The 72,089-nt window shown below is 43.3% G+C and overlaps 2 protein-coding genes and 1 pseudogene across 3 annotated transcripts in view; 2 read left to right on the top strand and 1 right to left on the bottom strand.

Moving 5' to 3' along the window:
• Window positions 1–9,057, bottom strand: part of zc3hc1 (zinc finger, C3HC-type containing 1) — a gene marked incomplete at its 5' end in the record, with an annotated part of 12,750 nt that extends 3,693 nt beyond the window's left edge. The window contains 7 exons of the mRNA XM_080538646.1: window positions 678–963; window positions 1,761–1,912; window positions 3,220–3,347; window positions 3,684–3,767; window positions 3,955–4,108; window positions 8,196–8,301; window positions 8,927–9,057. Coding sequence (XP_080394772.1) covers window positions 678–963; window positions 1,761–1,912; window positions 3,220–3,347; window positions 3,684–3,767; window positions 3,955–4,108; window positions 8,196–8,301; window positions 8,927–9,057 — 1,041 coding nt within the window. The remainder of the gene's footprint in view (window positions 1–677; window positions 964–1,760; window positions 1,913–3,219; window positions 3,348–3,683; window positions 3,768–3,954; window positions 4,109–8,195; window positions 8,302–8,926) is intronic.
• A 3,738-nt stretch (window positions 9,058–12,795) lies between these two features.
• On the top strand, window positions 12,796–15,039 carry LOC308164126 (non-structural maintenance of chromosomes element 1 homolog; annotated as a pseudogene). The gene is made up of 7 exons: window positions 12,796–12,916; window positions 13,084–13,208; window positions 13,350–13,427; window positions 13,537–13,683; window positions 13,812–13,928; window positions 14,670–14,789; window positions 15,020–15,039. The product of its transcript is annotated as a non-structural maintenance of chromosomes element 1 homolog (transcript).
• Window positions 15,040–24,980: 9,941 nt separating this feature from the next.
• Window positions 24,981–48,042, top strand: klhdc10 (kelch domain containing 10; the record flags this gene model as incomplete). The annotated part of the gene is made up of 9 exons (XM_080538608.1): window positions 24,981–25,041; window positions 38,943–39,164; window positions 39,744–39,898; window positions 40,726–40,874; window positions 41,762–41,846; window positions 42,327–42,393; window positions 42,495–42,542; window positions 46,726–46,865; window positions 47,833–48,042. 9 exons carry the CDS (start codon window positions 24,981–24,983, stop codon window positions 48,040–48,042), a joined length of 1,137 nt encoding a protein of 378 aa, XP_080394734.1.
• Between the last annotated feature and the right edge of the window lie 24,047 nt (window positions 48,043–72,089).

Genomic DNA, 72,089 nt, shown 5'->3' with positions numbered 1-72,089 from the left:
GACAGTTGGATCTAAGTGACAGTTGACACTAGAACAGCCGTGTCTATGTTACCTACTCAGGGTATATACAGGATTTTTTTTTTTTTGTAATCAATTATTATTTTGAATTGTCCTTTCTTTAGCTCCATGTATTCTGGCTATAGATTGTTCGGGTATATACAGGAATCTTGAGGTTAATTTCAATACCTTTCTAAGACTTTTTAAAGACCTTGTCAATATTTTTCCAGACCTCACCGCCACTTCGAGCTGTAACTGTTTACATCAGTGACACCTTTAACTTAACAGTTTTAGTTTGCAATAGACTAGACCACTATCATACAACAGAATTTCCGGTTCATCTTTGTTTTTTAATAAAACTAATACATTCACGAACTTTTACTAAAAGTTTTTAGGACTCAAACTCTTTGGACATAGTCTAATTCAGAAAAATACCAACAAAATTCAAGACCTCATAAAATCGTGATAAGACTTTTTAATACTTATTACGGGTCTTGATTTTCCCAAAATTGATTAATCAACTTTTAATACTTTTCAAGACACTGCGGATACCCTGTTATACCTTTGAACATTCAGAAGCTCCCCAGAGTAGGGGAAGGATAGAAAAAAGGTTTGTTGGAGTATCTGCTTTATCCACCTAAAGCCATCTCTGTCAAGTTGAGCCTTGCTTTGAGGCCTACCTGATCAGAGCCTTGGGAGCGGGTAGTATCCTGGCTCCGCAGCTTCATGCGGCTGGGGGTGGAAGACAGGGAGGGTGAGGGTGAGGTGGGGGTCAGTCCGTCCCCCCCCCGGCCCTCCTGGGCAGGCAGCGGTGTGGGTGGGGGAGTAGAAGGGACGGGGGTGATGGTGTTGCTGTCTCCCTCCCCCGCTGTTGTTGCCTCCATCTGATGGAAGTTCCACAAGCCAACTTTGCGCATGCAGAAAGTGCAGGTGAGGATGGGCAGGCTTATGTTGTGCAGAGCTGGGCTGTGAAAATAACGGGAGGAAGTCGAGTGAGACAAAAATGTTGGCATGAATACAAACATTTCTTATTTTTAACTCTTTGACTGCCAGCCATGTTCAGAGCGGAGAGCTCCACACTGCCAGACTTTTGGGGCATTTTCGCTGAACTTTGAAGACCCACCAAATATTGACTTTTCGGACTACATAAACATTGAACATATCTACCAAAACTTTAGACTCTCTTCTTTCATCAGAAAAAGAAAGTTTGTTTCTAGCCTCTTTGAGTGTTTAGAAATCGGCCGTAGAACATAGGGTGGTTTCAGCAAAAACACCTGATTTTGACCAATAAACAGAGAAAACGAGCTTTTTCTGCAGAACTTTTTTTTTTTTTTCTGCACTTTTTCTGTATCATCCGACTCTGAACTGTTTGAAGAGTCGCGCGATGGCCGCAATGCTCCGCGCCGCAATGCTCTGCGCCGCAATGCTCTGCGCCGCGTTTGGCACATACCCTGATCCGTTTCGCCATTACTACAACCCAAGTGCAAGCCACTTCCTTCTCCAGGCTTTTAGAGCTGAGCTAAATCGAACTACTGCCCCCATCTGGGACCGAAATACATTACACCCAAGTCTGAAATTCACACACTAGGTGTAGAACATGTCAATAACGCGATCCCCGCAAAAAAAAAAAAAAAAAAAAAAAAAAAAGACGCCATTTGGCGTCTTTGGCAGTCAACGTTACTATTCTATAAGACGCCAATTGGCGTCTTTGGCAGTCAATGAGTTAATTAAATTTTTATAGGACATTGTTGTTCATGTCTAACCTCCCAGCCCAGCCACAGAGGGCCACGATGCAGGCCGCCACTTGGGTCGCCACTGATGCCTCGGACGTGGACTTAAGAGGGGACCTGCCCTGCTTCTTATGCTCATCCTCGATCAGCTGCAGTAGAATACTAATGACGTCTTCGGTCAAAGACTACAAAAAACAAAAAACAAAGTAAGAGTTAATTGGAAAAGTTACACCTGTGACGTGAAATTGTAGTGGGTCAGGAGGATTAAAAGGGTAAAAACCAAACAGGCTCCACCTAGGGTTCATAGAACTCCTGCCTTCACTTAAAACCCTTCCGGTCATGAGAAGATCTATTTTTAGTACAGTCCTCCTATATGTAAAGGCCAATGCACACGGTGTGCGATTTTGTCGCACGACAACATTCGATTCTCAATTCACACCACCGAAGTCGGACCAGGCAGGCTGATTACTATAGGCTCTACCAATATTGCTTGCCTTGCTTCCACAATTTCTACAAGATACAACTGGGCATTAGGGTTGGGCAAACGATCAACATTTTTTTCCCGATAATCGTAACGAATTAACGATCAATTATCGATTAATCAATAAGCTTTTAATATATATATATATATATTTATTTTATTTTTTTAAATCAAAAAAAAAGCCGGGAAAAAAAAATAGGGCAGAAATAACAAGCATGTTTTCCTTGGGGAAAAAACTTTATTTGTGTTGCTATTGCACACATTCATTCATTCACATCCAAACTAGACACTACAGTCAGATAACAATCCTCTTAAACAAGGCAGTGAGTAGCCTAAATTGTTTCACTTAAAAACACATTTTACGTTATAAATAAAAATATAGAAAATAAGTAACTCACCATAGGAGCAGTAAAAAAACAGTTACTCACAAATAGGAGGATGACTGAAAACGTTAGTGTCCTTAAGAGCGTCCAGCTTAACTTAAATTTAAACTCCAGCGAGAGACTGTAGGCGGCAGGCCTACTGGTTCTTGTTCAGAAAGATGATCATGTTAACATGTTCAGGGGTGAGAGACGAACGCAATCTGGTGACACGTGGACAAACTAATTTCCATTATTATTATTCTAAAAAAATAATAAAATAATAATATTTATATATATATATTAATGATTATCGATCAAAATATTTTGTGATCGACCAAGACCTTAGCGATCAATTAATCGATCATCGATCATTGATGCCCACCCCTACTGGGCATATTGTGCCTACATGCTCGATTGTTATGTAATATAGGTGTCTTGTAATCCCATATGAGATGGGCCGTGTTGTTGACTTCGGTGGTGTGAATTGAGAATCGAATGTTGTCGTGCGACAATATCGCATCGCACGCCGTGTGCATTGTCTCATTCAAAACAATGAAATTGAATTCGGCGGTGCGACAAAATCGCACGCTGTGTGCATTGGCCTTAACTGTCCACAGACAAGTAGGAACAACATGGCCGCCGCCCTCACCATGGTTTTGAGCGTCTCTGGCTTCATGGCTGGCAGCTGCTGTTCCAGCAAACAGGCGCTCTGGAAGCGCTGGATGAAGGCACTGAGCAGCACCGAGGGCTCGCTGGCAGGAACCAGCCAGAACCGGTCTGAAATGACAACACACACACAACCACATTTGTAGCAACACAACCATAGTAAGTAAGTAAGCCTTGAGAACCGATGGTTCGCCAGCATAATGGCCCTAATCTCCTGTTTCTTTTTTTTTTTTCAAGTTATTTTTTCTGAGTGGGGCAGTCCCACTCATATTTTTACATTTTATTGACAGATACAGTAGAGATTTAGACAGGAAGGCTGGGTGAGAGAGAAGGGATGACATGCAGGATATGTCCCCGGCCGGAATCGAACCGGGGACCCTGCGGTTACATGGTCAACGCTTAACCCGCTACGCCACCTAAGCACCCCTGAATAAAAGAGGATCTTACCTGGGCATGGAAAGTCTGGCCAAGGACAAAACTTTGCATGCTGTGTCTGGAGTTGCCCTGTTATCTCTTCTAGGCGGGACTCATCTATGAGAGAGAGATGGGGTTGAACAAGACCGTCCAAGAAAACATTTGGCCCAAACTTCTTACGATAATCTTAATTTCACTACTGATTAATTATCTAGAGAAGAATTTCCCAAAAGTAATATCTTAGAGGCTTATGCAACAATGTATAGAACAGTGGTGAAGGAAGTGCTGTCAAAGTGTTGCTCACATTTCTCGTAGTCCAGAGTGGGTTGGAGAGATACGCAGAGAAAGGCCTCGCAGCTGGAACACTTGAGCATGTCGTCGCTCACGTTGACCCAGCCGTAGCTGGCGCACCTCAGCGGTGACAGAGTCCTGGGCTTTCCCGCCCATTTCAGACAGTGCTCACGCTAAGGAAACGTTTTACAGAAGGAAGCTGCACAGTAAAAAGAATGCCATTATATTAACACTTAATCAGCCATGAGTATGAGTACAGAAAAATGTTATATCTTTGCACTCGATCAAATTTCAGGACCCTCCTTTCATGTCTTTTCCTAGATATGTGCGTTCTACCACCCAGTATCCTTACATTTTCATTATCACATCAGGATAAGCTAATATAAAGCTATTTTGCAGTTTTTCTGTGTAGGAAGCAGGCTAATTTACAAGCGACCAACTAGTGGTCGTTTGTGTGTAAATAGCAGCTTGAGGATTGTAAAGACTAGAGGCGGCTCTTATAGTAGGTAAAATAGACACGGCTGTTCTAGTGTTAAAGAGATGAATATGTGAAGGCTGTGTGCTGAGCCCTCTCCTCTACTCCGTCTTCACCTACGACTGTGTGCCGATGCACGGCTCTAACTTCATCATCGAGTTGGCAGATGGCACCACGGTGGTCGGCCTAATAAGTAACCATGACAAGTTGGCCTACACAGGGAGGTGGTACAGCAGCTGATGGTGTGGTGTGCCAACAACAACTTGGCCCTCAACACCAGGAAGACCAAGGAGATCATTGTGGACTTCAGGAAAACTGAGGGCTGCGTACACTTCCCCATCCGGGATGGCCGGGGTTTTCACCAACATCTTCAACCAGTCCCTGTCCCAGGCCACCATCCCACCCTGCCTGAAAACCTCAACTATCATCCCAGTCCCGAAGAAAAGCACGGTGAGCTGCCTAAACGACTACCGCCCGGTGGCACTCACACCAATCATCATGAAGTGCTTCGAGAAACTAGTCCGGGCCCACATACTCACACGCCTCCCGCCCAACCTGGATCCATACCAGTTCGCCTACAGAGCCCACAGGTCCACAGAGGACGCCATCGCGACGACTCTCCACGCCACTCTATCCCACCTGGAGAGGGGAAACAGCTACGCGAGACTGCTCTTTGTGGACTTCAGCTCCGCCTTCAACACCATCCTTCCAGACAGGCTAGTGACCAAACTACTAGACCTGGGTCTATCACACTCTATATGTGCATGGATCAAGGACTTCCTGACCGACCGCCCCCAGAGGGTGCGGGTGGGCCCCCACACCTCCACAGCCCTCAGACTCAGCACTGGGTCCCCCCAGGGCTGCGTGCTAAGCCCTAGGGATGCTCCGATTTATCGGCCACCGATTTAAATCGGCCGATTTCACTCCAAATGACTCGATCGGTGATCGGCAAAAATGGCCGATCGCAAAAAACGTTTTTTTTTTTTTTTTTTTCCCCTGGGTAAGACAGATAACTGAACAGAAAACATAGGAGGACGTAACAGTATGTAAACCATGAAGGCCACGTTTATGATGTCTTTTATACAGCCATATCGACTGACTTGGGCTTCAGGCCCTAACTGGGTGATAGGCCAGACCTTTACTATGCCATAAAAATGGGTCTGCGTTTGCTTGGTGCCTAATGGATCAAAACTTTTGTCTAAAAAGCAAAAAATATGTAGGCTATCCAGTCAGTAGGCCTACAGTTATGTATTTAAAAAATATCGGTATCGGTTGATCTTGAGGAAAAAAAATCGGTGATCGGTATCGGCCCCAAAAATCTAGATCGGAGCATCCCTACTAAGCCCCATCCTCTACAACCTCTACACCTACGACTTCACCCCCGTCCACCCCAGCAACTCCATCGTAAAGTTTGCAGACGACACCACCGTGGTGGGATGCATCTCGGGGGGGGACGAGGCGGCGTACAGGGATGAGGTAGAGCAACTGAGCAAGCTGTGCAAGGTTAACAACCTGCTGCTGAACAAGTCAAAGACCCAGGAAATCATCGTAGACTTCAGGAGGAAAAAGTCTGAGATCCAGCCCCTGCTCATCGACGGAGAGAGCGTGGAGAGAGTCTCAACCCTCCGATTCCTGGGGATGCACATGCGGGATGACCTGACCTGGAAGGACAACACAAAAGCCACCATCAAGAAGGCACAACAGCGGCTATACATCCTGAGAGTCCTCAGGAAGGAACACAGCAAGCAGGAGATACTGGTGACCTTCTACCGCGGCGCAGTGGAGAGCATCCTCCTCACCTACGGCATCTGCAACTGGTTCTCCAGCTGCACAACCGTGGAGAGAAATGCGCTACAGAGAGTCGTGAGAACAGCACAGAAGATCCCCCCTCCCCTCTCTGGAAGTGCGCTACAGAGAGTCGTGAGAACAGCACAGAAGATCCCCCCTCCCCTCTCTGGAAGAGCTGTACAACACACGCTGTACAACACACGCTGTCTCAGGAAGGCCTCCAAGATCTCCAGGAACCCAACCCACCCTGGGTACGAACACTTTACCCGGCTGCCCTCGAAAAGGCGGTTCAGGACCTTGGCCGCAAGGACAAACAGACTGAAGAACAGCTTCTACCACAGGGCCGTCCAGGCCCTGAACACAGCAAAGACCTAGGTTCTGGGCCCTGGACAGTCTGGACGGATTGATGGCAGCTGCTGGACTGAAAAAATCATTTGTGCTGAGGCACAAATATGTACATTTCAAGCCTGCAAACTGCGACACTTTAAATAAATGTGCAATAACACTATTGTGCAATATGACAACCCTAGTCGTCTATCTGTACAGTATAGTATAGTGGATAGTGTACATAGCCTTTATTTATGTAAACCAGCTCCTTCCCTTCTTGTGATTTTTTTAAAAGTTTTTTTTTTTTTTTTTTTTTTCCTAACACCAGGGGAGCCACCCCTCCTAAATTTCGTTGTTTGGTACCTGTACTGTAGCAATGACAATAAAGACCATTCATTCATTCATTCATCCACCAGGATCCTGACCAACTTCTACCGCTGCACCATTGAGAGCATCCTAACAAACTGCATCATAGTGTGGTACAGCAACTATCCTACCGGAAGGCCCTGCAACAGGTGGTGAAAAACACCCAGCGTGTCATTGGCACCAAACTTCCTACCATCGAGACCCTCCAGGCAGCCTAATGTCGCGGAGGGCAGCAAACATCATCAAGGATACGGTATGTTTGATCCCCTATCATCTATGAGATTCAGGAAGTACAGGATCCTTAGGTCCCATACCAGCAGGCTACAGAACAGCTTCAGGCCGACAATACAGTGTGCGCTGCGCTGTTCCGGCTGTTTATTGTTACTAGCAATATGTCTAATTGAGTCAACTCATATTATGCTTACCATCACCAAGTTCTCCCATACTGTGCTTTTGGACTAGTATAGTATGTTTATATCAACAGTAATCAAGTGCTTTAGTTGGCGTGCGAACTTGGTGATGGTAAGCATAATACGAGTTGACTCGCTGTTAAATTAATGTGAAAGATATGGTGATAAATAAATACATAAAACAGAGGTATGATATATGGCAGTCTCACACGCCTGTCTCATTCGAATTCACGTCTACTACGTTCCAGTTCTGCATCCAGTTGAATGTGTGTTTCAAGTAGCTCGTCCAAACCCGGGAATGCCATTGACGTGTGAAAAGGCACAACACGGTAATCGTAGGGCATTTAGCTCATGTGTGAACAGCGAAAATCACTGGCGGACCCAGGTTGGGATTCCATGTAATTTACAGGGAACTATGTGAGAAAGGGCCTAATGACTCTCAGTATCCCCCCCCCACACTTTTTACCCTTTGCACTACTGCTGTTTACAATACTCCTTTGCACATACTGTATTATTGCACATTGCACATACCTCTTTGATATAGCCTCTTTTATACATCTGTACATTACATACTGTACATAAGCTACCATAACTGTGCATAGCTCATAACTGTATATACTTCTAAACTGACTGTACATGCCATACTGTACCTATCACTTTCATTGTCATGTTTTTATATCAAGTTCTTATATCACTATTTGCACTTCTGGTTAGATGCTAAACTGCATTTCGTTGTCTGGTACTTGCACTCTGCAATGAAGTTGAATGTAATCTAATGTGAAAGGGTTAATCTGGACATCTATTGGAAAGTGTGCAAGCATAAGAAGAAGCACTTTAAACAACAACTTCACACAAAATCCACGAGAATGACACTGGGAAGGATATTGAATAGGACTCCACTCTGGTGAAAAAGGCATCCTTGTTGGCTGCTTCGCACGGGGCTTGAGTCATGATGCCATTGGGTGATGCCACTGTATTCAAATCCCCCTGAGCTCTGAAATGAAGAAGAAAGAAATCATGTGTTAGGAAGCAGCAAGGGTTCTACCATTAAACACAGTATACATTCTCAACATAAATACAGGCCTACGTCACCCGTACACAGAACGATCTCAGAAAGTACAGTGTGTACCCTAGTGGGGCACATGACACGAGCATCATTTATGCACACACATGTGGATCCATGTGAGCCCACCAAACACAGACAAACATAGGAAATCGAATTAACCAAATATATAAATATAGACAGGTGCTCTTCATGCGTTAGAACATTAAACTATGGTGCATGAAGCTGGATCATAAGACGGAACGTTTAAAAACATTGGGGGGGTTTATTGACGTTGCACATAACGTGCAGAGTTGGTGACGTTACGTAACATACATGTGCGTATGGGGGCGAGCCACATTTCCCCCTAAACACACACAAACAAATTCGATGTTTGTTCAAAGATGTATGCAATGCATAATTGACTAGACAATGAGTTAACGTGTTAATAGCTACTAACTAGTCTGTGGCTAGACAAGCAAGCTAGCCAAGTGGAAAAGCTAGGATCACTAGCTCTCTTCTAGTTAAACCCCCCAAAAAATCCATGTGATTGTTTGTCTCTGTAAAAAAAACTCACCTGTTTGTTCTGTTATCCTCTGACACGACGTCGTTGAGAAGTTCGCGGACTTTCTCCGGAGACGCGAAAACAGACTTGATCTGCCTGTTTGAATCCTGGAGAAGATTTCCACGACTGCCAAGAGCCGCCATGATCACTATCGGTCCAGAGGCCTAAACTCTCCCCCCAGAACAACAAACCATGTCAACATCCCACTTCAGTTCCGCTCGATGTCGACATCGTATGCATTTTTGCTTTGCAGCCTGCTGTTGTTTACAAATCAATCCACAGGAATCGATCTGAACTATAGCAAGCTGTACATAATATGGATATATTTAACTACATAATTACTACTAATTAACTACAGCTAGTTTTCTGTCATTTAAGTATCAGTGTGAAGTGAACACACAAAAATGATACTATGAGGGGATGTCATCTGCTCTGCATGCTTGCATGGTCACTGCTCAAACTGATTTCTGGGGCAGGGTATGCATGCCAACCCAAACCCTAACCCTTGAGCCACACAAGAGGTTGTGTGACCGCCGACGTCAACGGGAGAGGATCACTGACTCTATAATGGAACATTGTCCTAACTTAACCCTTGTGTGGTGTTCGGGTCAACCGGACCCGTTTTACATTTTTACTTGGTGAGAAATGGTACAAGAATACATTTGATCAATATGAAACTCTATGGCCTTGGCTTATTTTCTATGAAAAACATGTAAAAGTGAAGAAAAAAAAATGTTTACACATCCTACAATACCCCAACACATTTATGTCCTTCATAAGATCTTCGGGTCATTTAGGCCCGGATGCACAGAGACACACAGAAACATACACACACTCACACTGACACTCACTCACTCACTCACTCACACACCTCTGCTCTGGCTTTCCCGTGCCAAGAAGCCGTCTGCTCTCGCACTTTTTACCCTTTGAAGTGCAAACATTTTTACATTTTCTTGCACTGTATAGAACGTATGCAGCAACTGCATAAAGTACATTTGAGGTACACACACTGTCACATTCTGTGCTTCATGTGTTGTGTAGACAGGCATACCCATCCACACACAATTGTAGCCAGTGGTATTTCAGAATTATTTGGGATTTTTCAGACATAATACTGTATTTCGACAGTGACAGTGAAAACAGTGTACATTCCGTTCGTGTTTTGTGATTCAGCATTTGCAGACATTTTTGAGAGATGTATTTCATAGCTATTGCAAAAAAAATCTTAGTTTGGTTCTTTCATTTCTATTCTTGTTCATCACCTGTATTTTCTTTACAGCTTTGATTATAATTAGATAAATGTGAAATTCAATTGAGAATATAAATTCAAAATAATAAACAGCAATGAAAACATTGTTTCATTAACATTTTTCCTAGATAAGTATGATTTATGACACCCAGGTCTTTATTATAGTGGATTTTGCATTTTCAAAGTTAGGGGCATCATGTGCGTAAAAACGCTTCTACTCATCATGCTGTCGTTCGGCCCCACCTATTCCCAGGGGTCTGACACTGTGTGGGTTGTTACTAAGCATCATCTGCTCCAGCCTCTCCAAAGGGCAGCCCCCTAGATCCACTAGAACAAAAGATATGCACTTTTGAATGTGTACACAGTACCTATTGTGCATTATTGGGTACAGTACCTGTTTGTGCCCACAGGAGGCGCCCTTTAATATTATGGGCTATTTTGGGGCTTTCTTGCGCCCTGAGTATACCCCCTTGTATGGGTCACCCTTGGGACTAGGGGCACCGTGTCAAGACAAGTGCTTTTAAAACCCCAATGATGTCCCGGGTCAACTGGACCCGAACACTACGAAAGGGTCCAAAAAGTGAACATCACACAAGGGTTAAATGGTTGTTGGTGCCAAGTTGTATGAATAGAATGGAGAAGAGGAATCCATTTCAAGCTAGAACTGTAGAAAACTTCCAAACTCCACTCATAGCTTTTCAAGCTATTCAATGCTTCAAATTTCAATGCTCCCCCCTAACACCCACTGAGGGCCTAATGCCTACCCTAGGCAGGTTATCCCAAACAGAGTGTCTTTATCAACCTCCACTGAAGACACACACACACACACACACACACACACACACACTCAGCTGACACAACTGTACGCCATGCAGTCTGCTCTGCTGACAGGGGTAATGGGATAAGATGCAATCTCTGCACTCAAAGAAATGATTGTCATTCAGTCTTCTTTGTGGTGAACATTTGGAGATGTGCTATAACAGTATACTTGTCCTCTCTGTTTTCAGTCTATTATGGATGTAACCCTGGTTATAACCACAGACAACACTGAGGAGGAGGAGGAGGAGGAGAGAAAGGACCCCACCATCAGGTGTTAAACATACTGTATACTGTCATTTATATATTATTTTATATTGAAATTCAGATGTTTGTAATGCTCATGTGTGCATACATATGTTGGTAATGCTCATGTGTGTATACTTTGACCGCCCCCTGTCATTCAGAATATGATGTCCAGAAATCCAAGAGGGGACATGATTTTTCCAAAGGACTCTAAAGGCCAATCAGATGATGCTGCTCCAGGGATGAAGGGATGGTGTGAATGCTCTCCTTCATGTACAGTGATGAAGGGATAGTGTGAATGCTCTCCTTCATGTACAGTGCCGGAAAACATTTGATCTTATTTGATCTTTATTCTGTGTCACTATTTTGACTATGTTTTTAACTTACCATGTTTTTAGTCTGTAGTACACACCCGAGCCATAACCCCCCCTCCACCATATTACACAGATATGGTGGCTAGCCGGTTTCTGCTGCTAACTAGCGGTTTGCACCTTACAGTGTAGCCTTTGTAGTCCTGCTGGTGAAGTATTCTGCAGATGGTCTCTGACACGTTCACGCCTACCTCCTGGAGAGTGTCTCTGATCTGTGGGACCTGGGGGTTTTTCTTCATTATGGTTTATAGCATTATCTGGTCAGTCACTGTAGAGGTCTTCCTTGGCCTACACAGATGATGTGACGGAACACACATGACTAACCAGGAACACCTGTCACCTGTCACCTGTCACCTGCCATTTTCACAATACTAATAGTTCCCTAAAAAAAGGAGGACTATGGATAAAAAGTGTGTTAATTTCTGAATGGTGAAACCAATATGTACACAAATACCATCAACTAAAAGAGAAGGGGCTAAAAGAAGAAAACATGCTTCCTCTTTCCTATACTTATAGAGGCAACTGTATATTATACATCCGTCTGGTCTTCAACCTCCTCAACAATTTTAAATGTAACTAAATGATAAATAAAACATTCGTATTGCCCATAGCCTGTTTTATATAATGTATTTATATTAGTTGTTAGTTATTATTATTAGTAGTAATAATAGTAAATTACTGATATTTCTTATTTGATTCACTAACCCTTTTGGGTAAAACCATGAACCATGCTGCATGATAAAACATCTTCTCTGGTTTTTACTTTGCTAATCGTTTCCTAGAGTTGTAAAACATAGTGCTCAGCAACAGAGTAAATGTGATTGACTGAATGGTAGTAGTATGTGTGTGTGTGATGTGTGTGGTGTGTGTGTGGTGTGTGTGATGTGTGTGATGTGTGTGTGTGTGTGTGTGATGTGTGTGGTGTGTGTGATGTGTGTGTGGTGTGTGTGATGTGTGTGGGTGTGTGTGTGTGTGTGTGTGTGTGGTGTGTGTGTGTGTGTGTGATGTGTGGTGTGTGGGTGTGGGTGTGAGTGTGAGTGTGGTGTGTGGTGTGTCGCGACGTAGCTAAATTCACCTAATTCCCGATATAACATGTGTCAAATGTGTGGCTAATCGTATGACCATAATAAACAGCATACATATTAACCAAATATGTGTTTCAACGATTCACTTTCACAGTCCATCTTCAATACTCCATTATGGCTCGACCGACATATGACAACAGTCATAGAAGATTCTTGCAAACCATGATGGGCAATGGGATCATTGATGCCTCTCGAGCAATGGTTCTCCATCGGCATTGTTGTGAGACACACAGTGGTGAGGATAGCACATTTTGAGGGTTATTTTTTGCCTTAAGTGCTGTACGGTAGTTCTTTGCAGCTTGCTAAACATTACTACTCAATGAATGAATGAAGTCAAATCAAACAGTATTTGGTGGGAGACACTAGTCCCTAACATCAAACATTTACCCTTTTTTCATTCAGCGCACTATGCTCAGGATAAACTAGATTAATTCATTGGTGTCATCAATGCTCAACTGCAGCCCTTGCAGTTCATGCAGATCAGAAAAGGCATGTCAGAGGAGGATGGTCTTCAGTACTATGCCTTGGTTAGTGACACTATCTGAGGGTTGATGCAATAACATTTGACAGTATAAAAACAGGTGATTTATACATGGATCAGTAGTCTTGATATTGTCATTAGTTCATGGAATCATCAACCTTACGTATTATTATCTTCTCCTGTCTAGGTGAACTTGGCTGAGAATGATGTGACAAGAATATCATCAGATTATGCAGACAACGAGTTGGAATTATTCAGGAAAATAGTTAGTGGATATCTATTCATAGCTACCAATATTTGCTCAATGACATATGGACTTCATTGACAATACTTTACAATTAATAATACTTAATGTCGTAGTACTATGTTTTCAGATGGACATGATTGTCGAGTCCGATAATGGAACCGCCTCGTCCACAGAAATTCTGAATTGTGCTGACAGCATTGTGACAAGGAAACTAAATGAAAAGGAAACGGAACATGTATTGAACAGGCTTGTTCAGGATAAATGGCTAAACGAGGTACTGTCTGAAAATGTATCTATAGAGCTACTGCACATTTTTCCCCTTAACTCTGGAAGTCCTCAGAGGAGTTCTTGTGTTACGTAGGACTCGTTATTAAATCTATTATAACATTATATTTTCTTCAGAAACATGGGGAATACTCCCTCTCCACTCGCTGTATAATGGAGATGGAGCCATACATTCGATTGATGTACCAGGACCAGGTCAAGGTCTGCCATAATTGTCACAGTGTTGCCTTGCAGGTAAAGTCGCAAGTAAAAAGGTGTCATTGCAATGATTCATTGCTGATTACCATGTCCACTATCCACACTTAACACTCTGCTCTCCATACTGTATGTTTTTCTTCCAGTTCCTTTGTTCCTCCATCTTCTAATGATGTGTGTTTTGTTTTCTCTAGTAAAGTGCTGTATATACAGTATATAACATTTATTATTTGTATGTTGTAATCTCCAAGGTCTGCCAGATACTCTTTAAAGAGGATATACAGGCATATATATATATATATATATATATATATATATATAGGCCTATGTGTGTGTGTTTGGTAATTGAGCACACAATATATATATTATTTTTTTTTCAAAATCAGAAGACTTTATTGCCATGACATGTAAACATGTTAGGAATTTGGTTTGGGACAGTGCAGCACGGTTTACAGCAGGACAGGTGCAAGACAGGACAAGACAGTGCAAACCAACATCATAGTGCAAGAGTCATAATTAGTATAAATATAAAGTGCAGAGATCAAGTGTTCATATCCAGACAGTCCAAAGCTCTCTGGGTGGGGGTGGAGGGAGGGTAGATAGATAGGGGTCAGGTCAGGTATTTAATTGACAACATGTTTTCACTTTAGAATGTATCTTCATCAATTCCCCAAAGCCAAATACAAATGTGAAACTTAATAATGTTCAATGGAATTAACTTGATTGGCAAATAATTTGGCTCCGTTCTTTATTGTGATGATTTGGTCTTTTTCCCCTCAGTGCCAAATGTGTGAGAGCCCTACATCAAAATGCACACCTATTGTGTTGCCAGATATTTCAAAGGAAGGACTGATCCACGATGCCCTGCTTGTGAGGACTTTTGGCCACATGAGATTCCAGGTAAAACCGTTCTATAATCTCTATCATGTCTCCCTGTTAGTTGAATTACTTATGCCACGTGGTATCACTAAACGTTATTAAGTAAAAATGTGCTTCTCTTCATTTCAGAAGTGAATCGGCCTCAATCACTGGCCCCTCAGAGCCAGTCAACATCATCATCAACATGAACCCATCCCCGTAGATCAAGGAGAACCTAAATCTGTTGTGTTGTTCTAGAACTCTCCCTTTAGGTTCTGTTGTGTTGTTCTAGAACTCTCCCTTTAGGTTCTGTTGTGTTGTTCTAGAACTCTCCTTTAGGTTCTGTTGTGTTGTTCTAGAACTCTCCTTTAGGTTCTGTTGTGTTGTTCCAGAACTCTCCTTTAGGTTCTGTTGTGTTGTTCTAGAACTCTCCTTTAGGTTCTGTTGTGTTGTTCTAGAACTCTCCTTTAGGTTCTGTTGTGTTGTTCTAGAACTCTCTCCTTTAGGTTCTGTTGTGTTGTTCCAGAACTCTCCTTTAGGTTCTGTTGGGTTGTTCTAGAACTCTCCTTTAGGTTCTGTTGGGTTGTTCTAGAACTCTCCTTTAGGTTCTGTTGTGTTGTTCCAGAACTCTCCCTTCAGGGGCATTTCCAACTCCCAGACGGTGCGTGCTGTTGCAGAATGACTTCCTGTCAGGCTGCATGGGCCTAGCCACCCACTTCCTGTCTGCTTCCGCTTTCAGTTTGGCTGCTGATGATGACTCGTGTTTAAGAGAATAAAATGAAGGAGGAGAAATGATGAAATGATGACGTCCTTTTTATATTCAATTGTGTTTTGGAATCTTTAAGTGACCGTGATGGGAGAATGGCCAGGGCCAGTGTGAAACGGAAAACTGTGGCGTGAAGTTGTAACTGTAATACACATACACACACACACACACACACACACACACACACACACACACACACACACAGAGGTTCTGTGTCAGTAAAACGGCATAATTTGAATGGCCACAGGTTTCAAACAGCCATGTCAGTTGGGTCATTTGGCTGATATCAGATGTCAACCTAGTTAGTCAGGTGACCTGAAAACTGAGGAGAAGCTAAAATCACAAGAACCCTCCTCCAAACCCTTGCTTCACACTTCGTGACGTTAGAATTATAAGGTTCTATCTCCATTTTTGTCAAAATTTAGTTTTTTACATAATCTGACCCATTAGGTGTTTATTAATGCCTGTGTGGTGTTGTTTTTAAAATGTTGATTTTTTTTAGTTAGTAATTCATAAAATACAAAGGTTCCATCTCACAAAACATAATGGAATGTAAAAACGTTGACGCTCAATATGTCTGAACTGCCCTAAACGGAGATAGCACCTTATCATTCTAAACTCACGACTTATGGACACCCTCACATCCATTGACACGGACAGTTACCGACAACAACGTCACTCTAATCTTTTTCCTTCGTGGTATGAGTCAGTTACATGGACCACGTCCTCTATACACACAGCCTCCATATTCAGAAGAAGTAGCTAGTGCCAAACCTTCCGGTGGCATGCACTGAATGGTTTGACACCTGTATGAGGCTCCGTAAAATCTTTGATTTAAATCATCACTGACGGCTTAAATCCTAAGACCTCCTGTTTGGAGAGGCTGGGACTGGCCCTGCGCCCTGTGAGAGAGCTGTTTGGAGAGGCTGGGACTGGCCCTGCGCCCCTGTGAGAGAGCTGTTTGGAGAGGCTGGGACTGGCCCTGCGCCCCTGTGAGAGAGCTCTTTGGAGAGGCTGGGACTGGCCCTGCGCCCCTGCTCTCTCATACAACAACAACAACAACAACAACAACAGTCGTTTATTTGTATAAAACACTTACCACCCAGCACAGGTGCGAGATTGTTGAAAATGAGGAGCAACAGAAAATACATTACTGCCATAGCTTTTACGAGGCCACACTGTTCAATCTGAAATTATTCGGAGAATGTTTTCTGTCAATGTCTCAATTATTCTTTAACTTTTCTTTTTTTCCTTTCTCAAATCGTAGCCAAAATATTTTGAGGAAGTTGACGGTTGTTATATCAAAGACAAACCATTGAAACAAACAAAAGAAACATATTCCTTAAACCGCTTATAGTCCATTTAATCCTGATCAAACGGTTTCATATCATGTAGGAATACAAAACTGAAAGAAAAGTTTACTAGAGGCGACGACGCAACGCTGCTTACTGGACATTGTTCCACTAGATTAGGGCTTAGACCTTTCATGGGAAGTTCGTCCCCTTTCCCTATGATGATATCACCGAATTAAGGGCGGTTCTTTTATTCATTATATATAATTGCACGTTTATGAGACATATATTTAAATATGGTGGATTTATATTTCAGCGATGACATTTTCTTAAAATAGAATATATTGATTCAGACATTATTACACAGTCTCTCACAATCAGGGCTGGACTGGGACAAAAATTAGGCCCTGCCATGTGGCTCAGACCGGCCCAACACAATCGGTCCGACACCGCCGATCAACATGCTGGCAGTCTGTTGAATATACCATTTGTAAAAACCCCTATAGAGCGGAGTAAGTGACATGGACAGCAAGTATACCAGCAAATCAGCAAAGTTCTCATTTACATGTACACACAGGCTGCATGATTGCATTATGTTACACCAGAAGCCCAGTCATTTCAAATGGAAGGTTGCAAGACAACATTATTGGGTTGCAGACTGCATGAGTTTTATTTCTCCATGCAATAAAAAGCATTCATTAGTTCTGAACTAGGCTAGTGTAGATTTTTTTTTTTTTTTTCCCCCCCAAAATAAAAAGTATTATTAACACCCATTGTTGGTATTGCATTTATGTCAGTGACAGTGATACCTCAACTTGCTAGCTAGCAACAAAATAGAAAGTCACAAAATGCAGAACACCCCCATCTAACGTTAGCTATAGAGTCCACAGCCAAGCAGCACTAACGTTACACCACGAGAGAGATCACTGTGTGTGCATGAATTCCAGCCAAGTCCTGGTGAAGCGCAATGCAATCATGCTGCCTGTACGGGTTAGCATAAGTCATAAGACATTCTCTGCTGCTGCTCCCTTAATCTGGCCAATGCAAGCGACTAACATAACTTTGCTTTTGTAAAACCAAGTAACAACATTGCTTACCTCTCTAGCTGTGTCCTGTCTCCTCCTCAATTGCTAACGGCACATCAGTGCTAACGTTAGTTAGCGGTAAAGATTTTGCTGTGGCAGCCGCAGCTGTAGTAGGCCTAGCCCCCACAGTCGATGCAGAGAACATATCTGTCAGTTTCTGACATTTTGAGGCATCCTCTGCTAGCTTCTTACTTTTTTTCTCCCTAATTTTCTGGGCACCCCCTTTCACTATCTTATCTACGAACATGACACTGTACTTGGGTTGTCGGCCGAGGGATCAGAGTGGGGGAGGGGGCCGATGGACAGCAGGGCCTAAGCATGTGATTGGGCCAGCCCATGTGTTAGTATAAACGGGGGCCGCCGCTTGATTCAGCGCTAGTTGATGCCGTGCTATTTTGGGCCGCGCTATTTATTTTTTTTTTTTTTTGGGGGGGGGGGGGGGGGGGGGGGGGGGGTCAGGCGGCCCGACCGGCCCAAAACTAGCGCGGCCCATCTGCCAGCGGGCAGAGAGATTGTATGGCCAGTCCAGCGGTGCTCACAATTACTGGCGTCTACTTTAGCCAATCATCTGCCAGGCCTGCCACAGATACTGACACCAACACCTGTCGTACAGTCAAACCAGGTGAAACAAACCCTAATAAACCTTATAATAACCTTTACGTTTGTTTTTAGGGAGGTCGACCTAAGTTGCTCATCCAATTCGTTCCACTTGAGGGCGGTATTGCCATTGGACTGCCCAATGTGTCTAGCACTCGTAATAAAACGTAGAGGAAGAAGAAGAGGAAAAGGCGGGAAGGGTAAACAAACAAAGAAATAGTAAGTATTGAACTTATCATACTATTGAGTAAATATGCTTTGTTTAATCGTTTTCATCCGTCAGCACAATAACGGGGTTAACACAAGTACTGTCTGTAAGTGACATTAAACGACCTAACGTAGCAAAGTGATCAGGCTCACAACGGATCATTTCATGTGTCGCGACCATTAGTCAGGTTTGTTATATAATTTCGTGGGAATTTTTTGGGGATTTGCTAATCTATACATTTTTGGAAAGGGCATTGTATGAGGAATCAGAAAATATATGTTTCCATTTGCACAGATGTCTGAAAGGCGGCCATCTTGGCATTTACAAAATGGCCGCCATAATACACACGTTTTGTAATATCTTGGCTTCTAAATAAGCTAGAACATTGATTTTAACTGCTAAACCTACATTTTCAGGGTCAATGAATCCAATGGTTGTAGTTACACAGCATTTTTTTTTCTTTTCTTTTTTATATCATCACATAAAAATGTGTAACTTATACTTTAAGGAATTGTAGTTTTTCTATTACTTCCATACGTGAGTCCACAGACCACAGTATGATCATGACAACCTCCTGCATTAGATAGTCTCAATGTTATGATTTAAACTTTTGTTGGCTTTTTGGGGGGATTTGCTAATCTATACATTTTTGGATGTTATGACAACAGCCAGCAACCAGTAAGGCAATACAGAGGCAGGTAAATATTTAGCCTAATGGCATATTTAATGATCTTCTTTCGGCGTATGGGTAGTTGTTTTCCTCTCCACTCCACCAGGCTCGGGGCCGAGGGGCTACCCTTTTACCACCCCGAGACCTGGTTGAGGGGCTCACCCGGGCTATATTTCTGGACACCCCTCCAGAAGCCACGTCATCGTCTCGTCATCTAGTACCGACAGACCATGCATCCCGTTGGGTGGGTGGTACACCGGGCAATCCAGGATAACATGGTCTGCGGTTTGGTCCTCTGCGCCACACTCCAACGACGCATTTGGGGCCAAGCCCCATCTGTGCATTGATGAGCGGAAACGCCCGACGCCGGTCCGGAGACGATTGAGCGTCACCCAGGATAGCCTTGGCAAGTCCATCCCGAGGGGCTCAGGGCCGGCGACTGGGATGTGGTCGCGGAGTTTGGAGGTGTTTGCCTCCCACTCCGCGCGCCACATATAATCCGCCTATCCTGCCGCACTGATGTTAAGATCTCTGCATTGCTGCCTGAGATCCTGTGCGGCAGGCACAAATGGGTGTCTCGACTTGAGACGCCATGAGGGCTCCGCTGTTATAGTGAGCCTATCGTGGAGCAGATGGTTATTAAGCTCCACGGCCCGGCAGGCGAGACGTGCTGTGGCTCCCATGCGGCGGAGGCCTGCGGGCTGGATGCCTGCTAGGATGGGAAGGTTGTCCACGGGGGTAGGACGCAGGCATCCTGTCACAATGCGCAAGGCTTCGTTTATAGGCGAGTCGATGAGGCGGGTGTGGGCACTGCGACACCATACTGGGGCGCAGTATTCAGTAGTTGAATAAACGAGGGCTAGGGCTGCCGTGCGCAAGGTCTTTGCGCCAGCGCCCCAGCCCGAGCCAACCAGTCGCCTCATCAACGCCACACAAGCTGTTAACTTCTTGCGCAGTGACTCGAGTTGCCGGCGAAACGTCAGCGTCCTGTCCAATGTCACACCGAGATAGATTGGCTCAGCGGAACATGGCAGGGGAGTTCCATCTAGGTATACTCTAAGCTCACGTTTAGCCTCCCTGTTGTTAAGGTGGAAGGCAGCCGATACCGTCTTTGCCTCGCTAAGCTTCAATCTCTATTTCCGGAAGTATGCCACTAGTGTCTGCATGTCCTGGCTCAGAATCCCCTCCACAGACTGCCAATTTCCAGCAGAGTACACCACTGCGAGGTCGTCTGCGTAGGCGTACTTCCGCGAGAGTGTGTTGGGCAGGTCATAGGTGTAGATATTATAGAGGAGGGGGGCCAGGACCGATCCCTGAGGGACGCCGTTCTTAAGGCATCGAAGCCTGCTTAGCTGTCCGCAACCGGTGGTAAGGGTAAAGCTGCGGTTACGGATGAGCTCCATGATCATTCTGACCATGTGCCTGTCCGGCAGCAGGCGGAGCAGCTTGCAGGAGAGGCCGTGATGCCATACGGTATCGTAGGCAGCCGTCAGGTCTATAAAGACGGCCCCGGCCTTCTTTTTTGCTGAAAAGCAATCCTCGATGTCTTGAGTCATAAGGGTGACTTGATCTACGGTCGACCTCCCATGTCGGAACCCGGCCTGCTCACGTGGGAGCAGCGGGTCGACAATTGGTTCGATGCGGGTGTAGATGAGACGCTCGAGGATCTTGAAAGGGATGCATAACAGAGAGATGGGACGGTAACTCTTAGGGTCCCCTTCAGGCATATTCGGTTTAGGGATCGCAACAACTAGGGCTCTTCGCCAGATTTTGGGGATCTTGAGTTGGCGCAAACTGGAAGTGAGGAACGCTCTCAGCCAGGACTTCAAGGCGGGTGCGGCATGGAGAATAAGCTCCGTATATCATATTTAATGATAAAAATAGGGAATGAAACAAAATAAATGAATGGGAGGAATGTGGGGAGTGTATGGTGTGCTGGTTGTTCTGTTTGTGGGATGTGTATTTACTCTATGTGTAATGACAGGCGGGTTGTGTCTCTTGACTATGTATAAGTGTTTATGCTATGTGTGATGTGATATGTGAATGGCGAGTCCAATGCGTGCCAATGTGAGCTGGGCTGTTAGATTAGTTCATCATCATCACTTTCGTGCGTCACGGCTTGGGAATCGTCATCGTTCTGGCACTGGCTGCTGCACTGACACATGTCGGTACAGGCTAAGTTCTTAGCTCTGCTTGAACATCTGCCAGAAGAACAGTCAGTTTTGCATTTGCATTGTACCATCTCAATGATGGACTTTGGGGCTGGGAGGACGTCTGTGGTTGTTGGTTTAAGCATGCCATCCTCATGTTTGGAGTACCAATTTTGCAGGGGATCCAATTATGGATCCTGCAAAGCAATGGCTGCCTGTGCCCATATACTTTTGTTTTGTTTTGAAGAATACAAAAAATAGCTTTGTAACTACAACCATTGGATTCCTTGACCCTGAAAATGTAGGTTTAGCAGTTAAAATCAATGTTCTAGCTTATTTAGAAGCCAAGATATTACAAAACGTGTGTATTATGGCGGCCATTTTGTAAATGCCAAGATGGCCGCCTTTCAGACATCTGTGCAAATGGAAACATATATTTTCTGATTCCTCATACAATGCCCTTTCCAAAAATGTATAGATTAGCAAATCCCCAAAACATTCCCACGAAAGTTTAAATTGAAACATAGTGAAACTGACTACATTGGAGGCTGGTGACTTCCAGAATTGAGGAGGCCACATTTTTTTCCGCTTGCTCGCTTCACTCGCGATGGAATGTGCCCTGTTCTTCTTATCTGTCTTTGTTAAAAAATTAATAATTTGTGTTTGGCTGTACTGAAGGGATTGGGACACTCTCAGGATGGTGGATGAAGCAGCTTTTATTGCCTGCACAATGGGTCATCAAATAAACAAAACAATTGGCATGAATCTCTGGTCCGCCTGCAGCAGCTATTGTCCCTTCTGCTCAGGCTCACAACATTCACCACAACATACTACATACAATTATTAATATAAAAAATAAAACTGTTCAATAAATCCTAAATGTTGTCTACCTATTCGATGTATAAATCGCGCCAGAATCTCGCAGACTTCCGAGGTCATTTTAAGCAAAAGTATTTGGCCAAATGAGCTATTATTTTCAGGGGAAAATGGCTTCATGTGATTGGACGAACAAAATGTAAATCTTTCAGCCCTGGACTCAATGCATGGTGAGGCCAGGCCTCCTCTGCCCACCCATTTTCAGTGATTTGGCCAATCACATATTGCCATGAAAAAAATTGCATTACATTGACTTCTATGAGAAACCACTTTCCTGGGGGAGGCCTGGCCTCCTCAATACAAACGGATAGGGATTCTGGCCTGTAGGTGCTTTACAATTGCAATATTGGGTTTTAGCCATGGAAAAATTCAGATGTATGAACAAAACGGAAATAATATGAATATTAAAAAATTAAAAATATGTTTTTTGTTAAATAAATAAATAAAATTATTGCTTTTTTAAATCTCTCTCTTCTCTCAAATTATTGGGGAGGCCAGGCCTCCTCCACCTCTATGGAGGAGCCTCCACTGGTGTGTGTGTGTGTGTGTGTGTGTGTGTGTGTGTGTGTGTGTGTGTGTGTGTGTGTGTGTGTGTGTGTGTGTGTGAGAGAGAGAGTAGACGAGACATAAGTAAGAGTAGTATGAATATGTGCAGGGTTCGAGTTATAAGCTGAACTCTGTGGGGGTCTCCAAAATAACAGTGCGAAATGTTCTCATGCACGCGCGAATCATGCCCACACAGCGATGGGACTTCAAGTTTTAATTAGCTATAGGCAGTAGCGGATTAAGGTGGTCAGTGGCACTAGGCTACTCCTTTGTGTGAGGACCCCCCGCCCCCATACACAAGCCTCACCAAAATATACAACTCACGAGCACCCTGCACACACACACCACTCATAATGCTTTACCATAAAACACTTAAACACTTTAATAACACAATAACACAACAGTGTTAATAATGCAAAGAATAAAAAAAAGGTTCAGTGCATTCAGTTCTGTCTCTATTGCTCTCCTCTCCCGTTGTCTCTCTGTTACTGTCCTGTTGTCTGTCTCTCTGTTGCTGTCCTGTTGTCTGTCTCTCTGTTGCTGTCCTGTTGTCCGTCTCTCTGTTGCTCCCCTCAGCTCTAAATGAAAGAAATGAATTAGCTAATTAGTTGGCATGTAAACATATCGTTAGGGTTGGGTACAGTTTGGGTTTTATTCGATACCGGTGACAAATCGATACTTTAAAAACGGTACCGGTACAGAAACATCATCCTCATCCTCAAATCCCAACATATCCTGACGCTACAGCTGCAGGCTACTCATTTCACCACATCAACAGCCCCACATGAAACAACAGCTATAAAAGCGATAGTCACACATGTATCTCGGCCAATAATTGTGTTATTTTTGCTATACAGAAGGAGCGAAAAATACATTAGGTTAGTACACTAGGTTAGTAAAAAGTAAAAGCCACCTTACCTTTACGGAGACAAGATAGACCAAAGTGGTCTGTTTTCAGTAGGCTGAGTGGTCTGTTTTCAGTAGGCTGAGTGGTCTGTTTTCAGTAGGCTGAGTGGTCTGTTTTCAGTAGGCTGAGTGGTCTGTTTTCAGTAGGCTGAGTGGTCTGTTTTCAGTAGGCGGAGTGGTCTGTTTTCAGTAGGTAGCAGAGTCCTCAGTAGTAGCAGCAGTAGTAGTAACAGTAGTAGCAGCAGGGCTAACGTTAGGTGTCATAGCAGGTTTCTTTGATAAAAACCCGACATTTTCTAGGCTTGATGACCCGGTCGGCAGCAGTGGCCTTTTTTTGGGCGGCATGGTAGCTACTCTATGTATATACTCCTGTATAGCTAATGAATGAATGTTTGCTTCTCAATAATAGGCTAGGTGCACGATCTCACTACTTCCTGAAAGGCAACTGGTGTCTCACTCTATTGGTTTAATTGATTAATCAGCTGTGCACTGTGTGTTCCAACGGTTTACCGCACAGCTGATTAATCAACCTTTTGCTGTTGCACAATATTCTACTGCGCCCCATGGTGTCTTGGTGGTGAAGTGCAGGCAGTAAAAGGCATACGGTCATTCACAGGAGATTAATGGTGCGCGTAGTTCTTTTGAAAAACGTGTTTATTTTACAATATTTATAATATAAATTAAATAATATTCATTACATTGACATTTTGATCAAATAATAGTTGTGGTAATGTATTATTAGCGACCCCCACAGATTTTTGATTTTACTGCCTTCATGGGAGCTCAGAGAGCCTCAGACCATCTCTATGGGAGCTCAGCTCCCATTGGCTCCCACATAACTCGAACCCTGAATATGTGTATAAGTAAGAGTAGTATGTGTATATATGAAACGGGCCCAGCTCGAGCTGAACCAACCCCGCCCCTCCCCAGCCACTTTACAGATGCGACGCTGCATTTTCAGTAACGCGCTCTCTGATTGGTCCGTGATGCACAGCCGGTGTGCATTTTACGAATGGCCTCCTTTCCTTGACTAAGAATGGGCTCGTGTGTTCATATGTGTCATGTATTAGTAGGGTTCTGTCTAGATTTTATGTAACGTTTTTTTTTTTTTTCGGTTGACTTGGATCTGGGGAAACGATGGAGGACCAGCTGAATAGATTCGAGAAGCTGTCAGAGAGGCCTCCTCTGCGAGTAGCAGGTCAGTAACAACGGTGCTATGCTAGGCTAGGCTAGGCTAGGCTAACACACCCTGCTAGGCTAACACACCCTGCTAGGCTAACACACCCTGCTAGGCTAACACACCGTCCCTGCTAGGCTAGACAGCTGTCAGCTTGCCATCGTGTGTTAGCTACATTGAGTTTGTACTAAGCAACATGATGGACACATCATCTATCTGATCACATTCATTGATTACAGTGGTTAGCTTAGCTAGCAACAACCACCGGGCCCTCGGTGACACTGAGGCAAGAAATGAGCTTGCCTGTCAAAGTAGCTAGGGTATAGCTAGCTTGCTGCTAAGTTTATTTAGTTTTGTTTTGGCTGTGTTTTACGAAACCATGGAAACACCTTTTGTTTATTCAGACATGTGAACAAAGTTATGATCCCTAAGCAACAATAGTTGGCTAGCTTGATGATTTAAATCCTGCTTGTTGTAAATTCGTTTTTCCTAATCATATTTTTTGCTTTTCTTGTACATTTGGAGAGAATTATTCTAGCTACCCTGCATACTCCCGTATCTCCATCATGTACCCCAAAAAGAGCATTGTGCATTATGCTGACGTTTCAACTCATTCCAGGTGATTTAGCAACATGTTTCTTTATCCTGGCTTGCACACATCTGCAGTGGTCCACAGCAAGGCAGACACAATTCTACAGAACCAATAAGAGATTACAGATTACCAACTGCATCTGTCATCGTGAACTGCAGTGCTTTGAGAGGCTGGTCAAGAACCACATCAACTACACATTACTGGACACATTGGACCCATAACAATTTGCACAACACCCAAACAGATCCACAGACAACGCATTGCCATTGAACTGCACACTGCTTCATCTCACACCCACATCCATATGGATGGGGTAGAAGTAGGGAGGGTAAACTGTCTGAACTTCCTCTGTGTACACATCCTATCACACTGGCAAAGCGGTCACAACTGTTCCTCCATGGCCCCTCAGATCCTCACCAACCTCTATTCGGTTGTTAAGTCTGACGTCAAACGTGACGTTTAGCAATTTCCGGGTCCAGACCAGAAATTCCCTGTACCAGAGTACCAGTGTACTAAAGCGGTAGAATGACAGTTCAATCGTTTTTTAGACTCGGATCTATTCATACAACAAGGGACGCAGCACTTTCCCGTTTTCCCATATTTGTCAGCGTCTTTGAGCCTCGGAAAAGCGCTATATAAATATAATGAATTATTATTACTGAGGCATTTCGAAGACAGCGCCTCAGCCAACTTTGGACCCGGAAACACGTCACGACGTAACAACCTCTATAGGCCCCTCAGATCCTCACCAACCTCTATAGGCCCCTCAGATCCTCACCAACCTCTATAGGTGCACCATCCAGAGCATCCAGAGCATCTAGCAGCTGCACCGCTCACCACCGCAGGGCTCCACAGAGGATATACTTCTAAACTATAGGCTACATATGGGCTGGCTGTGAAATGTGATATTCCTAGTAGGCTTATTGACGGGCTGATATCAATCACCTTGACACTTGATTTTATGTCCCCTCACTCCCCTGGGTAAGCTCTGGAGTGATGGATGAGGATTGTAAGGTGATACGAATGTTGTTAGAATTCAGTAACAGTGTTTTTGTTCACCTGATCTTTCACAATTCTAAACATAGATTTCTTGGGATAGTGTTTGTTGATGTTGCAATGTGTGTTGCATCAAGGACTGTCCTCAAGGACCATACAGGTGCTGTACGGTCCATAGTAGTCACTAACCCTGAAGATTTTCCTGCGTAATATTTAGCTGCTAGATGCAATGTTTTTGGTCTAGCTCCCTTCATCAAAATGTATCTGACTTTCCATTACCCAGTGTGGAGGGAAGGAAGAGCCTCACGTTGAAGATATACTCAGCATATGAGACGAGGGATGAGCATTGTCGCACTGTAGGCTAACATAAGTCGATCTGCTAGTGAAGTGAGCTTGCTCCCAGTCATCTCATAGATAGAACCTTAGAACCTGACCACAGTTCACACGGTGATGCGTCGTCTGAGACAGCACAGACAAAGCCTACCACGGAAGCCACAGTAGTGCTGCTGACAACCACAACACACGCACTCTATCTCTTAGCTCAGTTGTTTGTGTGACTGTGTGAAATGTGTGTTTCCCGAGGGCTAATCCTGTACTGTAAGTCATTGATCATCATAATGACTTGGCCCCCAGTCTTCATAAGGTGCTGGAACGGGCTACCTCATGATACTTGTGAAGACACACAAGCTCAGAAGCTGCTTCTTTTTGACTTTGTTCTTTTCTTTTCACTTATCACCAGCCTGCCATGCCTGAACCTTAGGGGGCCTGAAAAAAAAAGCCTTTACATGGAGAGGATGTAGAGAGAGCCACTGGGTTATACAAAGCCAGGCTGTCAGTCAGGCTCAGAAAGCTGAATGCACAGGGATGTTTAGAACAATACGTGTTGCAGGGAACTCGGCCAGTGGACAGTGACAGGGGGGATTTGGGAACATAACTGGGATTCAGGCCAAGATGCTTGAGCTGCTGGCACTGGCTTTTGGTGTAGGCGTAGCTACAAAACGTGGGTTTATAGTATTCAAAAATTGAGACTTCATTTTGTACAAGGGCATCAGCACCCTCGAAATGCCTAAAGTGGTACAGCTAGGGTTGGAAACCTGTATGGAAACTTGGGAAATTATCAGAAAGTTTTCCCAGGAATTTTGCAACCCTAGGAAGGGGGGAAAGGCATTGTCTGCCAGGGGGGAAGTCCAAGGCCAGAATAGGCCTATAGGTAGGGTGTTAGGTCAGGTGACAGAATGTGGACGCTAGGAAGAATTCGACAAAAATAACATGAACTACAAATATCAAATGCACTTTTGTGGCAATTATATGACAATATATTGTTACATTTCAACATTAAAATATACCTCTATATGTTTTTTTAAGTGTTGTATTATTTCGTCAACATCCGTTTTAATAATCACAAGTTATGAGATTATGTTTACAGCGACAGACCCGTCGAACGCTCGGTTTCGTGAGATTTCACTTTTTAGTGATCGCCGCAAAACCTAGTGTGGTCAGACATCTTTATTTCGCAAAAAGCAGTAATAAAAACTGGACTGGAGTCAAGTGAGTTTTCCTTGGCAAGACTCATCCCGACCTCCACAAGTGTGTTGTGAAAGCAGACAACGAATATTGACTGAAATACAAGGTAAGTACCATTTCACTTCGATGTTATGACAGGATTTTTTACAGATATGTATTCACAACATAGCTTGTTAGAAACTGCAAGTTCTAAGCTACATTTTGATATACAGGTTGTTAGTGGTTGACCCAGATCCGTAATGCAATCCGGGTTTTCTATGTGATAGCAAGCGCTGAAACAAACGAGCTGTCAGTGGATCAAAGCGGCAGAAGCTAGCGGCCGGCAGAGATAACGTTCGCTTGCTTCAATTTGATGATAATAATAATAATACTACTACTACTACTAATAATAATAATAATAACAACTTCTATTTGTAGTGTCTCTCTCTCTCTCTCTCTCTCTCTCTCTCTCTCTCTCTCTCTCTCTCTGTCTCTCCCTTTCTCTCTCTGTCTCTCTCTCTCTCCCTCTCCCTTTCTCTCTCTCCCTCTCTCTCTCTCTCTCTCTCTCTCCCTCTCTCTTTCTCTCTCTCCCTCCCTCTCCCTCTCCCTTTCTCTCTCTCCCTCCTCTCTCTCTCCCTCTCCCTTTCTCTCTCTCCCTCCCTCTCCCCTTCTCTCTCTCTCCCTCTCTCTCTCTCTCTCTCTCCCTTTCTCTCTCTCCCTCCCTCTCCCTCTCCCTTTCTCTCTCTCTCCCTCTCTCTCTCTCTCCCTCTCCCTCTCCCTTTCTCTCTCTCCCTCCCTCTCCCTCTCCCTTTCTCTCTCGCCCTCCCTCTCTCTCTCTCTTTTCCTGCAAACGTTTCAGCTCAAAGTGCTTTAATCATTATATAAATCATCATTGAATTATTTAGTAATTTAAAGAGGGGTTTTTAGTCTTGACTTGAAAATATTTAATGTTTAGTTTAGCTAAACTAATCACTGTCATACAAAGCTGTAGCTAGCTAGATATATTAGTTACTGGAGCTTCTGCTGAGAGAGAGAGAGAGAGAGAGAGAGAGAGAGAGAGAGAGAGAGAGAGAGAGAGAGAGAGAGAGAGAGAGAGAGAGAGAGAGAGAGAGAGAGAGAGAGAGAGAGAGAGAGAGAGAGAGAGAGAGAGAGAGAGAGAGAGAGAGAGAGAGAGAGAGAGAGAGAGAGAGAGAGAGAGAGAGAGAGAGAGAGAGAGAGAGAGAGAGAGAGAGAGAGAGAGAGAGAGAGAGAGAGAGAGAGAGAGAGAGAGAGAGAGAGAGAGAGAGAATTGGTCTGTGAGATCTCTGGTATCTAAAATAAATGTAAAAAAACCTGATCTGACTGATTATCCAAGTATAACCTGATGCCACATTAAAGCAGTTTAATGCAATTCTGACTGTTGTTATAGTGGTGGTCAAAATTATTGGCACCCTTGTTAAAGAAAGGTTGTTGTATTAAATCATATGTATCCTCACTACACAATGCATAACAATGATGTTTGATTATTGACCTTAAATTAAAATTCTTACAAAAAATCGAAACAAAAAACTGTATGATCATGAACGTTTCCATGTCTCCTTTTTCCAGATTTGGTGGGGTACAATGGATTGTGCATCCAGTGACGCTGAGGAGTCAGGCAGCCTTACCAATGATACAGTGCTCAGTCTGCGAAATAAACATGGGATGTCAAAAGAACTGTACAATGCAGTGAGACAGCTGATACCTCAAACGGAGGTTAATGATCCTGCCTTATACATGTGTGTGAGCAGGATGCACAAAGTCGTCACTCAGTTGAAGAAAGGGAAAAATAAAGAGGAGGTGACAAGATATCTCCAACAGCCATTTAAAATCCCAGTAGCAAGGAAAGACGATGAGAAAGGCCAAGATAAAAAAAAAACAGACTCACAGTTAAACAAAGCAGGAAAACTAATGAAGAAAAGAATCACAGGGCTAGAACATGAAAACTCCAAACTAAAAGAGGAAAAGGAACATCTGGAGGTTAAGCTGGAGGGCACTGTAGAAAAGGACAAATCAGAACTGGAGAAAGCACAGTCAGTATGCAAGACATTAACAGCAACATTGGACGTGACAAATAAAGTAGCTAGAGTGAGTGCAAAGGTTGCAACAAGCAAGGTGCGCAACCTCAACAAAAAATTAAAGACAAAAGAAGAGCAGGTAAAAACACTAAAAGAAACCATTAAAGGATTATGTCAAAAGTTAAAAGATGCAGAGAAAGAAAAAGAAATTGCAGAGAAGGAACAGACAACATTTGAGGAAAGACAGAGAGAAACAGAGAGAAAGCTTGATGAACTCAAACGGAAAATGAAATCCTCTGTTGACAGTTGTCGCAAAAAGAAAAGAAAAATGACAGACAAACAGACCAAGGAAATGCAGGACCAGGAAGACCTGAATAACACATTATTGGAGCTGGAGGAAAAGCAAAAACTAATTGAAAAAGAAAAAAAAGAGTTAGAGCAACTTAAATGCATAGACACAATTATCACCTTTGAAGACGGGAGATACACCAATGAAATCCGGGAGGTCGTAATGGCTCTCTTATCGATGAACGTCTCAATGAGAAAAGTTGATGCAGTGATTAAGACTGTGCTAAACAGGTTGGCTGGGCAAGATGTCCAAAAGATCCCAAGCAACTGGCTGAAATCACAGCTTCTGCTTGAAGCTAGAGGTCTGGCAGACATCCAGGTACGAACTCAGAGGCAGGGGGTTCAGCAGATGACAAACTTCAGAGCCAACAGGCTCACAGCCGCAGAGGACGACCCCCTGCTGGCGGGAAAGCTGAACACCTTCTACGCCCGGTTCGACGAGGGGCGAACGGAGGTAACCACAACACAAACACCACTCTCTCCAGCTCTCAGCAGCCTCACCCTCACAGAGCATGAAGTGAGACGCGTACTGAAGGCGGTGGACCCCAGGAAAGCCTCGGGGCCGGATGGCGTCCTGGGACGGGTGCTGAGGGACTGCGCCGACCAGCTGGCCGGGGTTTTCACCAACATCTTCAACCAGTCCCTGTCCCAGGCCACCATCCCACCCTGCCTGAAAACCTCAACTATCATCCCAGTCCCGAATAAAAGCACGGTGAGCTGCCTAAACGACTACCGCCCGGTGGCACTCACACCAATCATCATGAAGTGCTTCGAGAAACTAGTCCGGGCCCACATACTCACACGCCTCCCGCCCAACCTGGATCCATACCAGTTCGCCTACAGAGCCCACAGGTCCACAGAGGACGCCATCGCGACGACTCTCCACGCCACTCTATCCCACCTGGAGAGGGTAAACAGCTACGCGAGACTGCTCTTCGTGGACTTCAGCTCCGCCTTCAACACCATCCTTCCAGACAGGCTAGTGACCAAACTACTAGACCTGGGTCTATCACACTCTATATGTGCGTGGATCAAGGACTTCCTGACCGACCGCCCCCAGAGGGTGCGGGTGGGCCCCCACACCTCCACAGCCCTCAGACTCAACACTGGGTCCCCCCAGGGCTGCGTGCTAAGCCCCATCCTCTACAACCTCTACACCTACGACTTCACCCCCGTCCACCCCAGCAACTCCATCGTTAAGTTTGCAGACGACACCACCGTGGTGGGATGCATCTCGGGGGGGGACGAGGCGGCGTACAGGGATGAGGTAGAGCAACTGAGCAAGCTGTGCAAGGTTAACAACCTGCTGCTGAACAAGTCAAAGACCCAGGAAATCATCGTAGACTTCAGGAGGAAAAAGTCCGAGATCCAGCCCCTGCTCATCGACGGAGAGAGCGTGGAGAGAGTCTCAACCCTCCGATTCCTGGGGATGCACATGCGGGATGACCTGACCTGGAAGGACAACACAAAAGCCACCATCAAGAGGGCACAACAGCGGCTATACACCCTGAGAGTCCTCAGGAAGGAACACAGCAAGCAGGAGATACTGGTGACCTTCTACCGCGGCGCAGTGGAGAGCATCCTCACCTACGGCATCTGCAACTGGTTCTCCAGCTGCACAACAGCGGAGAGAAATGCGCTACAGAGAGTCGTGAGAACAGCACAGAAGATCACCGGCGCCCCCCTCCCCTCTCTGGAAGAGCTGTACAACACACGCTGTCTCAGGAAGGCCTCCAAGATCCCCAGGGACCCGACCCACCCTGGGTACGAACACTTTACCAGGCTGCCCTCGAAAAGGCGGTTCAGGACCCTGGCCGCAAGGACAAACAGACTGAAGAACAGCTTCTACCACAGGGCCGTCCAGGCCCTGAACACAGCAAAGACCTAAGTTCTGGGCCCTGGACAGTTTGGACGGATTGATGGCAGCTGCTGGACTGAAAAAATCAGGTGTAGTGCTGAGGCACAAACATGTACATTTCAAGCCTGCAAACTGCGACACTTTAAATAAATGTGGAATAATACTATTGTGCAATATGACAACCCTAGTCGTCTGTCTGTACAGTATAGTACAGTGGATAGTGTACATAGCCTTTATTTATGTAAACCAGCTCCTTCCCTTCTTGTGATTTTTTTTCTTTTTTTCTAAAAGTTTTTTTTTTTTCCTTTCCTAACACCAGGGGAGCCACCCCTCCTTAATTTCGTTGTTTGGTACCTGTACTGTAGCAATGACAATAAAGTCCATTCATCCATTCATTCATTCATTCATTAATTCATAGCTGTCCTTTGATCATATATCATCTTTGATTATAACTCATTGTTTATTAAATAAATAAATAGCCTATATGAAAATGGGCTTTTCATAACTCATGCATGGTCACAATACTGATTCGCCTATTATAGAAATAGTTTTCATAATATGGATTTTAAATCACAATTATTTATGAATTAATCACATATGACTTAAAATCAACACAAAGGGAGCATTGTTAATTATACTATAATAGTATACTATAATAAGTTAACACTTTATTTTAAGTGATTGGGGTGAATGGAGCTGTTAAAACGGTTTTTAATCAAGATTTTCCCACCGATTTGCGTAAATTAACACATACATTTGCATATTATTCATTAAATTAGCATAATATTTTTATATTTATTTGTTGTAAATGTCATGCATAGTAGTTTCTATCATCCCTAAAAATGTCATTACAGTGTGACCAACCTATCTTAAGCTATGAAGTAAAGTATGTAAAATATAGTGATAAAAAGGTCCATTTGGTGCCATTCCGGAAGACAGGTGTCCATTGTTAGGTGCGCGACCTTTTTGACCTGTCTTGGTTCACAAAATGGGTTGTATCTCAGCAACCGTATGTCCTATCATCATAAAACAAAGTGCTCTGTGCTCCTGAGAGTATGCTCTAGAACAATGTATATCAATTGTACCAGCAGAAGCAATCTTTAAAATTGGTACCTAACACCCTACTATAGGTGTTTTTTTTAGACTAGGCCTCATTAGACCAACCTAACGAATGACCCACGTTGTTGAGTTCAGCCCATGTTTTATCTTACCAGCCTGCTTGTTATTTCCGTGCAGTTCTTCTGGTAGGGAGAGCCATTATCTTGGTCTTAAGCCTGCACTGCATACAAGGTATCTGGGGTTCACATATGTGTGGTGGCCTGGGAAAACCCGTCGGATGTCGCTGGCGTTCGTTTGTGGCAAAGAGCAAAAATAGATGGAAATCGCGATTTTGATATTATGTGGTATTCTAGTACTTTGAACTCCATACTACATTATGGTGAATAAACATTTTAAGAAAACAAAAGAGAAAGTACTTATTTTTATGTTTTTGTGGTGGGTAGTTTGCTAGCGAAACAACGTCATGTTGAACGTGTCTCATTCTCAGTTAAGCAACGCACGCACACATGAGCGAAAGGAGAGACTATACTTCCACCTGTGTTATTGCCAGTTTACTGATGCTCACAATAAGCATAAAGTAATAAAATCTTAACTAGAAGACACACAAATGGATCTGTCCCTCGCATACCGACGAGGCGAGCAGACTAACACCGCATCACAAGCAGACAAACGAGACCGGCCGATCTGCTTAGGCTCCAACCCCGACCCGGAGGAGAAAGGGGTAGTAATGACCTTTCACTTTTTTTGACATGATACATTAAAATGCTCATAACTTTTTAAAATAAAGGGCTATCTCAGTCATTCAACCAGTTATGAATAGCTGAGAACTTCTAATTTATGGAAATATTAAAAAATGAAAAAGTCAAAATGCCACCATGTGAAGGGTTTTCCCAGGCCACCACACATATGGTGTGACTCTGTCGCAACATGCCAGCGACATGCTGGCTCTCCAGAATTAGGCCTTAGGTTTTTTTCTAAGGGGCACCACAGCACAGAGACGGGATCATTCAGCTTCAAGGCTTTGCTCTCTTGTTAGATGTTAGACGCTTTTAGACATTGGGCAAGAAACAGGCCCATTTCCGATGGCTTATGTTACTGTATGTATGTGTGTGTGAAAGTGCTTCATTCATGTTTATTTTAGGAGCCGAGGACATTGAGTTCTGTTCATCCAGAACTGTCCGTAGCTGAATTGAGAACCTGTCTTTTAACATTAACGTGTTATTCATGTGTTCATCTAGTATGGTACAGTGTAGCTAAACAGATGTTAGAGGTGTGTGTCTGTGTGTGTGCGTGTGCGCGTGCATGTGTGTGTGTTACTAAGCCATTGACTGCAGCAATTGTGGTGACAAGCCCTATAAGGAGACAGCGTCAGGTTCGACACGCCACTGCCCAACGTTTCCCAACCGCCTGGATCCGGTTATTCAGGTTATTCAGAGCAGGTGGGTAACAACACTTCAGCCATCCAACCCCCTAAAGCAAACAAACAGACTGAAACTACAGGACTCCCTAACTGGGATATTCTTCCAGCTTCTCTGCTTCCTTAGCGTCTCTTATGGCGCTTTTCCACGGCCCGGGCCGGCCCTGTTCTTTTGCCTTTCTCCACTGCCAGCTGTACCAGGCCATAGTACCCGTACCATTTTTAGTTCCCGTTCGGGAGGGGTAGCGAAAGGTACCTTTTTGCCAGGCTGCGTGTGACGTGTGACGTGTGACGTGTGACGCTGCACACCGTTGATTGGTCAATGGAAATCGTCACAACATCGTCATCTTATGTTTTTTACCTAACAACAGTTAGGGTAAAAGTTTTCTATTTCTTTTTCTATTCCGGTCACTCACTCACTACCTCCCCTGTTATGTTTTTGCCCTGTCAGTGAGGCAATCATGTTGTTGATTCTCTCTGGCAGTATCTGGTATATAGTTGCAGTGTTATATTTATGGCTTGTGGACCAAACGCCCAGTCCAGTCAAGGTATGAATTCACACTTGGCAGTGAGCTCTTTGTTGTTTTACAGCTCTGCAGATGGAGGCTTGTGATCTGACACTACGCTAGGCCGTGGCTCAGTGTGACCTTTTAAAAGCTGTGCTGGAATTGAGTCATCTTCACTGACTTGTGTTACAGTGTTCACGTTCAGTACACACACACACACACACACACACACACACACACTGCAGCACAGTCACTGCTCCAATGAAACCTATTAGCTCTAATCTATACCAGCAAAGCTTGCTTTATTGGTTTGATCAGGCGTTTAGACGGCTGTGGTTAGTGAAAGGTTCCATTATGTTTTTAAACAGTATATCGGCCGTTAGACCCAGTCCAGTCAACACTTTCATGTCCAACATTGCCTAAGCAGATTAAAGTTGAAAGCTTACAGCTCTTTTCAACTAGTCAAACTGTTCTATTCACACGTTATGTAATTAGGAGGGACTGGCTTATACCTTTGTAGTTTTGGGTGGAGACCTACGTCACGATGCCGACCCAGAAAGAAATCAATGCAAGGTACATACAGGTGTGACAGCAGGTATACAGGTCAGTGTTTCCTCCAGGAATTTTTACAATGGTGGCGGGTAGCGCTGACCGCGCGCGTCGCGATTTTTTTCACGTGCACGCGCATGAAACGCGCACGCGCGCTCAAAACAACGACGTAATTTCAGCCAAAACTCGAGGATGGCCCAAAAAAATAAAATGTTTTCCTGTACTTCTCCCGTGTGTCTCTTATTGTCTGTGTCTGCATGTTTTTCCAGCATGTAATTCCGTTGTCAATAAAAAAATCGTCTCCCCTTCTTTTCATTATCATTATGGAGGCTTTATGGTTGTTGTAACTATTATTATTTAATGATACAAAAAAATCTTGAATCAGAATCAGAATTTATTTTACAGTACACAATAATACAAATCTTTGGCTGTGGTTCTTCAACATTAGCTTTGCAGCAAGGTGCATAATCACAACAATACCATCATCACAATAATCACAAGTAAATAAGTAAATTAAGTAATGATAAGGAATAAAGTGATAAGTGATGGTAGTCGCACTACAGCAGAATTAAAGTGCAATCAATAGTGTAACATGCTGTGCAAAGTTCAACAAGATGAAAATGAAAGTGTTCAGGTATTTCTCAAGTAGTCAGGTAGTGTGCAATTCCTGTGTCCTAATGTTTTCAACATTAGCATTGCAGCAAGGTACATAATCACAATAATAAGTACATGAGTAAAGTAAGTAATGCAGTTTTCTGGTAGAGGTGGATTTTTCTTAGGTGGAAAAACAGGGGAGGGTCATGCTTTTTTTGGAGGGGGGGGGGGGGGGCCTTAGTGGCAAAGTGTGCAGCCTGGCTGAGAGCACTTTATTTTTCTTGTTTTTTCGAAGAAGAGCTCTAAGGCTCTGTCATAAGGGAACTCGGTTATTGGCGGCCCGTTGATGCTCAGTATCATGCAGGCGGCCAGATGGTCCCCCTGCAGTCTGTTTCTCAGGTCAGTCTTCACCTGCAAATAGAAACAATGACAAAAATATTGACAAAAACAATGACAAAAATATATAAGTATGTGGGAAGGTGAGAGAAATCAAACAATATCAGATTTAGATTACTTAGTAAATTACCCTATTCATTGTGGAAAAGTCCCTCTCACAGTTCACACTGGAGATGGGAACTGTGAGGGTAACAAACCAGGAATTTATGAACACATAGCTAGCTAACATTGCTAGCTAACATTTCTGGCAATTACTTTAAGTAGTTCTAAGGTAGCGGAAACATAATTGTTTCACAAAATAGCCTGATTTAGTTGACCATGAACATCAGACTACATTACGAATGTTCATTTAAAATACTTGTATACTGAGCACTGGTATAAGAACACGAACCATAGAATGCAATAACCCACCGTCGTGCTGATGCAGTGTTGCTAATCAATCTGTAATGGATTGTAACATTTGAAGTAGTTTGTAGACTAGACGCAGCCTAGATGTATTCGACCAATCACAAAACAGTTTTGCAAGCGCGTCGCTTCGCGCTTGTGGGTGTGTCTAGCGCTGTGAAGGTCTGAAAAGCGGCCTAAATCTTTTTTTTGTTTTTTTTTGAGAAATCTGAATGGTGCCGGAGGAAATTCCATCGTGGCGGCCCGCCACGATGAAATGCATGTAGAGGAAACACTGCAGGTATGACAGCAGCTGGTGACACCCGAGAACCAAGTCGGCAACCAATCAAATTGTTCGGACCTTTATTCTGAGAGATGTAAATAACAGTTATTTATTTGATTTATTATTATTATTATTTATTTAATGTCAACGTTCTTGAAAATCAATGACACACTCGCTATGGATTCGGTGAGTAATCCCCACTGCTACCTAGTTAACGATAACACTACTTTACATTGTTCACAGAACAAGCTGTGTCAGTTGACTAGCGATGTGTGTCATTGATGTACAACAATGTCGAAATTGACTTAAATCTTTCAGAATAAAAGTCTGAACATTTGATCGGCTGCCGACTTGTTCCCGGTTTCACCAGCTGCTGTCCATCTGCTCAGCTCCTCTCCACGTTGTCCCCAGTGGTGTAGTCTAGGTGATATGCAGGACTACGCCGTATACCCACTTTCTTTCATAAAATTCACCCCGTCTGTGTTACGAAGCACTTGAATTTTGGACCATTTGGACTGACTATAGCCAGGGGTGCACATAACTTTTTGGGGCCAGTGCTCAATGGAGCACCTAGGGATGCTGCTTGGTGCTCCCCGAGCTCGCGAGTCACGACCCGTCCCACAGGATGGATGAAAAAGGGATACATGGATAACTTATATTAGCAAAACGACATTTATTCATAAATAAAGATGAACGAACAAATGATTGTGTGCAAAACAAAATAAACAAATGCAAAATCAAATGACTGCTCTTTAAGCATGAAAGTCTGTCAGACTCCTTTAAACACAATGAAATCAACTGACATCTCTTTAAGCACTGCTCTGTTAACACTGAAATCAACTTTTCAACAAAAAGTTACAGCCTAAGCATTTATTTATGCTACAAGCTTAATCGTCATCATCACTGCTCTCTTGACTGCTGTAAATTATCACTGTCCTCAATTTCAACCATGGTAGAGGATGTTTTTTTTGTGATCAACTTTTTTTTATTTTTATTTTATTTTTTTGGTGCGCAAAAGCGCCCTCAAGCGGCTGATCTGCCGCGCAGCATGCATTTTGGCGACGCATGCGCACTGGCGCACCAGTTATGTGCACCCCTGACTATAGCGTCATATACCAAAGGGGGGAGATGCGACATGAAATATGTCAAAATGCAGCACTATCATGCACAGATCAGCCTTATAACATTAATGTTAGATATATATATATAACGTTAGACAGGGAGCGCAGATTTATTTTTATGGTGTTCCGAAATGAACGATATGAGGCTGGGAGGGAAAAATCACAGTATACCCACTAGACTACACCACTGGTTGTCCCCTGTCCTCACCGCCCCGCCACCCTGACCTCCCTTCCTCACCTCCCCACCACCCTGACCTCCCTCCCCCGCCTCCCTCCGCAGGTCATCGTACCCCCCCTGCGCGGAGCGGCCACCGCTGCGTGGCAGACAACACCAACCTGTACGTGTTCGGAGGGTACAACCCCGACTACGACGAGTCGGGCGGCTCGGAGAACGAGGACTACCCTCTGTTCAGGGAGCTGTGGAGGTACCACTTCGCCACGAGCACCTGGCAACAGATCCGCACAGAGGGCTACATGCCCACGGAGCTGGCCTCCATGTCAGGTAAACGACACCAGGGGGCCCCTGGCAGGTAGAGAGCTGGTAGATATCCAGCGCTAGAGATATCCTATAGATGTTTAGGTATTACATAAATATGAATACAGTTTGATTGATTACATCCCAGTGGTATCTGTCCACTAGGTGTGTCAGGATGTTTGATAAACAGTCTGGCCAAAGATGGTTGTTGAACTCTTAAGTCCAATGCACACGGCGTGTGATTCTGTCGCACGACAACATTCGATTCTCAATTCTTTTAATTATTTCAATTGGTGTGAATGGAGAATCGAATGTTGTCGTGCGATAATATCGCATTGCACGCCGTGTGCATTGTCTCATTCAAAACAATGGAATCGAATTCGGCGGTGCGACAAAATCGGGGCCGTGTGCATTGGCCTTTACTGAACTTAATATTTTGTCAGTCAACATTTGTTACCTGGAATGGATTATCACATTCTGTGAAAGCCTCTAAGTTCTACTGTAGAAGCCTCTAAGTTCTAGAAGCCTCTACATTCACTCCCACCTGTTGTCAGAGAAGCTTAACAACGTTGTGACTCTGTGTTCATGTGTCTCTTCGTCTCTTAGCCGTTCTGCACGGCAACAACCTGTTAGTATTCGGAGGCACCGGGATCCCGTTCGGGGAGAACAACGGGAACGACGTCCACGTCTGCAACGTCAAGTACAAGCGGTGGTCGCTGCTCAACTGCCGAGGGAAGAAGCCCGACAGAATATACGGACAGGTAGCCCGACCAATCACAGCCCACGTCCCGCCTCTTACTGGCCCTGCCACCGTGGTGTGGCTTTAGGGGTAGTGGTGGTGGCCTTAGGGGTGGTGGTGGCCTTAGGGGTGGTGGTGGCCTTAGGGGTAGTGGTGGCCTTAGGGGTAGTGGTGGCTTTAGGGGTAGTGGTGGCTTTAGGGGTAGTGGTGGCCTAGGGCCTAGTGGATAGTGAGTTGGACTGGTGATCAGAAGGTCATGAGATCAAATCCCACTTGGGCAACACCACCACTGGTGTGTCCTTGAGTAAGGCACTTAAGCCCTAAGTTACTCCAGGGAGAATGTCCCTGTAATCACTAACTGTAAGTCGCTTTGGATAAATGGTAAATGTAATGTCCATGCCCTTCAGGGGTTGAGGCTTGTTACCTAGGCTGTGACACTGTGGAAAGACAATAAGGCCAGGGTTAATGCTAAGCGTAGTAAAAATGCATGTCTAGAAAGCACAACTCCAATTAAATGACACTGATTTGAATTGGATAGATTCATTGTAGCCAAGTTTTATTTTGTGAGCTTAGAATTCTAAGGTTCTATCTCCGTTTAGGGTAGTTCAGATATCGAGCGTCAAAGTTTTTACATCCCATTATGTTTTGTGAGATGGAACCTTTGTATTTTATTAATTACTAACTCAAAAATGTCAACATTTGAATATACCACCAAATAACACCACACAGGCATTAATAAACACCTAATGGATCAGATTATGTAAAAAAAACCTCTATTTTGACAAAAATGGAGATAGAACCTTATAATTCTAACGTCACAATTTGTATTTTTCCTGTCTTCCTGTCTAGGCCATGGCCATCATTAACGGCTTCCTGTATGTGTTTGGAGGAACCACAGGGTACATCTACAGCACAGACCTGCACAGGCTGGACCTGACCACCAGGGAGTGGATCCACCTCAAGCCCAACAACCCCCCGGACGACCTGCCGAAGGAACGGTGAGGTCTCCCCGTGGCACACAAACGCTTTACAACACCGCAGATGTGATGTGCAGGGTTCCCACAGGTCCTTAAATCCTTGAAAGTTTGTGAATTTGAGGGGAAAAAAACAAGGCCTTAAAAGTTTTTGAAAATAGACATGGGTCATTGAAAGTGCTTGAATTCCCCTCTCTCTCTCTCTCTCTCTCTCTCTCTCTCTCTCTCTCTCTCTCTCTCTAAAAAAATAAAATATATATATTCAAAAAAGTGTTTTACGTAATTATAGTAAATAAGTCTCTGTATTGCTTAACTTTACACATATTTCACAATATATTGTTTTGCTGTGCTGTGGTAGAGAAGACAAGAGACCATCTAGTGTTCACACATTCAAACCTCTCTTTTTAATTGTTGTCTGTGAGCGGATAGTTCCTATTATATAAATTCTCTTCTAGATCTGTCTCAATCTATGCCGTGTTGGGTCCTTGAATTTGAGGGAATTGAGTCTTGAAAGTCCTTGAAAAAGTGCTTGAATCTGATGTTTCAGAAGGTGTGGGAACCCTGGATGTGGATTTGATTGTTGGAAAAAGAAGCTGTGTTCTTCATGCCCTCGTTGTACGTGAGAAAAAAAAAATCTGATCTGTGTCTGAGACATTTCGAACTTGTGAGTGTTCTGTAACGACGCACCCGAAATAGAACCCCAGAAGTCCTCACTGACAGATGTCACACTTCACTCACGCAGGCAGGGGACAGGAACTGGTGTGAATGATTCTAGAATGATCACACACAGTAGAACACTGAGTGAAACCACAGAGCTACATTGTTGCACAGTTCGACTTTTAAACAGTAGAGATAACGTTAATGTTAACCAACCAGGTAGATTGAAACGGTGGGGTCTGTGTGGGTCACAGGTACAGGCATGAGATAGCACACGACGGACAGAGGATCTACATCCTGGGAGGGGGGACCTCCTGGACGTCCTACCCTCTGGACAAGGTAGCACACAGCCGCTACGTCGCTAACAAAACCACAGTTCGTGACGTTAGAATTATAAGGTTCTATCTCCATTTTTGTCAAAATTGAGTTGTTTACATAATCTGACCCATTAGGTGTTTATTAATGCCTGTGTGGTGTTATTTTTTTTAAATGTTGAAATTTTTGAGTTAGTAATTAATAAAATACAAAGGTTCCATCTCACAAAACATAATGGAATGTAAAAACTTTGACGCTCAATATCTCTGAACTTCCCTAAACGGAGATAGAACCTTATCATTCTAAGCTCACGATTTGTAAGTTGGCCCTTTAGTAGTTAGACCATAAAGACTGTTATTATTAGTGGGTATTATTACTGATTCTGGATTTTATTGTATGGTGGGGGGGGGGGCGTTGAACACTGGGGTTGAACATTTATGTTGTATGGGGAAGGTTGAACATTGGGGTCGTTCAACAATGTTCACACACGTAAATCCATTTCAGATTCACGCCTACAATCTGGAGACCAACTCGTGGGAAGAGATCGCCACCAAGCCTCATGATAAAATAGGTATACGCAGTATGGAATGTTGTGATTGTAAACATCAACCTTTATCTGTGGTTCTTTGTGCATAAAGTACAACTCACTGGGTTCATCTTGGTGTTGAACAGGCTACCCGGCTCCTAGGAGATGTCACAGCTGTGTGCAGATAAGAAACGGTGAGACTCTCCTCATTCCCGTTCAGTACTGTGTGGCTGTCTGTCATTCACAACCATTATCCTCAATACATACAGGTGCTGGTCATATAATTAGAATATCATCAAAAAGTTGATTTATGTCAGTAATTCCATTCAAAAAGTAAAACTTGTATATTATATTAATTCATTACACACAGACTGATATATTTCAAATGTTTATTTCTTTTAATTTTGATGATTATTACTGACAACTAATGAAGATCCCAAATACAGTATCTCAGAAAATTAGAATATTACTTAAGACAAAACAAGTTTTTTTTTAAATGTTGGCCAACTGAAAAGTATGAACACGGAAAGTATGAGCATGTACAGCACTCAATACTTAGTTGGGGCTCCTTTTGCCTGAATTACTGCAGCAATGCGGCGTGGCATGGAGTCCATCAGTCTGTGGCACTGCTCAGGTGTTATGAGAGCCCAGGTTGTTCTGATAGTGGCCTTCAGCTCTTCTGCATTGTTGGGTCTGGCGCATCGCATCTTCCTCTTCACAATACCCCATAGATTTTCTATGGGGCTATGGTCAGGTGAGTTTGCTGGCCAATTAAGAACAGGGATACCATGGTCCTTAAACCAGGTACTGGTAGCTTTGGCACTGTGTGCAGGTGCCAAGTCCTGTTGGAAAATGAAATCTGCATCTCCATAAAGTTGGTCAGCAGCAGGAAGCATGAAGTGCTCTAAAACTTCCTGGTAGACGTCTGCGTTGACCCTGGACCTCAGAAAACACAGTGGACCAACACCAGCAGATGACATGGCACCCCAAACCATCACTGACGGTGGAAACTTTACACTGGACTTCAAGCAACGTGGATTCTGTGCCTCTCCTCTCTTCCTCCAGACTCTGGGACCTTGATTTCCAAAGGAAATACAAAATGTACTTTCATCAGAGAACATAACTTTGGACCACTCAGCAGCAGTCCAGTCCTTTTTGTCTTTAGCCCAGGCGAGACACTTCTGACGCTGTCTCTTGTTCAAGAGTGGCTTGACACAAGGAATGCGACAGCTGAAACCCATGTCTTGCATACGTCTGTGTGTGGTGGTTCTTGAAGCACTGACTCCAGCTGCAGTCCACTCTTTGTGAATCTCCCCCACATTTTTGAATCTGCTTTGTTTCACAATCCTCTCCAGGGTGCGGTTATCCCTATTGCTTGTACACTACCACATCTTTTCCTTCCCTTCGCCTCTCTATTAATTTGCTTGGACACAGAGCTCTGTGAACAGCCAGCCTCTTTAGCAATGACCTTTTGTGTCTTGCCCTCCTTGTGCAAGGTGTCAATGGTCGTCTTTTGGACAACTGTCAGGTCAGCAGTCTTCCCCATGATTGTGTAGCCTACAGAACTGGACTGGACCATTTAAAGGCGTTTGCAGGTGTTTTGAGTTAATTAGCTGATTAGAGTGTGGCACCAGGTGTCTTCAATATTGAACCTTTTCACAATATTCTAATTTTCTGAGATACTGAATTTGGGGTTTTCATTAGTTGTCAGTAATAATCATCAAAACTAAAGGCAATAAACACTTGAAATATATCAGTCTGTGTGGAATGAATGTATACATTATACAAGTCTCACTTTTTGAATGGAATTACTGAAATAAATCTACTTTTTGATGATATTCTAATTATATGACCAGCACCTGTATATAAACAAAATGGAGACTATTCTATGTGGCAGGGGGTTCAGCACATGACAAACTTCAGAGCCAACAGGCTCACAGCCGCGGAGGACGACTCCCTGCTGGCGGAAAAGCTGAACTCCTTCTACGCCCGGTTCGACGAGGGGCGAACGGAGGCAACCCCAACACAAACACCACTCTCTCCAGCTCTCAGCAGCCTCACCCTCACAGAGCATGAAGTGAGACGCATGCTAAAGGCGGTGGACCCCAGAAAAGCCTCAGGGCCGGATGGTGTCCTGGGACGGGTGCTGAGGGACTGCGCCGACCAGCTGGCCGGGGTTTTCACCAACATCTTCAACCAGTCCCTGTCCCAGGCCACCATCCCACCCTGCCTGAAAACCTCAACAATCATCCCAGTCCCGAAGAAAAGCACGGTGAGCTGCCTAAACGACTACCGCCCGGTGGCACTCACACCAATCATCATGAAGTGCTTCGAGAAACTGGTCCGGGCCCACATAGTCACACGCCTCCCGCCCAACCTGGATCCATACCAGTTCGCCTACAGAGCCCACAGGTCCACAGAGGACGCCATCGCGACGACTCTCCACTCCACTCTATCCCACCTGGAGAGGGGGAACAGCTACGCGAGACTGCTCTTTGTGGACTTCAGCTCTGCCTTCAACACCATCCTTCCAGACAGGCTAGTGACCAAACTACTAGACCTGGGTCTATCACACTCCATCTGTGCATGGATCAAGGACTTCCTGTCTGACCGCCCCCAGAGGGTGCGGGTGGGCTCCCACACCTCCACAGCCCTCAGACTCAGCACTGGGCCCCCCCAGGGCTGCGTGCTAAGCCCCATCCTCTACAACCTCTACACCTACGACTTCACCCCCATCCACCCCAGCAACTCCATCATAAAGTTTGCAGACGACACCACCGTGGTGGGCTGCATCTCGGGGGGGGGGACGAGGCGGCATACAGGGATGAGGTGGAGCAGCTGGGCAAGCTGTGCAAGGTTAACAACCTGCTGCTGAACCAGTCAAAGACCCAGGAAATCATCGTGGACTTCAGGAGGAAAAAAATCTGAGGTCCAGCCCCTGCTCGTCGATGGAGGGAGCGTGGAGAGAGTCTCAACCCTCCGATTCCTGGGGGTGCACATACAGGATGACCTGTCCTGGAAGACCAACACAGCAGCCATCATCAAGAAGGCACAACAGCGGCTCTACTTCCTGAGAGTCCTGAGGAAATACCACCTCAAACAGGAGCTGCTTGTGACCTTCTACCGCTGCACAGTGGAGAGCATCCTCACCTACTGCATCTGCGTGTGGTTCTCCAGCTGCACAGCCGCAGAGAGGAAAGCGCTACAGAGAGTCGTGAGATCGGCCCAGAAGATCATCGGCGCCCCCCTCCCCTCTCTGGAAGAGCTGTACAACACACGCTGCCTCAGGAAGGCCTCCAAGATCTCCAGAGACCCATCCCACCCTGGGAACGAACACTTTGTTCGGCTGCCCTCGGGCAGGCGGCTCAGGACCATGTCCGCAAGGACAAATAGACTGAAGCTCAGCTTCTACCCTAGGGCCATTCAGGCCCTAAACACAGCAAAGACCTAGGTTCTAGGCCCTGGACAATCTAGACAATTTGATGGCAGCTACTAGATTGTAATCAAGTGCAATACTGAAACACAACTGTGAACATTTCAAACCTGCATACTGCGACACTTTAAATGAATGTGCAATATGACAACCCTCGGGTACATAAGGTTCAGAGATAGGAAATGTTAGGATATTTATAGCATAGCATAGAGTACAGCACAGTGTTTTATTTGTATAGTATAGTATAGTGGATAGTGTATATAGCCTTTATTTATGTAAACCAGCTCTTTTTCCCTTCTTGTTTTTAGTATTTTTTTCCTAGCACCAGGGGAGCCCCCCCTCCCAAATTTCGTTGTATGGTACCTGTACTATATCAATGACAATAAAGACCATTCATTCATTCATTCACTATTCGGTTGTTAAGTCGTGACGTGTTTCCGGGTCCAAAGTTGGCTGAGGCGCTCTCTTTCGAAATGCCTCAGTAATAATAATAATTAATTCTATTTGTATAGCGCTTTTCCGAGGCTCAAAGTCGCTGACAAATATGGGAAAAACAGGAAAGTGCTGTGTCCCTTGTTGTATGAATAGATCCCAGTCTAAAAAACGATTGAACTGTCATTCTACCGCTGTAGTACACTGGTACTCTGGTGCAGGGAATTTCTGGTTTGGACCCGGAGACCACGTTTGACATCAGACTTAACAACCGAATTAACACTCAGTGCTTCGATGTCTAAATACGAGGTAATGTATAGCAAGCCATAAAAGGGTGTTACCAGATATTGTCCACCTCAGGCTTTTTACAAGGATGATATTTGGGGGGGGGGGGGTAATATCAGGCAATTATTAGAAGACCATCATCTCTTTACTCATAGAGTTCTGTAAATGTATAGTTAGTTTGTAAATGTATAGTGTGTAAATGTATTATAGTTTGTTTCTTCCCTCAGACGTGTTCCTGTGCGGCGGGTACAACGGGGAGCTGATCCTGGCGGACCTGTGGAAGATGAACCTGCAGACGTTCCAGTGGACCAAACTGCCGGCGGTGATGCCGGAGCCCGCCTACTTCCACTGTGCTGCCGTCACCCCGGTCAGTAGTGAAGTGAAGTGAAACTTTATTTATATAGCGCCTTTCGTACATGGATGCAACTCAAAGCACTTTACAATGATTGAAAACCAGATGACAGAGATGGGGGGGAGGGGACACGAGACAACAGGAAGGGAGGGTATACTGTAGCCTACTTCCACTGTGCTGCGTCACCCTGGTCAGTATACTGTAGCCTATAGTACACTACTGTACCCTGGTCAGTATACTGTAGCTCTGAGCTGCCCTCACCCTGGTCAGTATACTGTAGCTCTGACCTGCCCTCACCCTGGTCAGTATACTGTAGCCTATAGTACACTACTGTACCCTGGTCAGTATACTGTAGCTCTGAGCTGCCCTCACCCTGGTCAGTATACTGTAGCCTATAGTACACTACTGTACCCTGGTCAGTATACTGTAGCTCTGAGCTGCCCTCACCCTGGTCAGTATACTGTAGCCTATAGTACACTACTGTACCCTGGTCAGTATACTGTAGCTCTGAGCTGCCCTCACCCTGGTCAGTATACTGTAGCCTATAGTACACTACTGTACCCTGGTCAGTATACTGTAGCTCTGACCTGCCCTCACCCTGGTCAGTATACTGTAGCATGCTCTGTGCTGCCAACGTTTAGCTACTGAAGTGGCAGTGATGGACACTGACATACCAGTAGAAGATGAGAAGGTTTCCAGATCTAGCACAGCAGACTGGGATTGCCTCGTGTGTCCCCCTCTCTCTCTCTCTCCCCCCACCAACCCCACCTCTCTCTTTCTCTCTCTCAAACTTAATGAGCTTTATCGCCATGGACATTTCAGTATTCTACATTTCCGAAAAAAACATAAACACAATCTTATCGGATCAATAACCACAATTCAATGTGGTAAACTTCTCACAATTCTATCTCATATTTGACCCCCTCTCTCCACCTCCCTCCCTCCCCCCTCCCTCCCTCCCTCCCTCCCTCCCTCCTCCCAGGCTGGCTGCATGTACATCCACGGTGGCGTGGTGAACATCCACGAGAACAAGCGGACTGGCTCCCTGTTTAAGATCTGGCTGGCCGTGCCCAGCCTGCTGGAGCTGTGCTGGGAGCGGCTGCTGAAGGCCTACCCCCACCTGGCCCAGCTCTCCACCATGCAGCTGCTCAACCTCGGCCTCACACAGGAACTCATAGAGCGCTTGAAATAGGGGGACGGACGGACGGACGGACAGGGAGGGAGGGACGGGAGGAGAGGAGAGGTTGGAGGGAGAGCAAAGGATTTCTTTTGAAGAACAGAAGTGTTCTTCTGCCTACGTAGCCCCGCCTTAAAACCAAAAACAATGGGATGCCTTTTTTTCCCCTTTTGTGTTTGTGTTTGCACTTCTGATGATGATGATGATCTTTTTAAAGAAAAAAAAACAAGTGGAATGTTTCATGCCCCCCCCCCCCACCCCTTAAACAAAGCGTGCCCCCATCCCTAGCCCCCCACGGACCCTGAAAAAAAAAAAAAACTTTCACCTTTTCAGAATATACGACGACGGCACTCACTCGTTTTATTGGCCTTCATGACCTTATTAAGAATGACATTTCTGAGGAAAGGTGCATGTTTATTTATTTGAAGTAGTAAATGCTACATTTGTATGTGTTGTCATGAGACATCGTGTGTGTGCATTTCTCTCCTAGATGTTATTTTTTCCAGTAGGTACAGACGAGGTCGACAGGAATCAATCTGGCATGTTTTATGATTGTTCAAAGCAGGGGGGAGGCAGTCGGATCACCCTCATGCCAATCTTGATTCAGGTCATTAGCGGTTTATCTTTTATCGTTCAAAAAACGTTCGGGTTGAAATGTCAGAGGTTTTAATTGTATGTTAGCTTATCGGTGTGGAGAGCAGACACATGCTAGTTATGATCTTTAAAAAGCACTTCAGTTGAATCTAATTCTGCATCACACTCCTCATGTCCACGTTACACTAATAAACTTTGTTAGACGTACACGCTGGTGTCTCCATCCTGTCAAACAAAGACCAGAGAGGTGAGCAACACACCTTTCAGAACAGTTATCAGTCACTTTATTTCTTCTCCGTGTGCTTGCAGTAGTCATTTGTAAAAACCAAATCATCCATCACTGTGAATATGGTGCTCCTTAAAATTACTTTAAAAATGCTTTTATTCAAGCCCGCGGTGGCGCAGCGGTATAAGCATTAGCCTCTGGTGCAAGCTGCCCACCGGGGACTGGGATCGAATCCCGGTCTCGCCAGACCCGGATATGGCCGGGGCCCACAGGGAGCGGCATATTGAGCGGCCGCTCCCAAGGGGGGTATTGGACTATTTCCGGACAAGGATCCGTCGCGCAACACCGCCCCCTTCTGGTGCTGGAATAACGGTGTCGGGCTCGAGGAGCCAGACAGCTAGTCTGCCTGGCTATCTCCTCTGGGGCTGCCGGCCACGGGGTCGTGCGGCGGATCCTACGCAATAGGCAGGGGATAATTGGATACTAGGTTGGGTGCAATTGGATACCAAATTGGGTGAAAAAGGGCTAAAATCAGAAAAAAAGAAGCTTTTATTCAAATAAAACCTATGCTGATTCTGTTCAATCCTTTACTCCCTTTAAAGATGAATTAATAACACTGAGTTTGCGGGATCCGTTTTAAGTAGAATACTAACAGTTATTTTTAGTCATTCAGTGCCTTTCCCAATATTCAACCGTTTTGGTTTGATGATACACTTTGAGTTTTGTTTTTGTTTGATCAAATGTATGAGCAGACAAGTGTTCTGAATGGTTGACTGTTATACCTTTTAATTGTTGGCATAAGAATATTATTGTCAAAATATGAAATACAAACAAATCCCAACAATTTAGAATGGCATCATTTTTATATTTGTTGATATTTAATTGTGAAAGTTTGAATTGTTGGCATAAGAATATTATTGTCAAAATATGAAATACAAACAAATCCCAACAATTTAGAATGGCATAACTTTTTATATTTGTTGATATTTACTGCCTTAACCACAAAGTATACATTGTGACTCCATGTGTATGTACAGTCATGTGAAGAAGGTAGACGCCCCAACATATTTAAAATGAGAAAAGTGCACCACATCACTATTCTGGCTTTTTCCTCAGTAGGAATTGGCGTTTATTTTTGTTAAATAAATGCTAACAAAGTTACATTTAGTTTTTGGTTAAATTATATCACCTTTATCTATAGACATTGCAAGAAAGAAGACCAAATATTCATGTCCATTTTTCTTTAAAAAGAACTAAATATTTCACACAATTTCGCCTAATTGTTTCACATAACTGAATGCATGAAAAGTGTGTGTGCATAAAAGTGTGTATAAATAAAATGCATTTATAAAGGTGAGAATAATTTAGATGTACTAATATGCAGTGAATTTTGACAAATATTGTGAAATATTCTTGGGATTAAGGATTTCATATTTTAACAAGTTTTTGTTTTCAAATATTGCCTGTATTCATACATTCTGTAACACATTCTGTTTATTTTACAGATAAACGGTTCAGTTATTTGTTGAGAGGTAGCAGTTTGATGTCTGTATTTGCTTAAGCACAACAAGGGTACTTTCTGAACAATGATCAACACTTGACCTTGTGAATACCATTTACTGTTTGAATTGGAATTTAATTGTGACTTCTAACCTATTTATACCTCTAAGTGCATAAAAATGACACCTAGGAGAAGTGTGTGTAGTTGCATGTATCAAGCACAGACCCAGTGTATTGCACCCACAATATTCGAGAGAAAAAAGAGAAAAAGAAAGCTTGGTACTTTCCCTTTTATTTATGTTAGTTCTTGTTTGTTTGATTGAAGGTCTAGATCCCTAGCTCTCCTCAAACTTGACTTGAATCGAGTTCACTTGATTTAGGTTTTCATCTTCTGTTGTGGTTCTGGCCTTTCTGAAGTGGCAAACAGCTGTCTCCTCTTTTTTGAGTTTCAGCAATCTCATTACTTTTCTGAAAGTCATATCAGTTTCTTTTTCGCTGTCATTGTTTCCTTTTTTGATGCAGCGGACCTACATCTTATAAAGATGTATGTTTTTTGTATTGTGTTTGCCATTAGAAAACAGTTGACATGTTTTGTCTTGCATTTTTTGTAATAAACCTTTGATGAAAGAAATATTCCAGTGTCCAGTATGTTTTTGTAAAATGGACTATGGTTGATTTCACACAATAAACTTACATCAGCTAAGTTGTTGTTAGACTTCAGCTGTGATGTGATGACAATTAAAATTGTTGACACTGACACTCGGAGAGCAAAACATCAGGGGCCTCATTTATAAAAAAAGTACTTGAACGTAAGCATTATTTACAAAACGGGCTGCGCTTGTTTAAAATTGCGTACGTCTCGTTCTACAAATACCAAATATACTTGAAATTGAACGCAGATGAATGAGCTTTGTATTTAAGTTGTAATGTTGATGTATCACAAATCTGGAGAGACTATGGGCCCTATTATACACTTCATAAGTCTTAAGCAATAAGACGAGGCGGTAGATCTAAACTTAAGACGTGGAGGCGTGGTCAAGGCCACTTTGCTATTATTCGTGCGGTAGTGGGCGCCTAAGACCCGGCGCTAAGCCCAGAAATTAGTCATGGGTGTGTTTTGGGCGTCTTCTCAATCAACCCAATCAGTGTGCCAGGTGCCATTCCCTTTAAGAACCGGCTGCGTTAAGTCATAAGCGCTATGCTTTGCATCTGCATCGCACGTTGAAGTACGTCAAGTCCATCCCACCAGGTTGCGCCAGAACGGTGGGTCACGGTCCGCGGTGTGCACGCGGCGTAAGAACTTTTCAAACCACTTATTAGAGCTAGGCGCAAAGTCAGATCGCATAATAGCAGGGGCGCCTAGCGCACTTCATTAACATATGAACACTCCCACAATGAGTAATATATGCACAGGAGTCTTACGTCTTATGTGTGGGCGCCTAGCGACACCTGCATAATAGCAGTAGCGCGTATGAAGCGCATAATAAGGGTGGCGGTAGGGGGGTCATCCCTATGTTCCCCGGGTCCTATGTTCCCCGATTTCTTAGGGGGAAAAAAAGGGTTCTATGTTCCCCGCTTCCGTGAGAGTTTTTTTAAATTTTATTTTTATTTTTTTATTATTATTTAAAAAACAACATACATAATCATCCTTTTTTTTTTTTTTTTTTTTTTTTTTTAAACAACATACACAAATACATAATCATACTGTGGATTACCAATTGATAGACATTTACAGGAAATTGCAGGAACTATTATACATAGGAACAACATTATTATGTGTACAACATTATTATATGAACAAAATGATTATATGTACAAAACCTTTTGTAGGTAGGACACTATTGGACCTCGGCCCAAATCTAGTACTGAACCTGACCCCCCATGCTAAACCATTTGGAAGTGCAGTATACTAGGACTCCAATTCAGACACACTGGGGGGCTGTCACAAATCTACTAACTCTAATCAGCCTGGTCTCACACGGCAGACATCAGAATTCGACGTTTATGGACAAACGTCGAATTCTGACTGAGATTGCATCCAAACGTCGAATTCCGACGTGACATTTGCATCCAAACGTCGAATTCCGACGTGACATTGGGGTAGCTCGTTCTGATAGCGCAGGGGTGCGCCTGTTATGTGCGCCTGTCGGGGCTTCTCTCGGGATTATTCCATTTTGAATTGGAAACCCTATGGTTACCCTAACCCTAACCCTAACCCTAACCTTAACCCTAACCCTAACCTTAACCCTAACCTTAACCCTAACCCTAACCCTAACCCTAACCCTAACCCTAAATGTGGCCTAACTAATTCATGCAAGTGCAATTCAAAATGGAATAATATTTTGATAGCACTTTGGCCTATGTTGTTGTTATTATTATTGTTATTGGCCTAATTTTGTTATTGTTATTATTATTATTATTGTTATTGTTATTATTATGTTATTGTTATTGGCCTAAATATTGTTATTGTTATTATTGTTATTATGTATGCACAAACATAGTCTTTTTTTTGGTTGGTTGCAATAAAAGCCTATATTTTGGATTGATATCTCTACTGTATTTATTTGATTCCGTTTGACAAAAATATAGAAAAAATATTTAATAATGTGTATATATATATATCACTGGTGTTCTTTTAGGAATATAAGATTTTCAATTCCATCTCGAAAATGATCTATCTAGGGAGTTATATAAAATGCTGAGACAATACTATGACATTGATTATTACATAATATATATTATGTATATTGATACATATGATTATGTATTTGTGTATGTTGTTTTTTAAATTTCAGATTTCAGATTCAGATTCATTTATTTATTCAAGGGACAGTGCATATTAATAAAACAAAAATAAATTGTAAATACGCCAGAGTTAGCCCGAAAGCTAGTTTTCATCCGCAGTCCCTATGCCATGATGTTGTATACGGCTCCCTGGAGGAAAAAAGTACATTTAACTGTACATAGCTACCTTAACTGTACATAGATACTGTAACTGTAAAGATACCTTAACTGTACATAGCTTCCATAACTGTACATAGCTACCTTAACTGTACATAGCTGTACCTTTAAACTACCGTACTTGCCATACTGTACCATCCTGTACCTTTCATTATCACGTTTTTAGATTGATCATGTTTTATATCACTATTTGCACTTCTGGTTAGATGCTTAACCGCATTTCGTTGTCTGGTACTTGTACTCTGCAATGACAATAAAGTTGAATCTAATCTAATCTATAAAGACTGACGTTGCTCTTCGAAACCAAAGGATAAACTCTGGGACATCGGCGCCCCCCAGTGGTGTGCAGGGGGAAGTGCAGATCGCTAGGACAGACAACAACGTGCCGCAATAAGTGAAGACGAGAACTAGGATAACGGAGGAAATATTCGGGTGGTTATGGAATCGTTTTATGCAGGTTTGTCTTTTGTATTGTTTTTATTCGGATCTCCAACTACGTCATTTTTAAAAGAATGTCCAAATTATATAATAGAAAAGCATATGTGCAGCATTTGATGTATATACATATATAATAATAATAATAATAATAATAATATTTGACTCGGATGAGGCAATAACTGTTACATTGGTACATACTATAAACATAACAACAATTACAAACACAAATAAACAAGAGAAAGACAACAGAAGCAGCGAAACAGGACGCAGAGCAGATTTATCAAGCATCCCTTTTATTAACGGTCACCTGTTACAAAAAACCCGAAATATTCAGTGTTAATGAAATTATCAGTGTCTATCTGGAACTATTAAGCGGTCACCCCAACCACTCTCAAATTCATAGATGGAGCAGTGGATGTAAAAACTGAACAGCCATTAAATCCCAAAAAAAAACTGAAACATGAAAAACTGAACTTTGAAACAATGAACGGAGTAAATATGAATGAAATATGAAAGAAATGTGAATGGACAGAGGTCCTGTCCTCCCTGCCCCTCCCCTCTCTGCCTTAGACTTCTTAGTCTTTGTCAGCCTCCTGCAAGAAAGAAGAAAAGAAAAGAAGAAGAAGAGTTTCCCTGGTTAACACTAGAATCACCAACTGTCAAATCTTATTTCAAATTTGAAAGTGACAGTTAAATCTAAGTGACAGTTAACACTAGAACAGCCGTGCCTATTGTACCTACTATAAGAGCCGCCTCGGGGGTCAAATGACCATAGTCTTTACAATGGGAAGCTGCTACTTACACACAACTACCGCTAGATGGCACGCCTTATAAATTTGAAACCACCCATTCCTGTCTCACCCCTTCCTGTCTCACTCCTTCCTGTCTTACCCCTTCCTGTCTCACTGTATCACTATCATGTTGTTATACCTGTATCACTATCATGTTCTTATATCACTATTTTGCACTTCTAGGTTAGATGCTAAACTGCCTTTTGTTGTCTGGTAACTTGTACTAGACAAATAAAGTATAATCTAATCTAAGGTTATTTCTCTCTGAGTGGGTCCCGACATGGGCATGTGTGCACTGTAGGCCGCGGTGCTAGACCACTGGACCACCCCAGGCCACCATCTAATCTAACCTAATATGCAGCAGACGTGGTCGGAATCGACCCAACAGGACAGGACTGTCTCTTAGGTGTTGTTCCATGTATGCATCAATAGGGGGCGCTGTTTCCTTTGTTGTCCTGTGTGGTCTATTCTTTTCTTCCCAGATAAGCCACCAGGTGCATCTCTGGATCTCTCTCTCTTCCTCGTCGACCAGCAGCCAACGTTTTGTTACCTTGTCAAGAAACCAGGCAAGTGTAACACTCACCTTATATAGGTCTCCCGCCACCTTCTACCTCTCGCTCTCCTCGACCTCCAGCTTGGACAGCGCCCTGGTCAGCTGGGTCTTCAGCTGCAACCAGAGACAACAACACTTAACACACCCTGGGGAAACTCCTGGTGAAACCATAACTTGTTTGACTGCTGAGTTTGAGTACACACACACACACACACACACACACACACACACACACACACACACACACACACACACACACACACACAAACAGACAGACACACAGACACACACACACCGTGTCCCCTTATTCAAAACATTCTGCCAAGACATACAATACTCTATTCTAGCAATATGCCAAACTGTTTTTTTCTTTTTTTACAGTCGTCTCAAGATGAATCTACTCTTGAAGTCTTTGACCACACCAAAATAAATACTTTTTATTTTCATCCTATAGGATAAGGATGGCATGACGAGAGACAGACACGGAGCATGCTGTGGGTGTGTGAAGGCAGGGAGAATGACTGGTGTGTAAAGTGTGAAAGTGTGTGTGCAGTACAGAAAGTGTAGAGCAAAGAACATTCCCCAAAGATGGCTGACATGGAGAAGGTCGTGAGGCCTTTGCAGGAGAAGCGGTGAGCCTGGCGTAAGCCTACTATAAGCCTGTTATAAGCCTGTTAGTTAGTAGAGACAGGGTGAGCTGAGGGGAAACAGCATGTGTGTGTGTTAGTCTTCCCAGGTGTCTAACAGTACAGTCCGTCCATCTACAACCTCTGCTTGTCTCATCACACACAGAAAGACATCGTCTCCTAGAAAGTCAGGAAACCTGTTTAAATGTCGCCTATAAACTTGTATAGCCTAGTGTGTGTGTGTGTGTGTGTGTGTGTGTGTGTGTGGGTGCATTTCTGAGTCATTCAGAGATTGTAGGTGATTGGATATGGAGGGTGTATCATGCCATATTTAAATGCAATACACACATCGGAATGCAATACACACATCGGAATGCAATACACGTGTAACACTAAATACAATGCAAAAATACGGCATATTTGTGCCAAAATAAAATCAATGTGTATTACATTTGAGCGCAGCGTATTCCATTCGGTCATGTGTGTATTCCATTGAGCATGTGTATTACATTTGGTCACGAGTGTATTCCATTGAGCATGTGTATTACATTTGAGCGCAGCGTATTCCATTCGGTCATGAGTGTATTCCATTCGAGTGTCGGTGTACTCATTTGCATTGCTTTTCGATATCCCATGTAAATCCGATGTAATTTGCATTGTATTCCATTCCGATGTAGGTATTATGGCACCTACATCGGAATGGAATACAACCTTCCGGTTCCGGCCATAGGTTCTGCCCTTTCCGGCCATAGGATTTGCGATGCCAACGATGACGACGAAGACCCATCTTTAAATACCACATTCGCTCTTGGAAAATGTCACTACAGTTTCTGTAATAGCTTATTAATAAAGATTCGAAAAATTATGCAGACCATCGTATTATCTTAGTTTAATGTCATTTCAATGAATCATAGAACTTTTATTTACAACAAGCATAACGCAAAAATCGCTATTATGCACCGTCTTTGCCCGTGAATAACACCGGCTGTGAAGCGGCTAAAAATACAAGACTATGCTGGATAACTCCACCATCGGTATACGGTAATTTTAAGCCATCAACCACCCCGCTGGCACCCCGGGAAGTAATGTTTCGAACCCCGAGAGCATGCATAAATGTCTATCCGAAAAGAGTACACTCTCATCGGCCTCTGCACGCGCCTCTCCTCGGTAACGTGGAGGTACGAAAACCCTCCATATCAACACTACTCAGGCCACAGGGCCAGACCAGAACAAGAGCTCTGGATGTAATCCAATGTCCTGGTAGTGGTTATACTCCACTCTTTCTTTGTGGATGTCATCTGGGAACATCCACTATTTATATCAGGCCCCTTCAGAAAGATCTGGATCTGGATCCTGTAAGTGAAGCAAGCTTTCTTACACATCAGATTCCTCTGTTATGACATTATTCCTTCTTGATTCCCATGTCTGTGTGCTTGATGTGAGGGTTGGACACGTGCCTTTATATTATCGTGTACTGTATATTTAAATTAGTAATACACTGATTATTTCTGACTTGTACAGTAGTACCTCCATTAGTATTGGGACAAAGTGAAATTTAAGGATAAAACAGTACTGTATTGTCTGTTATTGTATCAAACTTGTAGCATATATCTGATTCGATCAGTGTTGTATTTGTCTAATTCTAGGTGCCTATGGATGTTGAACCATGTAATGGACCCATGGTGGGCTGTTTATATTGTGGTCAACGATTCCTACACTCAATTATTAATGAGCATGTGGACAGTTGTTTGTAAGTTTGACATTTTTGTTATTTCATATGCCAGTATTTATGAAACAATAGTATTGGTAATTTCAATGTAGTAACCAAATGTCTAAACATTTCTTCCTTTCTTCCGCAAGGGAAACCCCCATGCCCCCCTCCACCTCAGAGGGAACCTCCACGCGCCCCTCCACCTAAGGGAGAACCCCCATGCCCCCCTCCTCCTCAGAGGGAAACCCCATGCCCCCCTCCTCCTCAGGGAGAACCGCCATGCCCCCCTCCACCTCAGAGGGAACCTCCACGCGCCCCTCCACCTCAGGGAGAACCCCCATGCCCCCCTCCTCCTCAGAGGGAACCCCCATGCCCCCCTCCTCCTCAGGGAGAACCCCCATACCCCCCTCCTCCTCAGGGAGAACCCCCATGCCCCCTCCTCCTCAGAGGGAACCCCCATGCCCCCCTCCTCCTCAGGGAGAACCGCCATGCCCCTCTCCTCCTCAGGGAGAACCCCCATGCCCCTCTCCTCCTCAGGGAGAACCCCCATGCCCCTCTCCTCCTCAGGGAGAACCGCCATGCCCCCCTCCTCCTCAGAGGGAACCCCCATGCCCCCCTCCTCCTCAGAGGGAACCCCCATGCCCCCCTCCTCCTCAGGGAGAACCCCCATGCCCCTCTCCTCCTCAGGGAGAACCGCCATGCCCCCCTCCTCCTCAGGGAGAACCCCCATGCCCCTCTCCTCCTCAGGGAGAACCCCCATGCCCCCCTCCTCCTCAGAGGGAACCCCCATGCCCCCCTCCTCCTCAGAGGGAACCCCCATGCCCCCCTCCTCAGGGGGAACCTCCATGCGCCCCAACACCTCAGGGGAGGGAGCAATAAGCCACGAGCAACCTGCAATTGGTTTGTGCTTTTTTTTTTTACTGTTCTGAGTGCAAAAAAAAAAAGCAGCATCCACACACTCAAATCTGTGCAAAAATCATTGTTTATTGCGAGCTGTGTGACACAGGTGTTTTGTGCATTGGCTAATCATGTGATGTTGTTTGAACACCTCAGCTAAGTCTGATCACGGATGAGCGGTGGTATTTTCACTATTTTGACTGTTGAAAAAAATGTATAAAATTCATAAAATGTGATAAGAATAGTTGCTATACTAATCAGTAATACTACATTGTTATTCATGCATGAATTCCTATTGTTACTGTTGTAAAGCATGACTTTTAGACTTGAAGCTCTGGTTTTCACAGAATGGAAGACGGAGGAGAATATTGAGAGAGCAGCACTCTTATTCAGGCAGCATCTTCTGCGAAATGCTGAGCACAACCCTGTCCTCCGTGTCAGACTTGACATGAAGGACGGTTCAGAAGATAAGGAGGAGTATTTTGGCTTTCTATAAGCAGCAGAACGTGAATTGGGCCAGTCCCCTGTTTGTTCACTTGATCGGTAATTTAATCAATCATATAGTCTAATGTAATTTAATCTCTAGTTTCTAAATCTCTAATTTACTAGTCTACAATACATATCTCTTGTTTCAGTTACAATAAGTGTTTCGTAATGTTTAGGTGATGAAGCTGTCGGGCCGGGAGTTTCTCGGTTCTTTTTCTCAATGACAATCTCCAAACTCCAATTTGGATTTTATATCAGTCTAGGTACCTCTTTCACTTCCATATTAAATGTGCTGTTCCATTAACACAACTGATAAACTGTTGATACATGTATTTATTTAACCATGAGTATTCACACAAGGCAGTGTCATTTGCATCAGCAACTTGGTTTTCTCCCTAATTATTAACTAAATAGGCAATGACTACTGACTACATTGATTGATTGATTGATTGATTGAAAACCTTTATTGTCCCCAATGGGGAAATTTTGTTGTCAAACAGCTCAGTTAGGGCAGAAAACATTCAATACAGAAAACAGAAAACATTCAATAAAATACATAGAACAGTGCAGGCTCAGTAAGTAAAAAGTTCCAAAAGTTCCAGCTCCAGGTCTCCCCCACCCTGCAGGGCCTGGTTGTAGAGTCGGAGTGCAGCTGGAACAAAGGACTGTCCAAATCTTTTTGTACTTTGACGGGGGAGAACAAATCTGTGGCTGAACTTGCTCCTCATCCCCGCCAGCTCGCAGTACATCGGGTGGGAGGGATTGGCCAGCATGGCCGCCAGTTTTTTCCCCATCCTCTGTTCTGCCACCACCTCTAGGCTGTCCAGCCCGGTCCCCACCACAGAGCTGGCCTTCTTCACCAGTTTGTTTAGCTTCGCAGCATCCCTGGCACAGATGTTTCCACCCCAGCAGGCCACGGCGAAGAACAGAACGCTGGCAACCACCGACTGATAAAACATTTGCAGCAGCTTGTTGCAGACACCGAAAGACCTCAGCCTTCTCAGGAAAAACAGTCTGCTCTGCCCTTTCCTGAGAAGAGCCTCGGTGTTGTCAGTCCAGTCCAGTTTGTTATTAATTTGTACTCCCAGGTACCTGTAGGAGTCCACCCTCTCGACTTCCACCCCCTTGATGGTGATGGGGGCTGGGGTCCTTCTCTTCCTCCTAAAATCCACCACCAACTCCTTTGTTTTGCTGGTGTTAAGCAAAAGGTAGTTGGTGTCGCACCACTGCACAAAGCTCTCCACCAGGGCCCTGTACTCCTCATCCCTGTCGTCTGTGATGTAACCGACGATAGAGGAGTCATCCGAAAACTTCTGCAGGTGGCACTGGTCGGAGCTAAACTGGAAGTCGGAGGTATAGAGGGTGAAGAGAAAGGGTGACAGAACAGTTCCCTGGGGGGCACCGGTGTTGCTACGTTGGATCCGGTGTTGTTACGTTGGATCTGTCTCCTGTCTCCTGTCTCCTGTCTCCTGTCTCCTGCTTTTCCCTGACAAACACTGCTGCTTAACTTAACATACAGTTAATATCAGTTCGTTGTGACTGCTACACATCTATCTAGACTAGGCAGCACAATATCACCTCAGCGTCTTGGCAACGACAATACGTTCTTCCTATTGGTCCGTTCTCCCGCGGCGGGGCTCACACACAGATGCACGCGAGGGACAGGGGAATGGACTGTCGCGTTCCAGGTCGCCTGCGCTGCGCAGCACGCGAGGTCACAACACACTACGCAGTAGTAGTATTCGTTTCGTTTTACATTTGGCATTTAACATTTAACAGACGCCTTTATCCAAAGCGACTTCCAACAAATACATGTCGTGAGCTTAGAATTAGAAGGTTCTATCTCCGTTTAGGGCAGTTCAGAGATATTGAGCGTCAAAGTTTTTACATTCCATTATGTTTTGTGAGATGGAACCTTTGTATTTTATGAATTACTAACTCAAAAATGTCAACATTTAAACAAATAACACCACACAGGCATTAATAAACACCTAATGGTTCAGATTAGGTAAAAAACTAAATTTTGACCAAAAATGGAGATAGAACCTTATAATTCTAACTAGGCCTAAGTAGGTAGCATAGCATTCGACTGATCGACTGCGCTGCGCAGCCCGACTGGGTGCGTTTCATGTCAGTGTTTGTGGCCTATGTTTCATTTTTCAATTCCTCAATTCTGTCTTTCATCTTGGGACAACATTTAGTTTTTTTTGTCATCTACAACAAACGTGTGACATTTGATTCAAATGAAAGTAAAAGGGCACACAAGTTTCCCCAATATCCCTCCCTCTTCTAGACTATCTCTCTCTCTTCCCTCCCTCTCTCCCAGTCCCTTCTCTTTCCTTCTCTGAGATGAATAGGCATAAGCCACAGAAGGCATTTGAGGGAATGCGGATGAATGGTAGCTATTATGGAAATCAAAAAAGCTTGACTTCAAGCCCCGCTGGTTTTCAAATTCAGAACTCCGGTTCCCCTCTCGCCAGCCATGTAGCCCCCCCGAGTGCTGAAGTTAACAGGAAATGAAAGGTGGCTCTGGAGGCGTGAAATAAAATCTGTTCTGTTCATTTGCCCCACTTCATAACGAGAAGCAGCGTAGGCCTAAGTGCTGTTGCTTTGGTAAGAGGCTTAGAATGCTGGGTTGTGAAATGAGAGCTGACACACACACACACACACACACACACACACACACACATACACACGCACACGCACACACAAACACACACACACACACACACACACACACATCACTTCGTCAGAGCGACAGGGATTGACGAGACGTGAAACATGCACATCTGTTTGTAGGAGATAAGAAGAGAGGTGTGTGAGTGTGTGCGTTCACGCGTGTGTGTGTGTGTGTGGGTGACTTGTTGTGCTCAGGACTCCTTCTGTCTCTGATCCCAACAGGTGTGTGTGTGTGTGTGTGTGTGTGTGTGTGTGTGTGTGCGCGGCTTGTGGATTAGTGTTGATGGGTGCCACCTGACAGGACACTGAGCACTGGATGCAGTAACCTTGACTCCTGTCACTAAGGCTGGATGCAGTAACCTTGACTCCTGTCACTAAGGCTGTTGAAGAATGTGTCATTGGCAACAAACACAAATCAGCGTCTCTTAAAGCAGATTCATCGTCCTGTGTTACCACCTTTGACGCGTTCACATCATGTGACACCATGACCATGTGACAGGGTCTGGGGTAAAAGTCCCCAAATAGGGCAAGTTTTCCCTTTATTTATTTTTTTATTTTTATTTTTTACACATTATGAAAGTGCAGATTGTAAGCTTTTAAATTATGTGTTATACATTGAAGTTGAAGAAGATATGCTTATTTGAATGTTGGTAGGCCTACACCTCAAACCAAAATACCAGTGAAAATCGCTCTGAATCAAAACAGACGCGTTTGTTACCATTGCGTTGGTAGCTAGCTAGCAGCTAAGAAAGAACATCGCTATAAACATCTAACTGCATGTTTAGCACATCACAACAAGCTGATAGAACATCAACATGCAAAAAACACAGAACTACACATTATTAAATGATCACATATAATCCTTGCTTTTGAACACTTTCTAAAATGTAAGTTTGTCTACAAGCCATGTATCAGCCTGAAGCAGGACGGCAGATGATACAGTGTATCTAATTCACAAATTAAAGTATTTAGTGATCCTAAAACTGTTGTTTGTTATATTGAGTGGGCCCTCCTAATTTCCACTGTGATGTAAATGCTATGAATAAATATTTTTAGCTGAGGATATTTTTGTGGGGGGGGATATGAGCTTGGTTATGGAGATGAAAGTGTCTAATGTAAACGGGATTGGGTTTACCAATATGATTGGTATTTAATCCTGCTGTTCCATACTAGGTCAAGAGGAGCTTTTTTTTACCGAACCTCTCCTCCTCTGTATAATAATCCTGTATGCTGGGTCGCTGTGGGGAAGAGGATAGACTTTGGAAACTACGTAGTTTAGTTTTCTTAGTTTAGTTTGTGTCTCCCTGGGGAGGGGAGGGGAGGGGAGAAGGGAGGGTACAGTCGATGCTAAGTGGGATAACTGAAAGGATTCTGCAGCACAATCGACTATAGCTGAGGAGATGCTAAGTGGGATCCTTGGGACGACCTTCACCTTGAGTCTTACCCTAACCATAAGCTTATACCGAATCCTAACCCTAACCCCTAACCCTTACCTTAACTTATAGATATGGGATATGGGAAGCAGAACATGGAGTTATTAAAGAATGAAGAGACTTCCATACACTGAAGACCCTACAGTCTCTACAGGCTACATCTTAACTGTCCCCTCTACAGTTTCTCTACTGTAAATAAAAAAGAAAGAATGAAAGAAATTAAGGAGGGGTGGAGGAGGGAGATGGGGTGAAAGGAATCAAGAAAAAACGTTTGAGATTCAGCCAATGGATGAAGTTAGACGATAGCGATATCATCCAGAGGTCTGCCCAAAGAATGTCAGGATCCTTGGGACAACCATAACCCTAACCATAACCTTTTACCAAATCGTAACCCTAACCCTTACCTTAACTTATACTTCAAGCCGTCACTAGGATCCCAGTTAGACTTTTCCCAGGTGACATGGTACGAATTACGGGGGGTTTTGCGGGGTCTGACCCCCCTAATTAAGACTTGGACCCCTGCCCAAAAGAGGTAAAAACAACAGATCATGGTGGTTTGAAACATTCATATATCACGCCATATATAGCACACATGTTACTCCTCTTCATCCCCTATGGGACATAAGGCTTCAATGAGCTCACACCTGATACCAGTCCTGCTACCTGCCCTACCTGCCTGCCCTACCTGCCTGCCCTACCTGTCTGCCCTACCAGCCCTGCTACCTGCCCTCCTACCTGCCCTTCTACCTGCTCTACCTGTCTGCCCTACCAGCCCTGCTACCTGCCCTCCTACCTACCCGTCCTACCAGCCCTGCTACCTGCCCGCTCTACCTGCTGGGGCCTCCCGACCTGTAAGTCATCCATTTACATATACAGTGGGTTCGGAAAGTATTCAGACCCAATTACATTTTTCACTTTGTCATATTGCAGCCATTTGCTAAAATCAATTATTTTTATTTTTTTCCTCTTTCATGCACACACAGCACCCAATATTGTCAGAAAAACACAGACTTGTAGAAATGTTTGCAGATTTATTACAGTGGTGGTCTAGTGGATAGTGAGTTGGACTTGTGATCGGAAGGTTGTGAGTTCAAATCCCGCCTGAAACCACACCACTACTAGTGTGCCCTTGAGTAAGGCACTTAGCCCTCAGTTACTCCAGGGGGAATGTCCCTGTAATTCGTAATTGTAAGTCGCTTTGGATTAAAAGCGTCTGCTAAATGGCAAAATTAATTAATTAAATTAATTACAAAATAAACACTGAAATATCACATGGCCATAAGTATTCAGACCCTTTGCTGTGACACTTGTATATTTAACTCAGGTGCTGTCCAATTCTTCTGATCATCCTTTTTTTTTTTTTTTTTTTTTTATACTTTATTGCAGGACTTTACATTACATTTCATTACAAGTTCATTTCACACACTTTACAAGTTTTCTTCACTTGTTTAAGTTCGTCCTGCATCATTTTTGTTTGTTTTTTTTATTTTTTATAAAGAGAACAAGAAATAAAGAAAATAAAGAATAAAGACTAGAGAGAAAATATAGAAAAGAAAGAGAGAAATTATAGGGATAGAAATAGAAAAGTAAGAGACAAAGGGAGGGGGGGGTGGGATCGGGGGGGGGGGGGGGGCTTCCTTCCTACTCATTCATTCGATCCATTTACTCCAGTTCATAGTGAATTGCTCTTCACGGCCTCCCACTTTGCAAGTAATTCTTTCCATTTCTTTTATCTCTTCAACAGTTTTTTTCCAATTATTAACAGATGGTGGGTTTAAGTCCAACCATTTACGTGTGATTTGCTTTAAAGCCGCGATACGTAGTATGGTGTACAAATATTTATCTCCCTCTCTGTATATATCTAATGGAATAAGACCGAGTATAATATTGACTGGATGTATAGGATTTTGTAAGGTAAATGTATTTTTTATTTTTACTTGAACTGCCTCCCAAAACCTTTTCAATTTAGGGCATGTATAGAAAATGTGTGTGTGATTGGCTTCTCGTTCCGTACATTTCCTCCAGCATTCTGCATTGCCTGTTGGCCTATATTTTGACAACATTTTCGGTGTTAGGAAGATCTTCATATTTATTTTCCAAGCAAATTCTTTCCAGAATTTTGATTGTGTTGTCTTAAATATTCTTTTGCATGCTTCTTTCCAATCGTCATCCGTAATTGTTATTGCTAATTCGTTTTCCCATTTTCTTTAGTGTTATCTTCTTGTATCTTAATTTCTTGCATGATTTTGTAAATTTTTGAGATTTTTGTCTTTTCACTGTTTCTATTTTTGATCAGATATTCCATTAGTATATGTGATCTTTGTTCCTGTCTCCTCTGCTGTGTTATAAGGTAGCTTCTAGTTTGTAAGTACTTAAAAAAATGGCTATTACTTATATTAAATTTATTAACTAAGGTTTCAAATGAGTCTATCATGTCATTTGTAACCATCTGTGAGTACACCTGTAGTCCCTTCCTAGCCCATTCTTCTAATATTTTGTCTGTTTTATTAGGTAAAAAGTCTGGGTCACTGGCTATCTCTCTCAAATAAATACATTTGTCATCACATTTATACATTTTACGAATAGTTTTCCAATTTTTGAGGGTATTTTCTATGCATCTATTATTTCCACTATATTTTTGAATATCCTTTAGACTCAGAAAAGGTAGTGTTCCTATTGATATTGATATTGCTTGTTTTTCTATGTCTTTCCATTTGGTTTGAACCGAGTTATTCATCCATTTCATTATTGTATCTATTTGAGTTGCATGGAAATAGGACTTTAGATCAGGGAAATTAAACCCTCCTTTTTCTCTGGTTTGAGTTAGTATACTAAGTTTTTTCCGTTTACTTTTGTAGTTCCAAATGAAATTTGAGAGCATTGTATTCCATTTTTTGAAGCTACGCTGTGGAATGGGAACTGATAATGTTTGAAATAAAAACAGAAACTGTGGGAGGATCATCATTTTTACGCTTTCCACTCTACTCATTAAGGATTCAGGTGTTATCTTCCATCTATTAAGATCTTCTCGTATTTTATTTTCAAGGGCTTGATAATTGTCGGTGTATAATGTTGTTATATCTCCAGTGAGATAGATTCCTAAATATTTGATTTTCTTTGCATCCCATTTCAACTTGTATTTTTCCTTAATTTCCAAATCTATCTGTTCTCCAATTGTTAATACTTCACACTTACTTTCATTTAGTTTATAACCAGAGTGTTTACTATATTCTGTAATTGCTTCCATTAAGCTTGGTAAGGATTGGGCTGGTGATGTTAAATAAACAACCACGTCATCTGCATATAATGCCAGTTTGTGCTGTTCCTCTTTTATCGTGATGCCTTTGATGGTATTATTTTTCCTTATACTTTCTGCTAGTCCTTCCATGCATATAGCAAATATAACTGCTGAGAGTGGGTCTCCTTGTCTTGTACCTTTATAGATTGGAAATCTTCTGGATATTGTGCCATTTACTTTTACTCTTGACACTGGATTTTTATACATTCCTTGAAGCCATTTATTAAAATTCTCATGAAATCCAAAGCTTCTTACAATTTCAAACATGAATGGCCATAGCACTCTGTCAAATGCTTTTTCTGCATCCAGTGTTAAGAGTAGAAGGTTTGCACCATTGTTTTGTGCGTAGTCCATTATATTTAACGTCCTCCTTATATTATCTGACAACAGCCTACCTGGTATAAAACCACATTGGTCGCTGTCTATTATATCTGGCACGATGTCCTTTAACCTATTGGCAATAATGGCTGTTACTATTTTATGGTCCGTATTCAGTAGTGATATTGGCCTGTAAGACGAACATTCAGTAGCGTCCTTACCTTCTTTATGTATAACCGTTATTATAGATGAGTTCCAAGTAGTTGCCCAATTTCCCGTTTGTAATACAAACTTATATGCTTGTAAAAGTAGTGGTATCAATTGTTTTTGAAAAGTTTTATAAAATTCATTAGTATATCCGTCATCACCTGGTGTTTTCCCCATTTTAAGATTATTTATTTGTTGTTGTATTTCATTTACTGTGATGTCCTTAATGAGCTGTTCATTTTTTGATCTTGTTACTTGCTTTAAGTTTAACTTATGTAAGAAATCTTTCATTAGTCCCAGGTCAATGTTTCCTGTGTTTTTATAAAGGTTCTCATAATATTTTACGAATTCTTCAGCTATTTTATCCTTTTCCGTTATTGTTCCAGAGCCTTCTACAGTCTTCAATTTCGAAATGTGTGCTTTTTTAGTCTGTGTCTTAAGTCGATATGCTAGGAGTTTTAAAGACTTAGGTCCTCCATCGTAATATTTCTGTTTGGTGTATGTCATTAATTTCTCCACTTCCTCTGTACGGATTTTATCCAACTCCTTATACTTCTTTTTTAATTCATTTTTTACTATTATTTCATTTGTATTTTTTAATTTGTCTTCCAAGTGTTGTATTTGTTGTTCAAGTATTTTCTGTTTTTGTTGTGTTTGTCTTTTCTTCCATGCACAATATGATATTATCTGTCCTCGTAGTACCGCTTTAAGGCCCTCCCATATAATAGTTGGATTAGTATCTCCATTGTCATTTATCTCTACGTATTCTTTTATGGCTTTATTGATTTTTTCAACAAAGATCTTATCTTGGAGAAGTGAATTGTTTAATCTCCATATTTTTTCTCCTTGCTTTATATCCAAATGTATAGTTATAGATAACATAGCATGATCTGATAAATCCCTTGTGCCTATTGTGCATGTTTCCATCCTCTCTACGTCTTTTTTAAACATGAAGAAATAATCCAGTCTATTGGAAGTTGGAAATCGTCCAGAATAATATGTATATGTTTTTTTAGTTGGATTTAGCATCCTCCATATGTCTACTAATCCAAATTCTGACATTGCACTTCTTAAAATTGATGATGTTTTATCAGCTCTGTGTGGTTTATTATTTGAGGAATCTAGCCTAGAATTTATTGTAAGATTCATATCTCCTCCCATTAGGGTGATTCCTTTACATTTTGTCATTAACATTTCGATTATTTCTGACATGAATTCTGGGCCTAATTCCGGTGGATAGTATACATTTAAAAATGAGACAGTAATTGACTCTATTTTACCAATTACTAAAACAAACCTGCCCTCTTTATCGTATATATGTTGTTCTTCTTTAAATGGTATGTGTGGTTGTATAATTATAGCAACACCCCTCTTCTGTGTTCCATATGAACTGGAGTAAATTTGTCCCCTACTCAATTTGTCATGTTCTTTTTTTTTTAAATGGGTTTCTTGTAAAAAGAGGACATCTCCTCCAGCTCTCCTCAGCTGGAGGATAATCTTTTTCCTCTTAATTATGTTATTCAAGCCATTAACATTTAATGATATTATTTTCAACTTTTTCATATCTCCGTTTAAGGGCTTCATTTTAAATTAACATTGCGAATATTTCATAAAGTAAGCATATTATCGGGACTAAGAAAACAGTAGGAGGGGGAAGGACAGTAATGAAAGGAGAAAGAGGGAAAGAGGAAGAGGAATAGAAACGAGAAGAAAAGAAAAGTAAAAAGAAGAAAAAGAAGAGCAAAAGACAAAAGAAAGAGAACATAAAACATTTAATACAAAAAACACATTCAGGGTAGTGAAAAAAAACATACAGGACAAACACAAAGAAGCAACATGTACAACACAAACACACAGACACACAGTATATTATGGTGTCAAGTAAGCACACCATATAAACACAAATTACTCTGAGAGGCTAATCCTCAGCACTCGGGGGAAACCTGGTTTTACATTAATTCGTATAACAGCTACAAAGGCTCAGATATGCCTACGTAGCGTTCCATCCTATCGGTGAACAAAGTAGTAGGCTGATAGTTCAGACACGTGATATAGCTACACAAGTGAACCGTAACAGAAAGAAACATAAACAGCAGGGCAACAGAGTCTCAGATAGCCTATGCTTCAAAGTCAATCAGACAAAGTCCCCGCAGCAGTAGGCTAATAAATCAGTCTCAAAAGGTGGTCACACCGGCAGTCAGTAAACATTAAAAAAAAAAAACATCGCTACAGGTGGCCACACCGGCAGTCAGTAAACATCCAAAAAAAAAAAAATCGCTACAGGTGGCCACACCGGCAGTCAGTAAACCTCCAAAAAGAACATCGCTACCGGTGATCCATAACCAGAAAATCATAAGAAGCAGGGCAACAGAGTCTCAGATAGGCTTCTCGTTCCATCCTGTCGATAAACAAAATCCACAATAGGCTAATAATTTAGTCTCAAATTTGAGCACACAGGCAGTCAATACGCATCCAGAAAAAAAGTCGCCAGATTGAGGCATTTCATAATGGAAGAGGCAAGTCTATTGTGTACCAAACCAATTGTGGGCTATCTTAGAATACCTAAATTGTGTAAACATCCACAAAAAACATCGCTACAGGTGGCCACACCGGCAGTCAGTAAACATCCAAAAAGAAAACATCGCTACAGGTGGCCACACCGGCAGTCAGTAAACATCCAAAAAGAAAACATCGCTACAGGTGGCCACACCGGCAGTCAGTAAACATCCAAAAAGAAAACATCGCTACAGGTGGCCACACCGGCAGTCAGTAAACATCCAAAAAGAAAACATCGCTACAGGTGGCCACACCGGCAGTCAGTAAACATCTAAAAAGAAAACATCGCTACAGGTGGCCACACCGGCAGTCAGTAAACATCCAAAAAGAAAACATCGCTACAGGTGGCCACACCGGCAGTCAGTAAACATCCCAAAAAAAACATCGCTACAGGTGGCCACACCGGCAGTCAGTAAGCATCCAAAAAGAACATCGCTACCGGTGATCCATAACCAGAAAATCATAAGAAGCAGGGCAACAGAGTCTCAGATAGGCTTCTCGTTCCATCCTGTCGATAAACAAAATCCACGCCACAATGGGCTAATAATTCAGTCTCAAATTTGAGCACACAGGCAGTCAATAAGCATCTCAAAAAAAAAAAAAAAAAAATCGCCAGACTCCAAGCCTACTTCATTCTGCCACGTTAGACAGGTTGTATACAACTGGAGCCCCACTGAGCATATCCCAACGTCAGTGATTAATGTGCGGCTTATTAGAAAATTGTAGAATAATAGGAGGACTAAAAAAAGTGTCAATGAAAGTGCTCCTTTGGAGCAGGGCTTACCCAGATACACGTAGTCCTACTCATGTGAACTCCATGTCCGGGAATTCTTTCACCATTGCCTCCTTGGCGGCTTGTGGATCTTTGAAGGTGAACCATTCCGAGTTTATCCGCACCTGTAATACTGCTGGGTGGCGAATTCGGGTCTGGACCTCCTTTTCATGGAGTTTTTGTCTTAATGGCCAGTAATCCTGCTCGCGTTTTCTCAGCCTTGCTGACTTGTCCGGAAATAATTTGAGCGATTGTCCTCCAGTGTTGATATCCACTGACTTGGCAGCCTTTAGAATGTCCATTTTCTTTTGGAAGTGATGCATTTTAAAGATCACCCTCCGTGGCTTCCCTGTTGGTCTCGCTATGCCGACCCGGTGCGCTCTTTCAAAATCGCTCTCCTGGACTGGAATTTGGAGCTTGTCGGAGAGGAGACGCGCCAGGTATCCAATCATATTGCTGTTCTCGTTTTTCTCAGGTAGATTAATCAGTATCACATTATTGCGCCTCGAATGGTTTTCTAATATATCGATTTCATTCAGTGCATTTTCAAGTTTAATTTCCATAACCTTCATTGCTGTGTCCTGGTTCTTTACTTGAATGCCCTGTTCATGCAGGTCTGCACCGACCTTTTCCAGCTTGTTGTCCAAGGATTCAATTGATTTTCCCATTGATTCAATTTTGCTAATAATGTGATCTATTTTATCCACTTTGGATGTTAACAGAGTAACCTGTTTAGTAAGCTGTTTGTTGGATTGCAGCACTTCTTCCATCAGTTCTTGAAGTTTTTCCATGTCTTTAGCAGTTTTGTTGCGCGTCATTTAGAAATGTTTGGTCTCGTCGTGTTCAAATGAGAATAAACTCAAAACTTGCGCTAAACATTGCTGCCTAACATTGCTGTAACCAGAAAACTTAGATATAGCTCATTCTAATAATACATATATGGGTAGCCAATTGTTTAAAGGAGAAAAACCAGAGTTTCTTTTCCCGAGTCAGAGCCTCTCTCGTGCCTACCCACTCCCTTCGGCCATCTTGTCTATAACCTCTTCTGATCATCCTTGAGATGGGCCTACACCTTCATTGGAGTCCAGCTGTGCTTAATTATATTTATTGGACTTGATTAGGAAAAGTACACACCTGTCAATAGAAGACCTTACAGCTCACAGTGTAAAGTCAGAGCAAATGAGAATCATGATGTCGAAGGAACTGACTGAAGAGCTGAGAGACAGAATTGTGGCAAGGCACAGATCTGGCCAAGGCTACAACAAAAAATTCTGTTGCACTTAAGGTTCCTAAGAGCACAGTGGCCTCCATAATCCTTAAATGGAAGAAGTTTGGGACGACCAGGACTCTTCCTCGAACTGGCCGTCCGGCCAAACTGAGCATCCGGGGGAGAAGAGCCTTGGTGAGAGAGGTAAAGAAGAACCCAAAGATCACTCTGGCTGAGCTCCAGAGATGCAGCGGGGAGATGGGACAAAGTTCTAGAAAGACAACCATCACTGCAGCCCTCCACCAGTCGGGGCTTCATGGCAGAGTGGCCCGACGGAAGCCTCTCCTCAGTGCAAAACACATGAAAGCCCGCATCGAGTTTGCCAAAAAACACCTGAAGGACTCCCAGACTCTGAGAAATAAAATTATCTGGTCTGATGAGACCAAAATCGAACTTTTTGGTCTTAATTCTAAGCGGTATGTGTGGAGAACATCTGGCACTGCTCATCACCTGCCTAATACCATCCCTACAGTGAAGCATGGTGGTGGCAGCATCAGGCTGTGGGGGGGGGTTTCAGCTGCAGGGACAGGATGACTGGTTGCAATTGAAGGAAAGATGAATGCAGCCAAGTACATTGATATCCTGGACAAAAACATTTTCCAGAGTGTTCACGACCTCAGAATGGTTCACCTTCTAACAAGACAATGATCCCAAGCACACAGCTAAAATAACGAAGGAGTGGTTTCAGAACAACTCTGTGAATGTTCTTGAATGGCCGAGCCAGAGTCCTGACTTAAATCCAATTGAGC

Source organism: Nansenia antarctica (genome assembly GCF_963989245.1).
Source record: "Nansenia antarctica genome assembly, chromosome: 8".
Taxonomy (NCBI): Eukaryota; Metazoa; Chordata; class Actinopteri; order Argentiniformes; family Microstomatidae; genus Nansenia; species Nansenia antarctica.
The sequence above is the reverse complement of the archived record's forward strand: the minus strand, read 5'-3'. Positions and strand labels throughout refer to the sequence as shown.